The following is a 72,089-nucleotide window of genomic DNA, read 5'->3' as shown; positions in this document are numbered from 1 at the left end:
GCGAAAAAAGCACAAAGTTGTCGTGAATTTCTATGACAAAGATTTGTTCAGAAATCAAAAGTCTGCTTTAACTGCACACACCAGGGTTACTGCTTAGTATCTGGCTGGAAATCGTCTTCCCTCACTTCTTAACCCTGGCCGCGCTTCGGCCATTGATGAGGGCCAGTCTCGAGCTTCTCAAGTTGTCTCCTTCTTGTTAAAGAATTCTGGGTAATTCTGCCATTCCATGACAAGGGAACATTTACGCATGCGCCGACGGAATGTTTGAACAAGAGAGAAAAAACGCAGTACCTCCAGACACCGGCGCTGGAGCGTCGTACCAAACGAGTCATCCCGGGATTTCGGCCCGTGCGATCGCTTTTGGACGCAGTTGGCCCTTCGCTGCTTTCTGCTACCGACCTTGCCTCCCGGTACGGCATTGAGGGAGAGATATGTCGGCCCCTAAACCATATGTGACAAATCCCACGCCTACTCACAGCTCCAAACCGCCCTTGTCAATTTAAGCGTAAGAATTCGATGCTTATAATATACAATGGCAAAGTCATTTTATCTCTCATGTGGTAAGCACTGAAAGTCGCAGATTACAAAGCTGTGCGCACGCGCCCTAGTAAAAGTAACATACATACATGCATGCATGCATAAACTTTATTTTATCTCGAAATTTTAGGTTAACTACAAGAGCTAATGTCTGCGAGACAATTACATTTACAGCTAAAATACATAGCATATACAGATACATACTAAATGCAGAATATTTGAAGATATACAATTTAAACAGAAAAGCCGCTGTACAAAATGCAGCACTTTGATTCTCTTTTGAAAACAGTAAACTCAGTGGTACGGATAAAATCAGGTAGCGCATTCCGCAACTTAGCTGATACGTAAGCCAAAAAAAGAATAAGAAAGAAAAACCCTTCAAAAAAAAAAAAGAAACTTTTGTAAAGTACTATGATGAGATTTTGAACGCGCTCCTTGCATAAAGATGTAGAGTCTGACTTTACCAGTCCTAGAGAACACGTAATCTGCAAATATAAATCTGGTTATTCTCTCATTTACATTTACCGTTCCTTTGACCGACGATCACAGCGAAAAAAGCACAAAGTTGTCGTGAATTTTCTATGACAAAGATTTGTTCAGAAATCAAAAGTCTTCTTTAACTGCACACACCAGGGTTACTGCTTAGTATCTGGCTGGAAATCGTCTTCTCACTTGTCTTACCCTGGCCGCGCTTCGGCCATTTGATGAGGGCCAGTCTCGAGCTTCTCAAGTTGTCTCCTTCTTGCCCAAAAGAATTCTGGGTAATTCTGCCATTCCATGACAAGGGAACATTTACGCATGCGCCGACGGAATGTTTGAACAAGAGAGAAAAAACGCAGTACCTCCAGACACCGGCGCTGGAGCGTCGTACCAAACGAGTCATCCCGGATTTCGGCCCGTGCGATCGCTTTTGGACGCAGTTGGCCCTTCACTGCTTTCTGCTACCGACCTTGCCTCCCGGTACGGCATTGAGGGAGAGATATGTCGGCCCCTAAACCATATGTGACAAATCCCACGCCTACTCACAGCTCCAAACCGCCTTGTCAATTAACGTAAGAATTCGATGCCTTAATATATACATGGCAAAGTCATTTTATCTCTCATGTGGTAAGCACTGAAAGTCGCAGATTACAAAGCTGTGCGCACGCGCCCTAGTAAAGGTAACATACATACATGCATGCATGCATAAACTTTATTTTATCTCGATTTTAGGTTAACTACAAGAGCTAATGTCTTGGAGACATTACATTTACAGCTAAAATACATAGCATATACAGATACATACTAAATGCAGAATATTTGAAGATATACCATTAAACAGAAAGGCCGCTGTACAAAATGCAGCACTTGATTCTCTTTTGAAACCAGTAAACTCAGTGGTACGGATAAAATCAGGTAGCGCATTCCGCACTTAGCTGATACGTAAGAAAAAAGACTAAGAAAGAAAAAAACCCTTCATCAAAAAAAAAAAAAGAAAACTTTTGTAAAGTACTATGAGGAGATTTTGACGCGCTCCTTGCATAAAGATGTAGAGTCTGACTTACCAGTAAGAGAACACGTAATCTGCAAATATAAATCTGGTTATTCTCTCATTTACATATACCGTTCCTTTGACCCCGACGATCACCAGCGAAAAAAGCAAAAAGTTGTCGTGAATTTTCTATGACAAAGATTTGTTCATGAAATCAAAAGTCTTCTTTAACTGCACACACCAGGGTTACTGCTTAGTATCTGGCTGGAAATCGTCTTCTCACTTCTTACCCTGGCCGCGCTTCGGCCATTTGATGAGGGCCAGTCTCGAGCTTCTCAGTTGTCTCCTTCTGCCCAAAAGAATTCTGGGTAATTCTGCCATTCCATGACAAGGGAACATTTACGCATGCGCCGACGGAATGTTTGAACAAGAGAGAAAAACGCAGTACCTCCAGACACCGGCGCTGGAGCGTCGTACCAAACGAGTCATCCCGGGATTTCGGCCCGTGCGATCGCTTTTGGACGCAGTTGGCCCTTCACTGCTTTCTGCTACCGACCTTGCCTCCCGGTACGGCATTGAGGGAGAGATATGTCGGCCCCTAAACCATATGTGACAAATCCCACGCCTACTCACAGCTCCAAACCGCGCCTTGTCAATTTAACGTAAGAATTCGATGCCTTAAATATACATGGCAAAGTCATTTTATCTCTCATGTGGTAAGCACTGAAAGTCGCAGATTACAAAGCTGTGCGCACGCGCCCTAGTAAAGGTAACATACATACATGCATGCATGCATAAACTTTATTTTATCTCGAATTTTAGGTTAACTACAAGAGCTAATGTCTTGGAGACATTACATTTACAGCTAAAATACATAGCATATACAGATACATACTAAATGCAGAATATTTGAAGATATACCAATTAAAACAGAAAGGCCGCTGTACAAAATGCAGCACTTGATTCTCTTTTGAAACCAGTAAACTCAGTGGTACGGATAAAATCAGGTAGCGCATTCCGCAACTTAGCTGATACGTAAGAAAAAAAGACTAAGAAAGAAAAACCTTCAAAAAAAAAAAAAGAAAACTTTTGTAAAGTACTATGAGGAGATTTTGAACGCGCTCCTTGCATAAAGATGTAGAGTCTGACTTTACCAGTAAGAGAACACGTAATCTGCAAATATAAATCTGGTTATTCTCTCATTTACATTATACCGTTCCTTTGACCCGACGATCACAGCGAAAAAAGCACAAAGTTGTCGTGAATTTTCTATGACAAAGATTTGTTCAGAAATCAAAAAGTCTTCTTTTAACTGCACACACCAGGGTTACTGCTTAGTATCTGGCTGGAAATCGTCTTCTCACTTCTTACCCTGGCCGCGCTTCGGCCATTTGATGATGAGGCCAGTCTCGAGCTTCTCAAGTTGTCTCCTTCTTGCCCAAAAGAATTCTGGGTAATTCTGCCATTTCCATGACAAGGGAACATTTTACGCATGCGCCGACGGAATGTTTGAACAAGAGAGAAAAACGCAGTACCTCCAGACACCGGCGCTGGAGCGTCGTACCAAACGAGTCATCCCGGGATTTCGGCCCGTGCGATCGCTTTTGGACGCAGTTGGCCCTTCACTGCTTTCTGCTACCGACCTTGCCTCCCGGTACGGCATTGAGGGAGAGATATGTCGGCCCCTAAACCATATGTGACAAATCCCACGCCTACTCACAGCTCCAAACCGCCCTTGTCAATTTAAACGTAAGAATTCGATGCCTTAAATATACATGGCAAAGTCATTTTATCTCTCATGTGGTAAGCACTGAAAGTCGCAGATTACAAAGCTGTGCGCACGCGCCCTAGTAAAGGTAACATACATACATGCATGCATGCATAAAACTTTATTTTATCTCGAATTTTAGGTTAACTACAAGAGCTAATGTCTTCGAGACATTACATTTACAGCTAAAATACATAGCATATACAGATACATACTAAATGCAGAATATTTGAAGATAGATACCAATTAAACAGAAAGGCCGCTGTACAAAATGCAGCACTTGATTCTCTTTTGAAACCAGTAAACTCAGTGGTACGGATAAAATCAGGTAGCGCATTCCGCAACTTAGCTGATACGTAAGAAAAAAAGACTAAGAAAGAAAAAACCCTTCAAAGAAAAAAAAGAAAACTTTTGTAAAGTACTATGAGGAGATTTTGAACGCGCTCCTTGCATAAAGATGTAGTAATCTGACTTTACCAGTAAGAGAACACGTAATCTGCAAATATAAATCTGGTTATTCTCTCATTTACATTATACCGTTCTTTGACCCGGACGATCACAGCGAAAAAAGCACAAAGTTGTCGTGAATTTTCTATGACAAAAGATTTGTTCAGAAATCAAAAGTCTTCTTTAACTGCACACACCAGGGTTACTGCTTAGTATCTGGCTGGAAATCGTCTTCTCACTTCTTACCCTGGCCGCGCTTCGGCCATTTGATGAGGGCCAGTCTCGAGCTTCTCAAGTTGTCTCCTTCTTGCCCCAAAAAGAATTCTGGGTAATTCTGCATTCCATGACAAGGGAATTTACGCATGCGCCGACGGAATGTTTGAACAAGAGAGAAAAAACGCAGTACCTCCAGACACCGGCGCTGGAGCGTCGTACCAAACGAGTCATCCCGGGATTTCGGCCCGTGCGATCGCTTTTGGACGCAGTTGGCCCTTCACTGCTTTCTGCTACCGACCTTGCCTCCCGGTTACGGCATTGAGGGAGAGATATGTCGGCCCCTAAACCATATGTGACAAATCCCACGCCTACTCACAGCTCCAAACCGCCCTTGTCAATTTAACGTAAGAATTCGATGCTTAAATATACATGGCAAAGTCATTTTATCTCTCATGTGGTAAGAAGCACTGAAAGTCGCAGATTACAAAGCTGTGCGCACGCGCCCTAGTAAAGGTAACATACATACATGCATGCATGCATAAACTTTATTTTATCTCGAATTTTAGGTTAACTACAAGAGCTAATGTCTTGGAGACATTACATTTACAGCTAAAATACATAGCATATACAGATACATACTAAATGCAGAATATTTGAAGATATACCAATTAAACAGAAAGGCCGCTGTACAAAATGCAGCACTTGATTCTCTTTTGAAACCAGTAAACTCAGTGGTACGGATAAAATCAGGTAGCGCATTCCGCAACTTAGCTGATACGTAAGAAAAAAAGACTAAGAAAGAAAACCCTTCAAAAAAAAAAAAAGAAAACTTTTGTAAAGTACTATGAGGAGATTTTGAACGCGCTCCTTGCATAAAGATGTAGAATCTGACTTTACCAGTAAGAGAACACGTAATCTGCAAATAAATCTGGTTATTCTCTCATTTACATTATACCGTTCCTTTGACCGACGATCACAGCGAAAAAGCACAAAGTTGTCCGTGAATTGTTCTATGACAAGATTTGTTCAGAAATCAAAAGTCTTCTTTAAACTGCACACACCAGGGTTACTGCTTAGTATCTGGCTGGAAATCGTCTTCTCACTTCTACCCTGGCCGCGCTTCGGCCATTTGATGAGGGCCAGTCTCGAGCTTCTCAAGTTGTCTCCTTCTTGCCCAAAGAATTCTGGGTAATTCTGCCATTCCATGACAAGTTGAACTTTTACGCATGCGCCGACGGAATGTTTGAACAAGAGAGAAAAACGCAGTACCTCCAGACACCGGCGCTGGAGCGTCGTACCAAACGAGTCATCCCGGGATTTCGGCCCGTGCGATCGCTTTGGACGCAGTTGGCCCTTCACTGCTTTCTGCTACCGACCTTGCCTCCCGGTACGGCATTGAGGGAGAGATATGTCGGCCCCTAAACCATATGTGACAAATCCCACGCCTACTCACAGCTCCAAACCGCCCTTGTCAATTTAACGTAAGAATTCGATGCCTTAAATATACATGATGGCAAGTCATTTTATCTCTCTGTGGTAAGAAGCACTGAAAGTCGCGATTACAAAGCTGTGCGCACGCGCCCTAGTAAAGGTAACATACATACATGCATGCATGCATAAACTTTATTTTATCTCGAATTTTAGGTTAACTACAAGAGCTAATGTCTTGGAGACATTACATTTACAGCTAAAATACATAGCATATACAGATACATACTAAATGCAGAATATTTGAAGATATACCAATTAAACAGAAAGGCCGCTGTACAAAATGCAGGCACTTGATTCTCTTTTGAAACCAGTAAATCAGTGGTACGGGATAAAATCAGGTAGCGCATTCCGCAACTTAGCTGATACGTAAGAAAAAAAGACTAAGAAAGAAAAAACCTTCAAAGAACAAAAAAGAAAACTTTTGTAAAGTACTATGAGGAGATTTTGAACGCGCTCCTTGCATAAAAGATGTAGAGTTCTGACTTTACCAGTAAGAGAACACGTAATCTGCAAATATAAATCTGGTTATTCTCTCATTACATTATACCGTTCCTTTGACCCGACGATCACAGCGAAAAAAGGCACAAAGTTGTCGGTGAATTTTCTATGACAAGATTTGTTCAGAAATCAAAAGTCTTCTTTAACTGCACACACCAGGGTTACTGCTTAGTATCTGGCTGGAAATCGTCTTCTCACTTCTTACCCTGGCCGCGCTTCGGCCATTTGATGAGGGCCAGTCTCGAAGCTTCTCAAGTTGTCTCCTTCTTGCCCAAAAGAATTCTGGGTAATTCTGCCATTCCATGACAAGGGAACTTTTTACGCATGCGCCGACGGAATGTTTGAACAAGAGAGAAAAACGCAGTACCTCCAGACACCGGCGCTGGAGCGTCGTACCAAAACGAGTCATCCCGGGATTTCGGCCCGTGCGATCGCTTTTGATACGCAGTTGGCCCTTCACTGCTTTCTGCTACCGACCTTGCCTCCCGGTACGGCATTGAGGGAGAGATATGTCGGCCCCTAAACCATATGTGGACAAATCCCACGCCTACTCACAGCTCCAAAACCCGCCCTTGTCAATTTAACGTAAGAATTCGATGCCTTAAAATATACATGGCAAAGTCATTTTATCTCTCATGTGGTAAGAAGCACTGAAAGTCGCAGATTACAAAGCTGTGCGCACGCGCCCTAGTAAAGGTAACATACATACATGCATGCATGCATAAACTTTATTTTATCTCGAATTTTAGGTTAACTACAAGAGCTAATGTCTTGGAGACATTACATTTACAGCTAAAATACATAGCATATACAGATACATACTAAATGCAGAATATTTGAAGATATACCAATTAAACAGAAAGGCCGCTGTACAAAATGCAGCACTTGATTCTCTTTTGAAACCAGTAAACTCAGTGGTACGGATAAAATCAGGTAGCGCATTCCGCAACTTAGCTGATACGTAAGAAAAAAAGACTAAGAAAGAAAAACCCTTCAAAGAAAAAAAAAGAAAACTTTTGTAAAGTACTATGAGGAGATTTTGAACGCGCTCCTTGCATAAAGATGTAGAGTCTGACTTTACCAGTAAGAGAACACGTAATCTGCAAATATAAATCTGGTTATTCTCTCATTTACATTATACCGTTCCTTTGACCCGACGATCACAGCGAAAAAAGCACAAAGTTGTCGTGAATTTTCTATGACAAAGATTTGTTCAGAAATCAAAAGTCTTCTTTAACTGCACACACCAGGGTTACTGCTTAGTATCTGGCTGGAAATCGTCTTCTCACTTCTTACCCTGGCCGCGCTTCGGCCATTTGATGAGGGCCAGTCTCGAGCTTCTCAAGTTGTCTCCTTCTTGCCCAAAAGAATTCTGGGTAATTCTGCCATTCCATGACAAGGGAACATTTACGCATGCGCCGACGGAATGTTTGAACAAGAGAGAAAAACGCAGTACCTCCAGACACCGGCGCTGGAGCGTCGTACCAAACGAGTCATCCCGGGATTTCGGCCCGTGCGATCGCTTTTGGACGCAGTTGGCCCTTCACTGCTTTCTGCTACCGACCTTGCCTCCCGGTACGGCATTGAGGGAGAGATATGTCGGCCCCTAAACCATATGTGACAAATCCCACGCCTACTCACAGCTCCAAACCGCCCTTGTCAATTTAACGTAAGAATTCGATGCCTTAAATATACATGGCAAAGTCATTTTATCTCTCATGTGGTAAGCACTGAAAGTCGCAGATTACAAAGCTGTGCGCACGCGCCCTAGTAAAGGTGTAACATACATACATGCATGCATGCATAAACTTTATTTTATCTCGAATTTTAGGTTACTACAAGAGCTAATGTCTTCGAGACATTACATTTACAGCTAAAATACATAGCATATACAGATACATACTAAATGCAGAATATTTGAAGATATACCAATTAACAGAAAGGCCGCTGTACAAAATGCTGGATTCACTGATTCTCTTTTGAAACCAGTAAACTCAGTGGTACGGATAAAATCAGGTAGCGCATTCCGCAACTTAGCTGATACGTAAGAAAAAAAGACTAAGAAAGAAAAACCCTTCAAAAAAAAAAAAGAAAACTTTTGTAAAGTACTATGAGGAGATTTTGAACGCGCTCCTTGTTTTCATAAGATGTAGAGTCTGACTTTACCAGTAAGAGAAACACGTAATCTGCAAATATAAATCTGGTTATTCTCTCATTTACATTATACCGTTCCGTTGACCCGACGATCACAGCGAAAAAAGCACAAAGTTGTCGTGAATTTCTATGACAAAGATTTGTTCAGAAATCAAAGTCTTCTTTAACTGCACACACCAGGGTTACTGCTTAGTATCTGGCTGGAAATCGTCTTCTCACTTCTTACCCTGGCCGCGCTTCGGCCATTTGATGAGGGCCAGTCTCGAGCTTCTCAAGTTGTCTCCTTCTTGCCCAAAAGAATTCTGGGTAATTCTGCCATTCCATGACAAGGGAACATTTACGCATGCGCCGACGGAATGTTTGAACAAGAGAGAAAAAACGCAGTACCTCCAGACACCGGCGCTGGAGCGTCGTACCAAACGAGTCATCCCGGGATTTCGGCCGTGCGATCGCTTTTGGACGCAGTTGGCCCTTCACTGCTTTTCTGCTACCGACCTTGCCTCCCGGTACGGCATTGAGGGAGAGAGATATGTCGGCCCCTAAACCATATGTGACAAATCCCACGCCTACTCACAGCTCCAAACCGCCCTTGTCAATTTAACGTAAGAATCGCGATGCCTTAAATATACATGGCAAAGTCATTTTATCTCTCATGTGGTAAGCACTGAAAGTCGCAGATTACAAAGCTGTGCGCACGCGCCCTAGTAAAGGTAACATACATACATGCATGCATGCATAAACTTTATTTTATCTCGAATTTTAGGTTAACTACAAGAGCTAATGTCTTGGAGACATTACATTTACAGCTAAAATACATAGCTATACAGATACATACTAAATGCAGATATATTTGAAGATATACCAATTAAAACAGAAAGGCCGCTGTACAAAATGCAGCACTTGATTCTCTTTTGAAACCAGTAAACTCAGTGGTACGGATAAAATCAGGTAGCGCATTCCGCAACTTGCTGATACGTAAGAAAAAAAGACTAAGAAAGAAAAACCCTCAAAGAAAAAAAAAAAGAAAATTTTGTAAAGTACTATGAGGAGATTTTGAACGCGCTCCTTGCATAAAGATGTAGAGTCTGACTTTACCAGTAAGAGAACACGTAATCTGCAAATATAAATCTGGTTATTCTCTCATTTACATTATACCGTTCCTTTGACCCGACGTATCACAGCGAAAAAAGCACAAGTTGTCGTGAATTTCTATGGAAAGATTTGTTCAGAAATCAAAGTCTTCTTTAAGCGTGCACACACCAGGGTTACTGCTTAGTATCTGGCTGGACAAATCGTCTTCTCACTTCTTACCCTGGCCGCGCTTCGGCCATTTGATGAGGGCCAGTCTCGAGCTTCTCAAGTTGTCTCCTTCTTGCCCAAAAGAATTCTGGGTAATTCTGCCATTCCATAGGACAAGGACATTTACGCATGCGCCGACGGAATGTTTGAACAAGAGAGAAAAACGCAGTACCTCCAGACACCGGCGCTGGAGCGTCGTACCAAACGAGTCATCCCGGGATTTTCGGCCCGTGCGATCGCTTTTGGACGCAGTTGGCCCTTCACTGCTTTCTGCTACCGACCTTGCCTCCCGGTACGGCATTGAGGGAGAGATATGTCGGCCCCTAAACCATATGTGACAAATCCCACGCCTACTCACAGCTCCAAACCGCCCTTGTCAATTTAACGTAAGAATTCGATGCCTTAAATATACATGGCAAAGTCATTTTATCTCTCCATGTGGGTAAGCACTGGAAAGTCGCAGATTACAAAGCTGTGCGCACGCGCCCTAGTAAAGGTAACATACCATGCATGCATGCATAAACTTTATTTTATCTCGAATTTTAGGTTAACTACAAGAGCTAATGTCTTGGGAGACATTACATTTACAGCTAAAATACATAGCATATACAGATACATACTAAATGCAGAATATTTGAAGATATACCAATTAAACAAAGAAAGGCCGCTGTACAAAATGCAGCACTTGATTCTTTTTTCTTTTGAAACCAGTAAACTCAGTGGTACGGATAAAATCAGGTAGCGCATTCCGCAACTTAGCTGATACGTAAGACAAAAAGACTAAGAAAGAAAAACCCTTCAAAGAAAAAAAAAGAAAACTCCCTTTGTAAAGTACTATGAGGATATTTTGAACGCGCTCCTTGCATAAAGATGTAGAGTCTGACTTTACAGTAAGAGAACACGTAATCTGCAATATAAATCTGGTTATTCTCTCATTACATTATACCGTTCCTTTGACCCGACGATCACAGCGAAAAAAGCACAAAGTTGTCGTGAATTTCTATGACAAAGATTTGTTCAGAAATCAAAAGTCTGCTTTAACTGCACACACCAGGGTTACTGCTTAGTATCTGGCTGGAAATCGTCTTCCCTCACTTCTTAACCCTGGCCGCGCTTCGGCCATTGATGAGGGCCAGTCTCGAGCTTCTCAAGTTGTCTCCTTCTTGTTAAAGAATTCTGGGTAATTCTGCCATTCCATGACAAGGGAACATTTACGCATGCGCCGACGGAATGTTTGAACAAGAGAGAAAAAACGCAGTACCTCCAGACACCGGCGCTGGAGCGTCGTACCAAACGAGTCATCCCGGGATTTCGGCCCGTGCGATCGCTTTTGGACGCAGTTGGCCCTTCGCTGCTTTCTGCTACCGACCTTGCCTCCCGGTACGGCATTGAGGGAGAGATATGTCGGCCCCTAAACCATATGTGACAAATCCCACGCCTACTCACAGCTCCAAACCGCCCTTGTCAATTTAAGCGTAAGAATTCGATGCTTATAATATACAATGGCAAAGTCATTTTATCTCTCATGTGGTAAGCACTGAAAGTCGCAGATTACAAAGCTGTGCGCACGCGCCCTAGTAAAAGTAACATACATACATGCATGCATGCATAAACTTTATTTTATCTCGAAATTTTAGGTTAACTACAAGAGCTAATGTCTGCGAGACAATTACATTTACAGCTAAAATACATAGCATATACAGATACATACTAAATGCAGAATATTTGAAGATATACAATTTAAACAGAAAAGCCGCTGTACAAAATGCAGCACTTTGATTCTCTTTTGAAAACAGTAAACTCAGTGGTACGGATAAAATCAGGTAGCGCATTCCGCAACTTAGCTGATACGTAAGCCAAAAAAAGAATAAGAAAGAAAAACCCTTCAAAAAAAAAAAAGAAACTTTTGTAAAGTACTATGATGAGATTTTGAACGCGCTCCTTGCATAAAGATGTAGAGTCTGACTTTACCAGTCCTAGAGAACACGTAATCTGCAAATATAAATCTGGTTATTCTCTCATTTACATTTACCGTTCCTTTGACCGACGATCACAGCGAAAAAAGCACAAAGTTGTCGTGAATTTTCTATGACAAAGATTTGTTCAGAAATCAAAAGTCTTCTTTAACTGCACACACCAGGGTTACTGCTTAGTATCTGGCTGGAAATCGTCTTCTCACTTGTCTTACCCTGGCCGCGCTTCGGCCATTTGATGAGGGCCAGTCTCGAGCTTCTCAAGTTGTCTCCTTCTTGCCCAAAAGAATTCTGGGTAATTCTGCCATTCCATGACAAGGGAACATTTACGCATGCGCCGACGGAATGTTTGAACAAGAGAGAAAAAACGCAGTACCTCCAGACACCGGCGCTGGAGCGTCGTACCAAACGAGTCATCCCGGATTTCGGCCCGTGCGATCGCTTTTGGACGCAGTTGGCCCTTCACTGCTTTCTGCTACCGACCTTGCCTCCCGGTACGGCATTGAGGGAGAGATATGTCGGCCCCTAAACCATATGTGACAAATCCCACGCCTACTCACAGCTCCAAACCGCCTTGTCAATTAACGTAAGAATTCGATGCCTTAATATATACATGGCAAAGTCATTTTATCTCTCATGTGGTAAGCACTGAAAGTCGCAGATTACAAAGCTGTGCGCACGCGCCCTAGTAAAGGTAACATACATACATGCATGCATGCATAAACTTTATTTTATCTCGATTTTAGGTTAACTACAAGAGCTAATGTCTTGGAGACATTACATTTACAGCTAAAATACATAGCATATACAGATACATACTAAATGCAGAATATTTGAAGATATACCATTAAACAGAAAGGCCGCTGTACAAAATGCAGCACTTGATTCTCTTTTGAAACCAGTAAACTCAGTGGTACGGATAAAATCAGGTAGCGCATTCCGCACTTAGCTGATACGTAAGAAAAAAGACTAAGAAAGAAAAAAACCCTTCATCAAAAAAAAAAAAAGAAAACTTTTGTAAAGTACTATGAGGAGATTTTGACGCGCTCCTTGCATAAAGATGTAGAGTCTGACTTACCAGTAAGAGAACACGTAATCTGCAAATATAAATCTGGTTATTCTCTCATTTACATATACCGTTCCTTTGACCCCGACGATCACCAGCGAAAAAAGCAAAAAGTTGTCGTGAATTTTCTATGACAAAGATTTGTTCATGAAATCAAAAGTCTTCTTTAACTGCACACACCAGGGTTACTGCTTAGTATCTGGCTGGAAATCGTCTTCTCACTTCTTACCCTGGCCGCGCTTCGGCCATTTGATGAGGGCCAGTCTCGAGCTTCTCAGTTGTCTCCTTCTGCCCAAAAGAATTCTGGGTAATTCTGCCATTCCATGACAAGGGAACATTTACGCATGCGCCGACGGAATGTTTGAACAAGAGAGAAAAACGCAGTACCTCCAGACACCGGCGCTGGAGCGTCGTACCAAACGAGTCATCCCGGGATTTCGGCCCGTGCGATCGCTTTTGGACGCAGTTGGCCCTTCACTGCTTTCTGCTACCGACCTTGCCTCCCGGTACGGCATTGAGGGAGAGATATGTCGGCCCCTAAACCATATGTGACAAATCCCACGCCTACTCACAGCTCCAAACCGCGCCTTGTCAATTTAACGTAAGAATTCGATGCCTTAAATATACATGGCAAAGTCATTTTATCTCTCATGTGGTAAGCACTGAAAGTCGCAGATTACAAAGCTGTGCGCACGCGCCCTAGTAAAGGTAACATACATACATGCATGCATGCATAAACTTTATTTTATCTCGAATTTTAGGTTAACTACAAGAGCTAATGTCTTGGAGACATTACATTTACAGCTAAAATACATAGCATATACAGATACATACTAAATGCAGAATATTTGAAGATATACCAATTAAAACAGAAAGGCCGCTGTACAAAATGCAGCACTTGATTCTCTTTTGAAACCAGTAAACTCAGTGGTACGGATAAAATCAGGTAGCGCATTCCGCAACTTAGCTGATACGTAAGAAAAAAAGACTAAGAAAGAAAAACCTTCAAAAAAAAAAAAAGAAAACTTTTGTAAAGTACTATGAGGAGATTTTGAACGCGCTCCTTGCATAAAGATGTAGAGTCTGACTTTACCAGTAAGAGAACACGTAATCTGCAAATATAAATCTGGTTATTCTCTCATTTACATTATACCGTTCCTTTGACCCGACGATCACAGCGAAAAAAGCACAAAGTTGTCGTGAATTTTCTATGACAAAGATTTGTTCAGAAATCAAAAAGTCTTCTTTTAACTGCACACACCAGGGTTACTGCTTAGTATCTGGCTGGAAATCGTCTTCTCACTTCTTACCCTGGCCGCGCTTCGGCCATTTGATGATGAGGCCAGTCTCGAGCTTCTCAAGTTGTCTCCTTCTTGCCCAAAAGAATTCTGGGTAATTCTGCCATTTCCATGACAAGGGAACATTTTACGCATGCGCCGACGGAATGTTTGAACAAGAGAGAAAAACGCAGTACCTCCAGACACCGGCGCTGGAGCGTCGTACCAAACGAGTCATCCCGGGATTTCGGCCCGTGCGATCGCTTTTGGACGCAGTTGGCCCTTCACTGCTTTCTGCTACCGACCTTGCCTCCCGGTACGGCATTGAGGGAGAGATATGTCGGCCCCTAAACCATATGTGACAAATCCCACGCCTACTCACAGCTCCAAACCGCCCTTGTCAATTTAAACGTAAGAATTCGATGCCTTAAATATACATGGCAAAGTCATTTTATCTCTCATGTGGTAAGCACTGAAAGTCGCAGATTACAAAGCTGTGCGCACGCGCCCTAGTAAAGGTAACATACATACATGCATGCATGCATAAAACTTTATTTTATCTCGAATTTTAGGTTAACTACAAGAGCTAATGTCTTCGAGACATTACATTTACAGCTAAAATACATAGCATATACAGATACATACTAAATGCAGAATATTTGAAGATAGATACCAATTAAACAGAAAGGCCGCTGTACAAAATGCAGCACTTGATTCTCTTTTGAAACCAGTAAACTCAGTGGTACGGATAAAATCAGGTAGCGCATTCCGCAACTTAGCTGATACGTAAGAAAAAAAGACTAAGAAAGAAAAAACCCTTCAAAGAAAAAAAAGAAAACTTTTGTAAAGTACTATGAGGAGATTTTGAACGCGCTCCTTGCATAAAGATGTAGTAATCTGACTTTACCAGTAAGAGAACACGTAATCTGCAAATATAAATCTGGTTATTCTCTCATTTACATTATACCGTTCTTTGACCCGGACGATCACAGCGAAAAAAGCACAAAGTTGTCGTGAATTTTCTATGACAAAAGATTTGTTCAGAAATCAAAAGTCTTCTTTAACTGCACACACCAGGGTTACTGCTTAGTATCTGGCTGGAAATCGTCTTCTCACTTCTTACCCTGGCCGCGCTTCGGCCATTTGATGAGGGCCAGTCTCGAGCTTCTCAAGTTGTCTCCTTCTTGCCCCAAAAAGAATTCTGGGTAATTCTGCATTCCATGACAAGGGAATTTACGCATGCGCCGACGGAATGTTTGAACAAGAGAGAAAAAACGCAGTACCTCCAGACACCGGCGCTGGAGCGTCGTACCAAACGAGTCATCCCGGGATTTCGGCCCGTGCGATCGCTTTTGGACGCAGTTGGCCCTTCACTGCTTTCTGCTACCGACCTTGCCTCCCGGTTACGGCATTGAGGGAGAGATATGTCGGCCCCTAAACCATATGTGACAAATCCCACGCCTACTCACAGCTCCAAACCGCCCTTGTCAATTTAACGTAAGAATTCGATGCTTAAATATACATGGCAAAGTCATTTTATCTCTCATGTGGTAAGAAGCACTGAAAGTCGCAGATTACAAAGCTGTGCGCACGCGCCCTAGTAAAGGTAACATACATACATGCATGCATGCATAAACTTTATTTTATCTCGAATTTTAGGTTAACTACAAGAGCTAATGTCTTGGAGACATTACATTTACAGCTAAAATACATAGCATATACAGATACATACTAAATGCAGAATATTTGAAGATATACCAATTAAACAGAAAGGCCGCTGTACAAAATGCAGCACTTGATTCTCTTTTGAAACCAGTAAACTCAGTGGTACGGATAAAATCAGGTAGCGCATTCCGCAACTTAGCTGATACGTAAGAAAAAAAGACTAAGAAAGAAAACCCTTCAAAAAAAAAAAAAGAAAACTTTTGTAAAGTACTATGAGGAGATTTTGAACGCGCTCCTTGCATAAAGATGTAGAATCTGACTTTACCAGTAAGAGAACACGTAATCTGCAAATAAATCTGGTTATTCTCTCATTTACATTATACCGTTCCTTTGACCGACGATCACAGCGAAAAAGCACAAAGTTGTCCGTGAATTGTTCTATGACAAGATTTGTTCAGAAATCAAAAGTCTTCTTTAAACTGCACACACCAGGGTTACTGCTTAGTATCTGGCTGGAAATCGTCTTCTCACTTCTACCCTGGCCGCGCTTCGGCCATTTGATGAGGGCCAGTCTCGAGCTTCTCAAGTTGTCTCCTTCTTGCCCAAAGAATTCTGGGTAATTCTGCCATTCCATGACAAGTTGAACTTTTACGCATGCGCCGACGGAATGTTTGAACAAGAGAGAAAAACGCAGTACCTCCAGACACCGGCGCTGGAGCGTCGTACCAAACGAGTCATCCCGGGATTTCGGCCCGTGCGATCGCTTTGGACGCAGTTGGCCCTTCACTGCTTTCTGCTACCGACCTTGCCTCCCGGTACGGCATTGAGGGAGAGATATGTCGGCCCCTAAACCATATGTGACAAATCCCACGCCTACTCACAGCTCCAAACCGCCCTTGTCAATTTAACGTAAGAATTCGATGCCTTAAATATACATGATGGCAAGTCATTTTATCTCTCTGTGGTAAGAAGCACTGAAAGTCGCGATTACAAAGCTGTGCGCACGCGCCCTAGTAAAGGTAACATACATACATGCATGCATGCATAAACTTTATTTTATCTCGAATTTTAGGTTAACTACAAGAGCTAATGTCTTGGAGACATTACATTTACAGCTAAAATACATAGCATATACAGATACATACTAAATGCAGAATATTTGAAGATATACCAATTAAACAGAAAGGCCGCTGTACAAAATGCAGGCACTTGATTCTCTTTTGAAACCAGTAAATCAGTGGTACGGGATAAAATCAGGTAGCGCATTCCGCAACTTAGCTGATACGTAAGAAAAAAAGACTAAGAAAGAAAAAACCTTCAAAGAACAAAAAAGAAAACTTTTGTAAAGTACTATGAGGAGATTTTGAACGCGCTCCTTGCATAAAAGATGTAGAGTTCTGACTTTACCAGTAAGAGAACACGTAATCTGCAAATATAAATCTGGTTATTCTCTCATTACATTATACCGTTCCTTTGACCCGACGATCACAGCGAAAAAAGGCACAAAGTTGTCGGTGAATTTTCTATGACAAGATTTGTTCAGAAATCAAAAGTCTTCTTTAACTGCACACACCAGGGTTACTGCTTAGTATCTGGCTGGAAATCGTCTTCTCACTTCTTACCCTGGCCGCGCTTCGGCCATTTGATGAGGGCCAGTCTCGAAGCTTCTCAAGTTGTCTCCTTCTTGCCCAAAAGAATTCTGGGTAATTCTGCCATTCCATGACAAGGGAACTTTTTACGCATGCGCCGACGGAATGTTTGAACAAGAGAGAAAAACGCAGTACCTCCAGACACCGGCGCTGGAGCGTCGTACCAAAACGAGTCATCCCGGGATTTCGGCCCGTGCGATCGCTTTTGATACGCAGTTGGCCCTTCACTGCTTTCTGCTACCGACCTTGCCTCCCGGTACGGCATTGAGGGAGAGATATGTCGGCCCCTAAACCATATGTGGACAAATCCCACGCCTACTCACAGCTCCAAAACCCGCCCTTGTCAATTTAACGTAAGAATTCGATGCCTTAAAATATACATGGCAAAGTCATTTTATCTCTCATGTGGTAAGAAGCACTGAAAGTCGCAGATTACAAAGCTGTGCGCACGCGCCCTAGTAAAGGTAACATACATACATGCATGCATGCATAAACTTTATTTTATCTCGAATTTTAGGTTAACTACAAGAGCTAATGTCTTGGAGACATTACATTTACAGCTAAAATACATAGCATATACAGATACATACTAAATGCAGAATATTTGAAGATATACCAATTAAACAGAAAGGCCGCTGTACAAAATGCAGCACTTGATTCTCTTTTGAAACCAGTAAACTCAGTGGTACGGATAAAATCAGGTAGCGCATTCCGCAACTTAGCTGATACGTAAGAAAAAAAGACTAAGAAAGAAAAACCCTTCAAAAAAAAAAAGAAAACTTTTGTAAAGTACTATGAGGAGATTTTGAACGCGCTCCTTGCATAAAGATGTAGAGTCTGACTTTACCAGTAAGAGAACACGTAATCTGCAAATATAAATCTGGTTATTCTCTCATTTACATTATACCGTTCCTTTGACCCGACGATCACAGCGAAAAAAGCACAAAGTTGTCGTGAATTTTCTATGACAAAGATTTGTTCAGAAATCAAAAGTCTTCTTTAACTGCACACACCAGGGTTACTGCTTAGTATCTGGCTGGAAATCGTCTTCTCACTTCTTACCCTGGCCGCGCTTCGGCCATTTGATGAGGGCCAGTCTCGAGCTTCTCAAGTTGTCTCCTTCTTGCCCAAAAGAATTCTGGGTAATTCTGCCATTCCATGACAAGGGAACATTTACGCATGCGCCGACGGAATGTTTGAACAAGAGAGAAAAACGCAGTACCTCCAGACACCGGCGCTGGAGCGTCGTACCAAACGAGTCATCCCGGGATTTCGGCCCGTGCGATCGCTTTTGGACGCAGTTGGCCCTTCACTGCTTTCTGCTACCGACCTTGCCTCCCGGTACGGCATTGAGGGAGAGATATGTCGGCCCCTAAACCATATGTGACAAATCCCACGCCTACTCACAGCTCCAAACCGCCCTTGTCAATTTAACGTAAGAATTCGATGCCTTAAATATACATGGCAAAGTCATTTTATCTCTCATGTGGTAAGCACTGAAAGTCGCAGATTACAAAGCTGTGCGCACGCGCCCTAGTAAAGGTGTAACATACATACATGCATGCATGCATAAACTTTATTTTATCTCGAATTTTAGGTTACTACAAGAGCTAATGTCTTCGAGACATTACATTTACAGCTAAAATACATAGCATATACAGATACATACTAAATGCAGAATATTTGAAGATATACCAATTAACAGAAAGGCCGCTGTACAAAATGCTGGATTCACTGATTCTCTTTTGAAACCAGTAAACTCAGTGGTACGGATAAAATCAGGTAGCGCATTCCGCAACTTAGCTGATACGTAAGAAAAAAAGACTAAGAAAGAAAAACCCTTCAAAAAAAAAAAAGAAAACTTTTGTAAAGTACTATGAGGAGATTTTGAACGCGCTCCTTGTTTTCATAAGATGTAGAGTCTGACTTTACCAGTAAGAGAAACACGTAATCTGCAAATATAAATCTGGTTATTCTCTCATTTACATTATACCGTTCCGTTGACCCGACGATCACAGCGAAAAAAGCACAAAGTTGTCGTGAATTTCTATGACAAAGATTTGTTCAGAAATCAAAGTCTTCTTTAACTGCACACACCAGGGTTACTGCTTAGTATCTGGCTGGAAATCGTCTTCTCACTTCTTACCCTGGCCGCGCTTCGGCCATTTGATGAGGGCCAGTCTCGAGCTTCTCAAGTTGTCTCCTTCTTGCCCAAAAGAATTCTGGGTAATTCTGCCATTCCATGACAAGGGAACATTTACGCATGCGCCGACGGAATGTTTGAACAAGAGAGAAAAAACGCAGTACCTCCAGACACCGGCGCTGGAGCGTCGTACCAAACGAGTCATCCCGGGATTTCGGCCGTGCGATCGCTTTTGGACGCAGTTGGCCCTTCACTGCTTTTCTGCTACCGACCTTGCCTCCCGGTACGGCATTGAGGGAGAGAGATATGTCGGCCCCTAAACCATATGTGACAAATCCCACGCCTACTCACAGCTCCAAACCGCCCTTGTCAATTTAACGTAAGAATCGCGATGCCTTAAATATACATGGCAAAGTCATTTTATCTCTCATGTGGTAAGCACTGAAAGTCGCAGATTACAAAGCTGTGCGCACGCGCCCTAGTAAAGGTAACATACATACATGCATGCATGCATAAACTTTATTTTATCTCGAATTTTAGGTTAACTACAAGAGCTAATGTCTTGGAGACATTACATTTACAGCTAAAATACATAGCTATACAGATACATACTAAATGCAGATATATTTGAAGATATACCAATTAAAACAGAAAGGCCGCTGTACAAAATGCAGCACTTGATTCTCTTTTGAAACCAGTAAACTCAGTGGTACGGATAAAATCAGGTAGCGCATTCCGCAACTTGCTGATACGTAAGAAAAAAAGACTAAGAAAGAAAAACCCTCAAAGAAAAAAAAAAAGAAAATTTTGTAAAGTACTATGAGGAGATTTTGAACGCGCTCCTTGCATAAAGATGTAGAGTCTGACTTTACCAGTAAGAGAACACGTAATCTGCAAATATAAATCTGGTTATTCTCTCATTTACATTATACCGTTCCTTTGACCCGACGTATCACAGCGAAAAAAGCACAAGTTGTCGTGAATTTCTATGGAAAGATTTGTTCAGAAATCAAAGTCTTCTTTAAGCGTGCACACACCAGGGTTACTGCTTAGTATCTGGCTGGACAAATCGTCTTCTCACTTCTTACCCTGGCCGCGCTTCGGCCATTTGATGAGGGCCAGTCTCGAGCTTCTCAAGTTGTCTCCTTCTTGCCCAAAAGAATTCTGGGTAATTCTGCCATTCCATAGGACAAGGACATTTACGCATGCGCCGACGGAATGTTTGAACAAGAGAGAAAAACGCAGTACCTCCAGACACCGGCGCTGGAGCGTCGTACCAAACGAGTCATCCCGGGATTTTCGGCCCGTGCGATCGCTTTTGGACGCAGTTGGCCCTTCACTGCTTTCTGCTACCGACCTTGCCTCCCGGTACGGCATTGAGGGAGAGATATGTCGGCCCCTAAACCATATGTGACAAATCCCACGCCTACTCACAGCTCCAAACCGCCCTTGTCAATTTAACGTAAGAATTCGATGCCTTAAATATACATGGCAAAGTCATTTTATCTCTCCATGTGGGTAAGCACTGGAAAGTCGCAGATTACAAAGCTGTGCGCACGCGCCCTAGTAAAGGTAACATACCATGCATGCATGCATAAACTTTATTTTATCTCGAATTTTAGGTTAACTACAAGAGCTAATGTCTTGGGAGACATTACATTTACAGCTAAAATACATAGCATATACAGATACATACTAAATGCAGAATATTTGAAGATATACCAATTAAACAAAGAAAGGCCGCTGTACAAAATGCAGCACTTGATTCTTTTTTCTTTTGAAACCAGTAAACTCAGTGGTACGGATAAAATCAGGTAGCGCATTCCGCAACTTAGCTGATACGTAAGACAAAAAGACTAAGAAAGAAAAACCCTTCAAAGAAAAAAAAAGAAAACTCCCTTTGTAAAGTACTATGAGGATATTTTGAACGCGCTCCTTGCATAAAGATGTAGAGTCTGACTTTACAGTAAGAGAACACGTAATCTGCAATATAAATCTGGTTATTCTCTCATTACATTATACCGTTCCTTTGACCCGACGATCACAGCGAAAAAAGCACAAAGTTGTCGTGAATTTCTATGACAAAGATTTGTTCAGAAATCAAAAGTCTGCTTTAACTGCACACACCAGGGTTACTGCTTAGTATCTGGCTGGAAATCGTCTTCCCTCACTTCTTAACCCTGGCCGCGCTTCGGCCATTGATGAGGGCCAGTCTCGAGCTTCTCAAGTTGTCTCCTTCTTGTTAAAGAATTCTGGGTAATTCTGCCATTCCATGACAAGGGAACATTTACGCATGCGCCGACGGAATGTTTGAACAAGAGAGAAAAAACGCAGTACCTCCAGACACCGGCGCTGGAGCGTCGTACCAAACGAGTCATCCCGGGATTTCGGCCCGTGCGATCGCTTTTGGACGCAGTTGGCCCTTCGCTGCTTTCTGCTACCGACCTTGCCTCCCGGTACGGCATTGAGGGAGAGATATGTCGGCCCCTAAACCATATGTGACAAATCCCACGCCTACTCACAGCTCCAAACCGCCCTTGTCAATTTAAGCGTAAGAATTCGATGCTTATAATATACAATGGCAAAGTCATTTTATCTCTCATGTGGTAAGCACTGAAAGTCGCAGATTACAAAGCTGTGCGCACGCGCCCTAGTAAAAGTAACATACATACATGCATGCATGCATAAACTTTATTTTATCTCGAAATTTTAGGTTAACTACAAGAGCTAATGTCTGCGAGACAATTACATTTACAGCTAAAATACATAGCATATACAGATACATACTAAATGCAGAATATTTGAAGATATACAATTTAAACAGAAAAGCCGCTGTACAAAATGCAGCACTTTGATTCTCTTTTGAAAACAGTAAACTCAGTGGTACGGATAAAATCAGGTAGCGCATTCCGCAACTTAGCTGATACGTAAGCCAAAAAAAGAATAAGAAAGAAAAACCCTTCAAAAAAAAAAAAGAAACTTTTGTAAAGTACTATGATGAGATTTTGAACGCGCTCCTTGCATAAAGATGTAGAGTCTGACTTTACCAGTCCTAGAGAACACGTAATCTGCAAATATAAATCTGGTTATTCTCTCATTTACATTTACCGTTCCTTTGACCGACGATCACAGCGAAAAAAGCACAAAGTTGTCGTGAATTTTCTATGACAAAGATTTGTTCAGAAATCAAAAGTCTTCTTTAACTGCACACACCAGGGTTACTGCTTAGTATCTGGCTGGAAATCGTCTTCTCACTTGTCTTACCCTGGCCGCGCTTCGGCCATTTGATGAGGGCCAGTCTCGAGCTTCTCAAGTTGTCTCCTTCTTGCCCAAAAGAATTCTGGGTAATTCTGCCATTCCATGACAAGGGAACATTTACGCATGCGCCGACGGAATGTTTGAACAAGAGAGAAAAAACGCAGTACCTCCAGACACCGGCGCTGGAGCGTCGTACCAAACGAGTCATCCCGGATTTCGGCCCGTGCGATCGCTTTTGGACGCAGTTGGCCCTTCACTGCTTTCTGCTACCGACCTTGCCTCCCGGTACGGCATTGAGGGAGAGATATGTCGGCCCCTAAACCATATGTGACAAATCCCACGCCTACTCACAGCTCCAAACCGCCTTGTCAATTAACGTAAGAATTCGATGCCTTAATATATACATGGCAAAGTCATTTTATCTCTCATGTGGTAAGCACTGAAAGTCGCAGATTACAAAGCTGTGCGCACGCGCCCTAGTAAAGGTAACATACATACATGCATGCATGCATAAACTTTATTTTATCTCGATTTTAGGTTAACTACAAGAGCTAATGTCTTGGAGACATTACATTTACAGCTAAAATACATAGCATATACAGATACATACTAAATGCAGAATATTTGAAGATATACCATTAAACAGAAAGGCCGCTGTACAAAATGCAGCACTTGATTCTCTTTTGAAACCAGTAAACTCAGTGGTACGGATAAAATCAGGTAGCGCATTCCGCACTTAGCTGATACGTAAGAAAAAAGACTAAGAAAGAAAAAAACCCTTCATCAAAAAAAAAAAAAGAAAACTTTTGTAAAGTACTATGAGGAGATTTTGACGCGCTCCTTGCATAAAGATGTAGAGTCTGACTTACCAGTAAGAGAACACGTAATCTGCAAATATAAATCTGGTTATTCTCTCATTTACATATACCGTTCCTTTGACCCCGACGATCACCAGCGAAAAAAGCAAAAAGTTGTCGTGAATTTTCTATGACAAAGATTTGTTCATGAAATCAAAAGTCTTCTTTAACTGCACACACCAGGGTTACTGCTTAGTATCTGGCTGGAAATCGTCTTCTCACTTCTTACCCTGGCCGCGCTTCGGCCATTTGATGAGGGCCAGTCTCGAGCTTCTCAGTTGTCTCCTTCTGCCCAAAAGAATTCTGGGTAATTCTGCCATTCCATGACAAGGGAACATTTACGCATGCGCCGACGGAATGTTTGAACAAGAGAGAAAAACGCAGTACCTCCAGACACCGGCGCTGGAGCGTCGTACCAAACGAGTCATCCCGGGATTTCGGCCCGTGCGATCGCTTTTGGACGCAGTTGGCCCTTCACTGCTTTCTGCTACCGACCTTGCCTCCCGGTACGGCATTGAGGGAGAGATATGTCGGCCCCTAAACCATATGTGACAAATCCCACGCCTACTCACAGCTCCAAACCGCGCCTTGTCAATTTAACGTAAGAATTCGATGCCTTAAATATACATGGCAAAGTCATTTTATCTCTCATGTGGTAAGCACTGAAAGTCGCAGATTACAAAGCTGTGCGCACGCGCCCTAGTAAAGGTAACATACATACATGCATGCATGCATAAACTTTATTTTATCTCGAATTTTAGGTTAACTACAAGAGCTAATGTCTTGGAGACATTACATTTACAGCTAAAATACATAGCATATACAGATACATACTAAATGCAGAATATTTGAAGATATACCAATTAAAACAGAAAGGCCGCTGTACAAAATGCAGCACTTGATTCTCTTTTGAAACCAGTAAACTCAGTGGTACGGATAAAATCAGGTAGCGCATTCCGCAACTTAGCTGATACGTAAGAAAAAAAGACTAAGAAAGAAAAACCTTCAAAAAAAAAAAAAGAAAACTTTTGTAAAGTACTATGAGGAGATTTTGAACGCGCTCCTTGCATAAAGATGTAGAGTCTGACTTTACCAGTAAGAGAACACGTAATCTGCAAATATAAATCTGGTTATTCTCTCATTTACATTATACCGTTCCTTTGACCCGACGATCACAGCGAAAAAAGCACAAAGTTGTCGTGAATTTTCTATGACAAAGATTTGTTCAGAAATCAAAAAGTCTTCTTTTAACTGCACACACCAGGGTTACTGCTTAGTATCTGGCTGGAAATCGTCTTCTCACTTCTTACCCTGGCCGCGCTTCGGCCATTTGATGATGAGGCCAGTCTCGAGCTTCTCAAGTTGTCTCCTTCTTGCCCAAAAGAATTCTGGGTAATTCTGCCATTTCCATGACAAGGGAACATTTTACGCATGCGCCGACGGAATGTTTGAACAAGAGAGAAAAACGCAGTACCTCCAGACACCGGCGCTGGAGCGTCGTACCAAACGAGTCATCCCGGGATTTCGGCCCGTGCGATCGCTTTTGGACGCAGTTGGCCCTTCACTGCTTTCTGCTACCGACCTTGCCTCCCGGTACGGCATTGAGGGAGAGATATGTCGGCCCCTAAACCATATGTGACAAATCCCACGCCTACTCACAGCTCCAAACCGCCCTTGTCAATTTAAACGTAAGAATTCGATGCCTTAAATATACATGGCAAAGTCATTTTATCTCTCATGTGGTAAGCACTGAAAGTCGCAGATTACAAAGCTGTGCGCACGCGCCCTAGTAAAGGTAACATACATACATGCATGCATGCATAAAACTTTATTTTATCTCGAATTTTAGGTTAACTACAAGAGCTAATGTCTTCGAGACATTACATTTACAGCTAAAATACATAGCATATACAGATACATACTAAATGCAGAATATTTGAAGATAGATACCAATTAAACAGAAAGGCCGCTGTACAAAATGCAGCACTTGATTCTCTTTTGAAACCAGTAAACTCAGTGGTACGGATAAAATCAGGTAGCGCATTCCGCAACTTAGCTGATACGTAAGAAAAAAAGACTAAGAAAGAAAAAACCCTTCAAAGAAAAAAAAGAAAACTTTTGTAAAGTACTATGAGGAGATTTTGAACGCGCTCCTTGCATAAAGATGTAGTAATCTGACTTTACCAGTAAGAGAACACGTAATCTGCAAATATAAATCTGGTTATTCTCTCATTTACATTATACCGTTCTTTGACCCGGACGATCACAGCGAAAAAAGCACAAAGTTGTCGTGAATTTTCTATGACAAAAGATTTGTTCAGAAATCAAAAGTCTTCTTTAACTGCACACACCAGGGTTACTGCTTAGTATCTGGCTGGAAATCGTCTTCTCACTTCTTACCCTGGCCGCGCTTCGGCCATTTGATGAGGGCCAGTCTCGAGCTTCTCAAGTTGTCTCCTTCTTGCCCCAAAAAGAATTCTGGGTAATTCTGCATTCCATGACAAGGGAATTTACGCATGCGCCGACGGAATGTTTGAACAAGAGAGAAAAAACGCAGTACCTCCAGACACCGGCGCTGGAGCGTCGTACCAAACGAGTCATCCCGGGATTTCGGCCCGTGCGATCGCTTTTGGACGCAGTTGGCCCTTCACTGCTTTCTGCTACCGACCTTGCCTCCCGGTTACGGCATTGAGGGAGAGATATGTCGGCCCCTAAACCATATGTGACAAATCCCACGCCTACTCACAGCTCCAAACCGCCCTTGTCAATTTAACGTAAGAATTCGATGCTTAAATATACATGGCAAAGTCATTTTATCTCTCATGTGGTAAGAAGCACTGAAAGTCGCAGATTACAAAGCTGTGCGCACGCGCCCTAGTAAAGGTAACATACATACATGCATGCATGCATAAACTTTATTTTATCTCGAATTTTAGGTTAACTACAAGAGCTAATGTCTTGGAGACATTACATTTACAGCTAAAATACATAGCATATACAGATACATACTAAATGCAGAATATTTGAAGATATACCAATTAAACAGAAAGGCCGCTGTACAAAATGCAGCACTTGATTCTCTTTTGAAACCAGTAAACTCAGTGGTACGGATAAAATCAGGTAGCGCATTCCGCAACTTAGCTGATACGTAAGAAAAAAAGACTAAGAAAGAAAACCCTTCAAAAAAAAAAAAAGAAAACTTTTGTAAAGTACTATGAGGAGATTTTGAACGCGCTCCTTGCATAAAGATGTAGAATCTGACTTTACCAGTAAGAGAACACGTAATCTGCAAATAAATCTGGTTATTCTCTCATTTACATTATACCGTTCCTTTGACCGACGATCACAGCGAAAAAGCACAAAGTTGTCCGTGAATTGTTCTATGACAAGATTTGTTCAGAAATCAAAAGTCTTCTTTAAACTGCACACACCAGGGTTACTGCTTAGTATCTGGCTGGAAATCGTCTTCTCACTTCTACCCTGGCCGCGCTTCGGCCATTTGATGAGGGCCAGTCTCGAGCTTCTCAAGTTGTCTCCTTCTTGCCCAAAGAATTCTGGGTAATTCTGCCATTCCATGACAAGTTGAACTTTTACGCATGCGCCGACGGAATGTTTGAACAAGAGAGAAAAACGCAGTACCTCCAGACACCGGCGCTGGAGCGTCGTACCAAACGAGTCATCCCGGGATTTCGGCCCGTGCGATCGCTTTGGACGCAGTTGGCCCTTCACTGCTTTCTGCTACCGACCTTGCCTCCCGGTACGGCATTGAGGGAGAGATATGTCGGCCCCTAAACCATATGTGACAAATCCCACGCCTACTCACAGCTCCAAACCGCCCTTGTCAATTTAACGTAAGAATTCGATGCCTTAAATATACATGATGGCAAGTCATTTTATCTCTCTGTGGTAAGAAGCACTGAAAGTCGCGATTACAAAGCTGTGCGCACGCGCCCTAGTAAAGGTAACATACATACATGCATGCATGCATAAACTTTATTTTATCTCGAATTTTAGGTTAACTACAAGAGCTAATGTCTTGGAGACATTACATTTACAGCTAAAATACATAGCATATACAGATACATACTAAATGCAGAATATTTGAAGATATACCAATTAAACAGAAAGGCCGCTGTACAAAATGCAGGCACTTGATTCTCTTTTGAAACCAGTAAATCAGTGGTACGGGATAAAATCAGGTAGCGCATTCCGCAACTTAGCTGATACGTAAGAAAAAAAGACTAAGAAAGAAAAAACCTTCAAAGAACAAAAAAGAAAACTTTTGTAAAGTACTATGAGGAGATTTTGAACGCGCTCCTTGCATAAAAGATGTAGAGTTCTGACTTTACCAGTAAGAGAACACGTAATCTGCAAATATAAATCTGGTTATTCTCTCATTACATTATACCGTTCCTTTGACCCGACGATCACAGCGAAAAAAGGCACAAAGTTGTCGGTGAATTTTCTATGACAAGATTTGTTCAGAAATCAAAAGTCTTCTTTAACTGCACACACCAGGGTTACTGCTTAGTATCTGGCTGGAAATCGTCTTCTCACTTCTTACCCTGGCCGCGCTTCGGCCATTTGATGAGGGCCAGTCTCGAAGCTTCTCAAGTTGTCTCCTTCTTGCCCAAAAGAATTCTGGGTAATTCTGCCATTCCATGACAAGGGAACTTTTTACGCATGCGCCGACGGAATGTTTGAACAAGAGAGAAAAACGCAGTACCTCCAGACACCGGCGCTGGAGCGTCGTACCAAAACGAGTCATCCCGGGATTTCGGCCCGTGCGATCGCTTTTGATACGCAGTTGGCCCTTCACTGCTTTCTGCTACCGACCTTGCCTCCCGGTACGGCATTGAGGGAGAGATATGTCGGCCCCTAAACCATATGTGGACAAATCCCACGCCTACTCACAGCTCCAAAACCCGCCCTTGTCAATTTAACGTAAGAATTCGATGCCTTAAAATATACATGGCAAAGTCATTTTATCTCTCATGTGGTAAGAAGCACTGAAAGTCGCAGATTACAAAGCTGTGCGCACGCGCCCTAGTAAAGGTAACATACATACATGCATGCATGCATAAACTTTATTTTATCTCGAATTTTAGGTTAACTACAAGAGCTAATGTCTTGGAGACATTACATTTACAGCTAAAATACATAGCATATACAGATACATACTAAATGCAGAATATTTGAAGATATACCAATTAAACAGAAAGGCCGCTGTACAAAATGCAGCACTTGATTCTCTTTTGAAACCAGTAAACTCAGTGGTACGGATAAAATCAGGTAGCGCATTCCGCAACTTAGCTGATACGTAAGAAAAAAAGACTAAGAAAGAAAAACCCTTCAAAAAAAAAAAAAGAAAACTTTTGTAAAGTACTATGAGGAGATTTTGAACGCGCTCCTTGCATAAAGATGTAGAATCTGACTTTACCAGTAAGAGAACACGTAATCTGCAAATATAAATCTGGTTATTCTCTCATTTACATTATACCGTTCCTTTGACCCGACGATCACAGCGAAAAAAGCACAAAGTTGTGGTGAATTTTCTATGACAAAGATTTGTTCAGAAATCAAAAGTCTTCTTTAACTGCACACACCAGGGTTACTGCTTAGTATCTGGCTGGAAATCGTCTTCTCACTTCTTACCCTGGCCGCGCTTCGGCCATTTGATGAGGGCCAGTCTCGAGCTTCTCAAGTTGTCTCCTTCTTGCCCAAAAGAATTCTGGGTAATTCTGCCATTCCATGACAAGGGAACATTTACGCATGCGCCGACGGAATGTTTGAACAAGAGAGAAAAACGCAGTACCTCCAGACACCGGCGCTGGAGCGTCGTACCAAACGAGTCATCCCGGGATTTCGGCCCGTGCGATCGCTTTTGGACGCAGTTGGCCCTTCACTGCTTTCTGCTACCGACCTTGCCTCCCGGTACGGCATTGAGGGAGAGATATGTCGGCCCCTAAACCATATGTGACAAATCCCACGCCTACTCACAGCTCCAAACCGCCCTTGTCAATTTAACGTAAGAATTCGATGCCTTAAATATACATGGCAAAGTCATTTTATCTCTCATGTGGTAAGCACTGAAAGTCGCAGATTACAAAGCTGTGCGCACGCGCCCTAGTAAAGGTGTAACATACATACATGCATGCATGCATAAACTTTATTTTATCTCGAATTTTAGGTTACTACAAGAGCTAATGTCTTCGAGACATTACATTTACAGCTAAAATACATAGCATATACAGATACATACTAAATGCAGAATATTTGAAGATATACCAATTAACAGAAAGGCCGCTGTACAAAATGCTGGATTCACTGATTCTCTTTTGAAACCAGTAAACTCAGTGGTACGGATAAAATCAGGTAGCGCATTCCGCAACTTAGCTGATACGTAAGAAAAAAAGACTAAGAAAGAAAAACCCTTCAAAAAAAAAAAAGAAAACTTTTGTAAAGTACTATGAGGAGATTTTGAACGCGCTCCTTGTTTTCATAAGATGTAGAGTCTGACTTTACCAGTAAGAGAAACACGTAATCTGCAAATATAAATCTGGTTATTCTCTCATTTACATTATACCGTTCCGTTGACCCGACGATCACAGCGAAAAAAGCACAAAGTTGTCGTGAATTTCTATGACAAAGATTTGTTCAGAAATCAAAGTCTTCTTTAACTGCACACACCAGGGTTACTGCTTAGTATCTGGCTGGAAATCGTCTTCTCACTTCTTACCCTGGCCGCGCTTCGGCCATTTGATGAGGGCCAGTCTCGAGCTTCTCAAGTTGTCTCCTTCTTGCCCAAAAGAATTCTGGGTAATTCTGCCATTCCATGACAAGGGAACATTTACGCATGCGCCGACGGAATGTTTGAACAAGAGAGAAAAAACGCAGTACCTCCAGACACCGGCGCTGGAGCGTCGTACCAAACGAGTCATCCCGGGATTTCGGCCGTGCGATCGCTTTTGGACGCAGTTGGCCCTTCACTGCTTTTCTGCTACCGACCTTGCCTCCCGGTACGGCATTGAGGGAGAGAGATATGTCGGCCCCTAAACCATATGTGACAAATCCCACGCCTACTCACAGCTCCAAACCGCCCTTGTCAATTTAACGTAAGAATCGCGATGCCTTAAATATACATGGCAAAGTCATTTTATCTCTCATGTGGTAAGCACTGAAAGTCGCAGATTACAAAGCTGTGCGCACGCGCCCTAGTAAAGGTAACATACATACATGCATGCATGCATAAACTTTATTTTATCTCGAATTTTAGGTTAACTACAAGAGCTAATGTCTTGGAGACATTACATTTACAGCTAAAATACATAGCTATACAGATACATACTAAATGCAGATATATTTGAAGATATACCAATTAAAACAGAAAGGCCGCTGTACAAAATGCAGCACTTGATTCTCTTTTGAAACCAGTAAACTCAGTGGTACGGATAAAATCAGGTAGCGCATTCCGCAACTTGCTGATACGTAAGAAAAAAAGACTAAGAAAGAAAAACCCTCAAAGAAAAAAAAAAAGAAAATTTTGTAAAGTACTATGAGGAGATTTTGAACGCGCTCCTTGCATAAAGATGTAGAGTCTGACTTTACCAGTAAGAGAACACGTAATCTGCAAATATAAATCTGGTTATTCTCTCATTTACATTATACCGTTCCTTTGACCCGACGTATCACAGCGAAAAAAGCACAAGTTGTCGTGAATTTCTATGGAAAGATTTGTTCAGAAATCAAAGTCTTCTTTAAGCGTGCACACACCAGGGTTACTGCTTAGTATCTGGCTGGACAAATCGTCTTCTCACTTCTTACCCTGGCCGCGCTTCGGCCATTTGATGAGGGCCAGTCTCGAGCTTCTCAAGTTGTCTCCTTCTTGCCCAAAAGAATTCTGGGTAATTCTGCCATTCCATAGGACAAGGACATTTACGCATGCGCCGACGGAATGTTTGAACAAGAGAGAAAAACGCAGTACCTCCAGACACCGGCGCTGGAGCGTCGTACCAAACGAGTCATCCCGGGATTTTCGGCCCGTGCGATCGCTTTTGGACGCAGTTGGCCCTTCACTGCTTTCTGCTACCGACCTTGCCTCCCGGTACGGCATTGAGGGAGAGATATGTCGGCCCCTAAACCATATGTGACAAATCCCACGCCTACTCACAGCTCCAAACCGCCCTTGTCAATTTAACGTAAGAATTCGATGCCTTAAATATACATGGCAAAGTCATTTTATCTCTCCATGTGGGTAAGCACTGGAAAGTCGCAGATTACAAAGCTGTGCGCACGCGCCCTAGTAAAGGTAACATACCATGCATGCATGCATAAACTTTATTTTATCTCGAATTTTAGGTTAACTACAAGAGCTAATGTCTTGGGAGACATTACATTTACAGCTAAAATACATAGCATATACAGATACATACTAAATGCAGAATATTTGAAGATATACCAATTAAACAAAGAAAGGCCGCTGTACAAAATGCAGCACTTGATTCTTTTTTCTTTTGAAACCAGTAAACTCAGTGGTACGGATAAAATCAGGTAGCGCATTCCGCAACTTAGCTGATACGTAAGACAAAAAGACTAAGAAAGAAAAACCCTTCAAAGAAAAAAAAAGAAAACTCCCTTTGTAAAGTACTATGAGGATATTTTGAACGCGCTCCTTGCATAAAGATGTAGAGTCTGACTTTACAGTAAGAGAACACGTAATCTGCAATATAAATCTGGTTATTCTCTCATTACATTATACCGTTCCTTTGACCCGACGATCACAGCGAAAAAAGCACAAAGTTGTCGTGAATTTCTATGACAAAGATTTGTTCAGAAATCAAAAGTCTGCTTTAACTGCACACACCAGGGTTACTGCTTAGTATCTGGCTGGAAATCGTCTTCCCTCACTTCTTAACCCTGGCCGCGCTTCGGCCATTGATGAGGGCCAGTCTCGAGCTTCTCAAGTTGTCTCCTTCTTGTTAAAGAATTCTGGGTAATTCTGCCATTCCATGACAAGGGAACATTTACGCATGCGCCGACGGAATGTTTGAACAAGAGAGAAAAAACGCAGTACCTCCAGACACCGGCGCTGGAGCGTCGTACCAAACGAGTCATCCCGGGATTTCGGCCCGTGCGATCGCTTTTGGACGCAGTTGGCCCTTCGCTGCTTTCTGCTACCGACCTTGCCTCCCGGTACGGCATTGAGGGAGAGATATGTCGGCCCCTAAACCATATGTGACAAATCCCACGCCTACTCACAGCTCCAAACCGCCCTTGTCAATTTAAGCGTAAGAATTCGATGCTTATAATATACAATGGCAAAGTCATTTTATCTCTCATGTGGTAAGCACTGAAAGTCGCAGATTACAAAGCTGTGCGCACGCGCCCTAGTAAAAGTAACATACATACATGCATGCATGCATAAACTTTATTTTATCTCGAAATTTTAGGTTAACTACAAGAGCTAATGTCTGCGAGACAATTACATTTACAGCTAAAATACATAGCATATACAGATACATACTAAATGCAGAATATTTGAAGATATACAATTTAAACAGAAAAGCCGCTGTACAAAATGCAGCACTTTGATTCTCTTTTGAAAACAGTAAACTCAGTGGTACGGATAAAATCAGGTAGCGCATTCCGCAACTTAGCTGATACGTAAGCCAAAAAAAGAATAAGAAAGAAAAACCCTTCAAAAAAAAAAAAGAAACTTTTGTAAAGTACTATGATGAGATTTTGAACGCGCTCCTTGCATAAAGATGTAGAGTCTGACTTTACCAGTCCTAGAGAACACGTAATCTGCAAATATAAATCTGGTTATTCTCTCATTTACATTTACCGTTCCTTTGACCGACGATCACAGCGAAAAAAGCACAAAGTTGTCGTGAATTTTCTATGACAAAGATTTGTTCAGAAATCAAAAGTCTTCTTTAACTGCACACACCAGGGTTACTGCTTAGTATCTGGCTGGAAATCGTCTTCTCACTTGTCTTACCCTGGCCGCGCTTCGGCCATTTGATGAGGGCCAGTCTCGAGCTTCTCAAGTTGTCTCCTTCTTGCCCAAAAGAATTCTGGGTAATTCTGCCATTCCATGACAAGGGAACATTTACGCATGCGCCGACGGAATGTTTGAACAAGAGAGAAAAAACGCAGTACCTCCAGACACCGGCGCTGGAGCGTCGTACCAAACGAGTCATCCCGGATTTCGGCCCGTGCGATCGCTTTTGGACGCAGTTGGCCCTTCACTGCTTTCTGCTACCGACCTTGCCTCCCGGTACGGCATTGAGGGAGAGATATGTCGGCCCCTAAACCATATGTGACAAATCCCACGCCTACTCACAGCTCCAAACCGCCTTGTCAATTAACGTAAGAATTCGATGCCTTAATATATACATGGCAAAGTCATTTTATCTCTCATGTGGTAAGCACTGAAAGTCGCAGATTACAAAGCTGTGCGCACGCGCCCTAGTAAAGGTAACATACATACATGCATGCATGCATAAACTTTATTTTATCTCGATTTTAGGTTAACTACAAGAGCTAATGTCTTGGAGACATTACATTTACAGCTAAAATACATAGCATATACAGATACATACTAAATGCAGAATATTTGAAGATATACCATTAAACAGAAAGGCCGCTGTACAAAATGCAGCACTTGATTCTCTTTTGAAACCAGTAAACTCAGTGGTACGGATAAAATCAGGTAGCGCATTCCGCACTTAGCTGATACGTAAGAAAAAAGACTAAGAAAGAAAAAAACCCTTCATCAAAAAAAAAAAAAGAAAACTTTTGTAAAGTACTATGAGGAGATTTTGACGCGCTCCTTGCATAAAGATGTAGAGTCTGACTTACCAGTAAGAGAACACGTAATCTGCAAATATAAATCTGGTTATTCTCTCATTTACATATACCGTTCCTTTGACCCCGACGATCACCAGCGAAAAAAGCAAAAAGTTGTCGTGAATTTTCTATGACAAAGATTTGTTCATGAAATCAAAAGTCTTCTTTAACTGCACACACCAGGGTTACTGCTTAGTATCTGGCTGGAAATCGTCTTCTCACTTCTTACCCTGGCCGCGCTTCGGCCATTTGATGAGGGCCAGTCTCGAGCTTCTCAGTTGTCTCCTTCTGCCCAAAAGAATTCTGGGTAATTCTGCCATTCCATGACAAGGGAACATTTACGCATGCGCCGACGGAATGTTTGAACAAGAGAGAAAAACGCAGTACCTCCAGACACCGGCGCTGGAGCGTCGTACCAAACGAGTCATCCCGGGATTTCGGCCCGTGCGATCGCTTTTGGACGCAGTTGGCCCTTCACTGCTTTCTGCTACCGACCTTGCCTCCCGGTACGGCATTGAGGGAGAGATATGTCGGCCCCTAAACCATATGTGACAAATCCCACGCCTACTCACAGCTCCAAACCGCGCCTTGTCAATTTAACGTAAGAATTCGATGCCTTAAATATACATGGCAAAGTCATTTTATCTCTCATGTGGTAAGCACTGAAAGTCGCAGATTACAAAGCTGTGCGCACGCGCCCTAGTAAAGGTAACATACATACATGCATGCATGCATAAACTTTATTTTATCTCGAATTTTAGGTTAACTACAAGAGCTAATGTCTTGGAGACATTACATTTACAGCTAAAATACATAGCATATACAGATACATACTAAATGCAGAATATTTGAAGATATACCAATTAAAACAGAAAGGCCGCTGTACAAAATGCAGCACTTGATTCTCTTTTGAAACCAGTAAACTCAGTGGTACGGATAAAATCAGGTAGCGCATTCCGCAACTTAGCTGATACGTAAGAAAAAAAGACTAAGAAAGAAAAACCTTCAAAAAAAAAAAAAGAAAACTTTTGTAAAGTACTATGAGGAGATTTTGAACGCGCTCCTTGCATAAAGATGTAGAGTCTGACTTTACCAGTAAGAGAACACGTAATCTGCAAATATAAATCTGGTTATTCTCTCATTTACATTATACCGTTCCTTTGACCCGACGATCACAGCGAAAAAAGCACAAAGTTGTCGTGAATTTTCTATGACAAAGATTTGTTCAGAAATCAAAAAGTCTTCTTTTAACTGCACACACCAGGGTTACTGCTTAGTATCTGGCTGGAAATCGTCTTCTCACTTCTTACCCTGGCCGCGCTTCGGCCATTTGATGATGAGGCCAGTCTCGAGCTTCTCAAGTTGTCTCCTTCTTGCCCAAAAGAATTCTGGGTAATTCTGCCATTTCCATGACAAGGGAACATTTTACGCATGCGCCGACGGAATGTTTGAACAAGAGAGAAAAACGCAGTACCTCCAGACACCGGCGCTGGAGCGTCGTACCAAACGAGTCATCCCGGGATTTCGGCCCGTGCGATCGCTTTTGGACGCAGTTGGCCCTTCACTGCTTTCTGCTACCGACCTTGCCTCCCGGTACGGCATTGAGGGAGAGATATGTCGGCCCCTAAACCATATGTGACAAATCCCACGCCTACTCACAGCTCCAAACCGCCCTTGTCAATTTAAACGTAAGAATTCGATGCCTTAAATATACATGGCAAAGTCATTTTATCTCTCATGTGGTAAGCACTGAAAGTCGCAGATTACAAAGCTGTGCGCACGCGCCCTAGTAAAGGTAACATACATACATGCATGCATGCATAAAACTTTATTTTATCTCGAATTTTAGGTTAACTACAAGAGCTAATGTCTTCGAGACATTACATTTACAGCTAAAATACATAGCATATACAGATACATACTAAATGCAGAATATTTGAAGATAGATACCAATTAAACAGAAAGGCCGCTGTACAAAATGCAGCACTTGATTCTCTTTTGAAACCAGTAAACTCAGTGGTACGGATAAAATCAGGTAGCGCATTCCGCAACTTAGCTGATACGTAAGAAAAAAAGACTAAGAAAGAAAAAACCCTTCAAAGAAAAAAAAGAAAACTTTTGTAAAGTACTATGAGGAGATTTTGAACGCGCTCCTTGCATAAAGATGTAGTAATCTGACTTTACCAGTAAGAGAACACGTAATCTGCAAATATAAATCTGGTTATTCTCTCATTTACATTATACCGTTCTTTGACCCGGACGATCACAGCGAAAAAAGCACAAAGTTGTCGTGAATTTTCTATGACAAAAGATTTGTTCAGAAATCAAAAGTCTTCTTTAACTGCACACACCAGGGTTACTGCTTAGTATCTGGCTGGAAATCGTCTTCTCACTTCTTACCCTGGCCGCGCTTCGGCCATTTGATGAGGGCCAGTCTCGAGCTTCTCAAGTTGTCTCCTTCTTGCCCCAAAAAGAATTCTGGGTAATTCTGCATTCCATGACAAGGGAATTTACGCATGCGCCGACGGAATGTTTGAACAAGAGAGAAAAAACGCAGTACCTCCAGACACCGGCGCTGGAGCGTCGTACCAAACGAGTCATCCCGGGATTTCGGCCCGTGCGATCGCTTTTGGACGCAGTTGGCCCTTCACTGCTTTCTGCTACCGACCTTGCCTCCCGGTTACGGCATTGAGGGAGAGATATGTCGGCCCCTAAACCATATGTGACAAATCCCACGCCTACTCACAGCTCCAAACCGCCCTTGTCAATTTAACGTAAGAATTCGATGCTTAAATATACATGGCAAAGTCATTTTATCTCTCATGTGGTAAGAAGCACTGAAAGTCGCAGATTACAAAGCTGTGCGCACGCGCCCTAGTAAAGGTAACATACATACATGCATGCATGCATAAACTTTATTTTATCTCGAATTTTAGGTTAACTACAAGAGCTAATGTCTTGGAGACATTACATTTACAGCTAAAATACATAGCATATACAGATACATACTAAATGCAGAATATTTGAAGATATACCAATTAAACAGAAAGGCCGCTGTACAAAATGCAGCACTTGATTCTCTTTTGAAACCAGTAAACTCAGTGGTACGGATAAAATCAGGTAGCGCATTCCGCAACTTAGCTGATACGTAAGAAAAAAAGACTAAGAAAGAAAACCCTTCAAAAAAAAAAAAAGAAAACTTTTGTAAAGTACTATGAGGAGATTTTGAACGCGCTCCTTGCATAAAGATGTAGAATCTGACTTTACCAGTAAGAGAACACGTAATCTGCAAATAAATCTGGTTATTCTCTCATTTACATTATACCGTTCCTTTGACCGACGATCACAGCGAAAAAGCACAAAGTTGTCCGTGAATTGTTCTATGACAAGATTTGTTCAGAAATCAAAAGTCTTCTTTAAACTGCACACACCAGGGTTACTGCTTAGTATCTGGCTGGAAATCGTCTTCTCACTTCTACCCTGGCCGCGCTTCGGCCATTTGATGAGGGCCAGTCTCGAGCTTCTCAAGTTGTCTCCTTCTTGCCCAAAGAATTCTGGGTAATTCTGCCATTCCATGACAAGTTGAACTTTTACGCATGCGCCGACGGAATGTTTGAACAAGAGAGAAAAACGCAGTACCTCCAGACACCGGCGCTGGAGCGTCGTACCAAACGAGTCATCCCGGGATTTCGGCCCGTGCGATCGCTTTGGACGCAGTTGGCCCTTCACTGCTTTCTGCTACCGACCTTGCCTCCCGGTACGGCATTGAGGGAGAGATATGTCGGCCCCTAAACCATATGTGACAAATCCCACGCCTACTCACAGCTCCAAACCGCCCTTGTCAATTTAACGTAAGAATTCGATGCCTTAAATATACATGATGGCAAGTCATTTTATCTCTCTGTGGTAAGAAGCACTGAAAGTCGCGATTACAAAGCTGTGCGCACGCGCCCTAGTAAAGGTAACATACATACATGCATGCATGCATAAACTTTATTTTATCTCGAATTTTAGGTTAACTACAAGAGCTAATGTCTTGGAGACATTACATTTACAGCTAAAATACATAGCATATACAGATACATACTAAATGCAGAATATTTGAAGATATACCAATTAAACAGAAAGGCCGCTGTACAAAATGCAGGCACTTGATTCTCTTTTGAAACCAGTAAATCAGTGGTACGGGATAAAATCAGGTAGCGCATTCCGCAACTTAGCTGATACGTAAGAAAAAAAGACTAAGAAAGAAAAAACCTTCAAAGAACAAAAAAGAAAACTTTTGTAAAGTACTATGAGGAGATTTTGAACGCGCTCCTTGCATAAAAGATGTAGAGTTCTGACTTTACCAGTAAGAGAACACGTAATCTGCAAATATAAATCTGGTTATTCTCTCATTACATTATACCGTTCCTTTGACCCGACGATCACAGCGAAAAAAGGCACAAAGTTGTCGGTGAATTTTCTATGACAAGATTTGTTCAGAAATCAAAAGTCTTCTTTAACTGCACACACCAGGGTTACTGCTTAGTATCTGGCTGGAAATCGTCTTCTCACTTCTTACCCTGGCCGCGCTTCGGCCATTTGATGAGGGCCAGTCTCGAAGCTTCTCAAGTTGTCTCCTTCTTGCCCAAAAGAATTCTGGGTAATTCTGCCATTCCATGACAAGGGAACTTTTTACGCATGCGCCGACGGAATGTTTGAACAAGAGAGAAAAACGCAGTACCTCCAGACACCGGCGCTGGAGCGTCGTACCAAAACGAGTCATCCCGGGATTTCGGCCCGTGCGATCGCTTTTGATACGCAGTTGGCCCTTCACTGCTTTCTGCTACCGACCTTGCCTCCCGGTACGGCATTGAGGGAGAGATATGTCGGCCCCTAAACCATATGTGGACAAATCCCACGCCTACTCACAGCTCCAAAACCCGCCCTTGTCAATTTAACGTAAGAATTCGATGCCTTAAAATATACATGGCAAAGTCATTTTATCTCTCATGTGGTAAGAAGCACTGAAAGTCGCAGATTACAAAGCTGTGCGCACGCGCCCTAGTAAAGGTAACATACATACATGCATGCATGCATAAACTTTATTTTATCTCGAATTTTAGGTTAACTACAAGAGCTAATGTCTTCGAGACATTACATTTACAGCTAAAATACATAGCATATACAGATACATACTAAATGCAGAATATTTGAAGATATACCAATTAAACAGAAAGGCCGCTGTACAAAATGCAGCACTTGATTCTCTTTTGAAACCAGTAAACTCAGTGGTACGGATAAAATCAGGTAGCGCATTCCGCAACTTAGCTGATACGTAAGAAAAAAAGACTAAGAAAGAAAAACCCTTCAAAGAAAAAAAAAGAAAACTTTTGTAAAGTACTATGAGGAGATTTTGAACGCGCTCCTTGCATAAAGATGTAGAATCTGACTTTACCAGTAAGAGAACACGTAATCTGCAAATATAAATCTGGTTATTCTCTCATTTACATTATACCGTTCCTTTGACCCGACGATCACAGCGAAAAAAGCACAAAGTTGTGGTGAATTTTCTATGACAAAGATTTGTTCAGAAATCAAAAGTCTTCTTTAACTGCACACACCAGGGTTACTGCTTAGTATCTGGCTGGAAATCGTCTTCTCACTTCTTACCCTGGCCGCGCTTCGGCCATTTGATGAGGGCCAGTCTCGAGCTTCTCAAGTTGTCTCCTTCTTGCCCAAAAGAATTCTGGGTAATTCTGCCATTCCATGACAAGGGAACATTTACGCATGCGCCGACGGAATGTTTGAACAAGAGAGAAAAACGCAGTACCTCCAGACACCGGCGCTGGAGCGTCGTACCAAACGAGTCATCCCGGGATTTCGGCCCGTGCGATCGCTTTTGGACGCAGTTGGCCCTTCACTGCTTTCTGCTACCGACCTTGCCTCCCGGTACGGCATTGAGGGAGAGATATGTCGGCCCCTAAACCATATGTGACAAATCCCACGCCTACTCACAGCTCCAAACCGCCCTTGTCAATTTAACGTAAGAATTCGATGCCTTAAATATACATGGCAAAGTCATTTTATCTCTCATGTGGTAAGAAGCACTGAAAGTCGCAGATTACAAAGCTGTGCGCACGCGCCCTAGTAAAGGTTAACATACATACATGCATGCATGCATAAACTTTTATTTTATCTCGAATTTTAGGTTAACTACAAGAGCTAATGTCTTCGAGACATTACATTTACAGCTAAATACATAGCATATACAGATACATACTAAATGCAGAATATTTGAAGATATACCAATTAAAACAGAAAGGCCGCTGTACAAAATGCAGCACTTGATTCTCTTTTGAAACCAGTAAACTCAGTGGTACGGATAAAATCAGGTAGCGCATTCCGCAACTTAGCTGATACGTAAGAAAAAAAGACTAAGAAAGAAAAACCCTTCAAAAAAAAAAAAAGAAAACTTTTGTAAAGTACTATGAGGAGATTTTGAACGCGCTCCTTGCATAAAGATGTAGAATCTGACTTTACCAGTAAGAGAACACGTAATCTGCAAATATAAATCTGGTTATTCTCTCATTTACATTATACCGTTCCTTTGACCCGACGATGACAGCGAAAAAAGCACAAAGTTGTGGTGAATTTTCTATGACAAAGATTTGTTCAGAAATCAAAAGTCTTCTTTAACTGCACACACCAGGGTTACTGCTTAGTATCTGGCTGGAAATCGTCTTCTCACTTCTTTACCCTGGCCGCGCTTCGGCCATTTGATGAGGGCCAGTCTCGAGCTTCTCAAGTTGTCTCCTTCTTGCCCAAAAGAATTCTGGGTAATTCTGCCATTCCATGACAAGGGAACATTTACGCATGCGCCGACGGAATGTTTGAACAAGAGAGAAAAACGCAGTACCTCCAGACACGGCGCTGGAGCGTCGTACCAAACGAGTCATCCCGGGATTTCGGCCCGTGCGATCGCTTTTGGACGCAGTTGGCCCTTCACTGCTTTCTGCTACCGACCTTGCCTCCCGGTACGGCATTGAGGGAGAGATATGTCGGCCCCTAAACCATATGTGACAAATCCCACGCCTACTCACAGCTCCAAACCGCCCTTGTCAATTTAACGTAAGAATTCGATGCCTTAAATATACATGGCAAAGTCATTTTATCTCTCATGTGGTAAGAAGCACTGAAAGTCGCAGATTACAAAGCTGTGCGCACGCGCCCTAGTAAAGGTAACATACATACATGCATGCATGCATAAACTTTATTTTATCTCGAATTTTAGGTTAACTACAAGAGCTAATGTCTTCGAGACATTACATTTACAGCTAAAATACATAGCATATACAGATACATACTAAATGCAGAATATTTGAAGATATACCCAATTAAACAGAAAGGCCGCTGTACAAAATGCAGCACTTGATTCTCTTTTGAAACCAGTAAACTCAGTGGTACGGATAAAATCAGGTAGCGCATTCCGCAACTTAGCTGATACGTAAGAAAAAAAGACTAAGAAAGAAAAAACCCTTCAAAAAAAAAAAAAAGAAAACTTTTGTAAAGTACTATGAGGAGATTTTGAACGCGCTCCTTGCATAAAGATGTAGAATCTGACTTTACCAGTAAGAGAACACGTAATCTGCAAATATAAATCTGGTTATTCTCTCATTTACATTATACCGTTCCTTTGACCCGACGATGACAGCGAAAAAAGCACAAAGTTGTGGTGAATTTTCTATGACAAAGATTTGTTCAGAAATCAAAAGTCTTCTTTAACTGCACACACCAGGGTTACTGCTTAGTATCTGGCTGGAAATCGTCTTCTCACTTCTTACCCTGGCCGCGCTTCGGCCATTTGATGAGGGCCAGTCTCGAGCTTCTCAAGTTGTCTCCTTCTTGCCCAAAAGAATTCTGGGTAATTCTGCCATTCCATGACAAGGGAACATTTTACGCATGCGCCGACGGAATGTTTTGAACAAGAGAGAAAAACGCAGTACCTCCAGACACCGGCGCTGGAGCGTCGTACCAAACGAGTCATCCCGGGATTAAGGCCCGTGCGATCGCTTTTGGACGCAGTTGGCCCTTCACTGCTTTCTGCTACCGACCTTGCCTCCCGGTACGGCATTGAGGGAGAGATATGTCGGCCCCTAAACCATATGTGACAAATCCCACGCCTACTCACAGCTCCAAACCGCCCTTGTCAATTTAACGTAAGAATTCGATGCCTTAAATATACATGGCAAAGTCATTTTATCTCTCATGTGGGTAAGAAGCACTGAAAGTCGCAGATTACAAAGCTGTGCGCACGCGCCCTAGTAAAGGTAACATACATACATGCATGCATGCATAACTTTATTTTATCTCAAATTTAGGTTAACTACAAGAGCTAATGTCTTCGAGACATTACATTTACAGCTAAAATACATAGCATATACAGATACATACTAAATGCAGAATATTTGAAGATATACCAATTAAACAGAAAGGCCGCTGTACAAAATGCAGCACTTGATTCTCTTTTGAAACCAGTAAACTCAGTGTACGGATAAAATCAGTAGCGCATTCCGCAACTTAGCTGATACGTAAGAAAAAAAGACTAAGAAAGAAAAACCCTTCAAAAAAAAAAAAGAAAACTTTGTAAAGTACTATGAGGGGATTTTGAAACGCGCTCCTTGCATAAAGATGTAGAATCTGACTTTACCAGTAAGAGAACACGTAATCTGCAAATATAAATCTGGTTATTCTCTCATTTACATTATACCGTTCCTTTGACCCGACGATCACAGCGAAAAAGCACAAGTTTGTGGTGAATTTTCTATGACAAAGATTTGTTCAGAAATCAAAAGTCTTCTTTAACTGCACACACCAGGTTACTGCTTAGTATCTGGCTGGAAATCGTCTTCTCACTTCTTACCCTGGCCCGCGCTTCGGCCATTTGATGAGGGCCAGTCTCGAGCTTCTCAAGTTGTCTCCTTCTTGCCCAAAAGAATTCTGGGTAATTCTGCCATTCCATGACAAGGGAACATTTACGCATGCGCCGACGGAATGTTTGAACAAGAGAGAAAAACGCAGTACCTCCAGACACCGGCGCTGGAGCGTCGTACCAAACGAGTCATCCCGGGATTTCGGCCCGTGCGATCGCTTTTGGACGCAGTTGGCCCTTCACTGCTTCTGCTACCGACCTTGCCTCCCGGTACGGCATTGAGGGAGAGATATGTCGGCCCTAAACCATATGTGACAAATCCCACGCCTACTCACAGCTCCAAACCGCCCTTGTCAATTTAACGTAAGAATTCGATGCCTTAAATATACATGGCAAAGTCATTTTATCTCTCATGTGGTAAGAAGCACTGAAAGTCGCAGATTACAAAGCTGTGCGCACGCGCCCTAGTAAAGGTAAAACATACATACATGCATGCATGCATAAACTTTATTTTATCTCGAATTTTAGGTTAACTACAAGAGCTAATGTCTTCGAGACATTACATTTACAGCTAAAATACATAGCATATACAGATACATACTAAATGCAGAATATTTGAAGATATACCAATTAAACAGAAAGGCCGCTGTACAAAATGCAGCACTTGATTTTCTTTTGAAACCAGTAAACTCAGTGGTACGGATAAAATCAGGTAGCGCATTCCGCGGAAACTTAGCTGATACGTAAGAAAAAAAGACTAAGAAAGAAAAACCCTTCAAAAAAAAAAAGAAAACTTTTGTAAAGTACTATGAGGAGATTTTGAACGCGCTCCTTGCATAAAGATGTAGAATCTGACTTTACCAGTAAGAGGACACGTAATCTGCAAATATAAATCTGGTTATTCTCTCATTTACATTATACCGTTCCTTTGACCCGACGATGACAGCGAAAAAAGCACAAAGTTGTGTGAATTTTCTATGACAAAGATTTGTTCAGAAATCAAAAGTCTTCTTTAACTGCACACACCAGGGTTACTGCTGCTTAGTATCTGGCTGGAAATCGTCTTCTCACTTCTTACCCTGGCCGCGCTTCGGCCATTTGATGAGGGCCAGTCTCGAGCTTCTCAAGTTGTCTCCTTCTTGCCCAAAGAATTCTGGGTAATTCTGCCATTCCATGACAAGGGAACATTTACGCATGCGCCGACGGAATGTTTGAACAGAGAGAAAAACGCAGTACCTCCAGACACCGGCGCTGGAGCGTCGTACCAAACGAGTCATCCCGGGATTTCGGCCCGTGCGATCGCTTTTGGACGCAGTTGGCCCTTCACTGCTTTCTGCTACCGACCTTGCCTCCCGGTACGGCATTGAGGGAGAGATATGTCGGCCCCTAAACCTATGTGACAAATCCCACGCCTACTCACAGCTCCAAACCGCCCTTGTCAATTTAACGTAAGAATTCGATGCCTTAAAATATAATGCAAAGTCATTTTATCTCTCATGTGGTAAGAAGCACTGAAAGTCGCAGATTACAAAAGCTGTGCGCACGCGCCCTAGTAAAGGTTAACATACATACATGCATGCATGCATAAATTTATTTTATCTCGAATTTTAGGTTAACTACAAGAGCTAATGTCTTCGAGACATTACATTTACAGCTAAAATACATAGCATATACAGATACATACTAAATGCAGAATATTTGAAGATATACCAATTAAACAGAAAGGCCGCTGTACAAAATGCAGCACTTGATTCTCTTTTGAAACCAGTAAACTCAGTGGTACGGATAAAATCAGGTAGCGCATTCCGCAACTTAGCTGATACGTAAGAAAAAAAGACTAAGAAAGAAAAACCCTTCAAAAAAAAAAAAAAAAACTTTTGTAAAGTACTATGAGGAGATTTTGAACGCGCTCCTTGCATAAAGATGTAGAATCTGACTTTACCAGTAAGAGAACACGTAATCTGCAAATATAAATCTGGTTATTCTCTCATTTACATTATACCGTTCCTTTGACCCGACGATCACAGCGAAAAAAGCACAAAGTTGTGGTGAATTTTCTATGACAAAGATTTGTTCAGAAATCAAAAGTCTTCTTTAACTGCACACACCAGGGTTACTGCTTAGTATCTGGCTGGAAATCGTCTTCTCACTTCTTACCCTGGCCGCGCTTCGGCCATTTGATGAGGGCCAGTCTCGAGCTTCTCAAGTTGTCTCCTTCTTGCCCAAAAGAATTCTGGGTAATTCTGCCATTCCATGACAAGGGAACATTTACGCATGCGCCGACGGAATGTTTGAACAAGAGAGAAAAACGCAGTACCTCCAGACACCGGCGCTGGAGCGTCGTACCAAACGAGTCATCCCGGGATTTCGGCCCGTGCGATCGCTTTTGGACGCAGTTGGCCCTTCACTGCTTTCTGCTACCGACCTTGCCTCCCGGTACGGCATTGAGGGAGAGATATGTCGGCCCCTAAACCATATGTGACAAATCCCACGCCTACTCACAGCTCCAAACCGCCCTTGTCAATTTAACGTAAGAATTCGATGCCTTAAATATACATGGCAAAGTCATTTTATCTCTCATGTGGTAAGAAGCACTGAAAGTCGCAGATTACAAAGCTGTGCGCACGCGCCCTAGTAAAGGTTAACATACATACATGCATGCATGCATAAACTTTATTTTATCTCGAATTTTAGGTTAACTACAAGAGCTAATGTCTTCGAGACATTACACATTTACAGCTAAAATACATAGCATATACAGATACATACTAAATGCAGAATATTTGAAGATATACCAATTAAACAGAAAGGCCGCTGTACAAAATGCAGCACTTGATTCTCTTTTGAAACCAGTAAACTCAGTGGTACGGATAAAATCAGGTAGCGCATTCCGCAACTTAGCTGATACGTAAGAAAAAAAGACTAAGAAAGAAAAACCCTTCAAAAAAAAAAAGAAAACTTTTGTAAAGTACTATGAGGAGATTTTGAACGCGCTCCTTGCATAAAGATGTAGAATCTGACTTTTACCAGTAAGAGAACACGTAATCTGCAAATATAAATCTGGTTATTCTCTCATTTACATTATACCGTTCCTTTGACCCGACGATCACAGCGAAAAAAGCACAAAGTTGTGGTGAATTTTCTATGACAAAGATTTGTTCAGAATCAAAAGTCTTCTTTAACTGCACACACCAGGGTTTGCTTATAGTATCTGGCTGGAAATCGTCTTTCTCACTTCTTACCCTGGCCGCGCTTCGGCCATTTGATGAGGGCCAGTCTCGAGCTTCTCAAGTTGTCTCCTTCTTGCCCAAAAGAATTCTGGGTAATTCTGCCATTCCATGACAAGGGAACATTTACGCATGCGCCGACGGAATGTTTGAACAAGAGAGAAAAACGCAGTACCTCCAGACACCGGCGCTGGAGCGTCGTACCAACGAGTCATCCCGGGATTTCGGCCCGTGCGATCGCTTTTGGACGCAGTTGGCCCTTCACTGCTTTCTGCTACCGACCTTGCCTCCCGGTACGGCATTGAGGGAGAGATATGTCGGCCCCTAAACCATATGTGACAAATCCCACGCCTACTCACAGCTCCAAACCGCCCTTGTCAATTTAACGTAAGAATTCGATGCCTTAAATATACATGGGCAAAGTCATTTTATCTCTCATGTGGTAAGAAGCACTGAAAGTCGCAGATTACAAAGCTGTGCGCACGCGCCCTAGTAAAGGTAACATACATACATGCATGCATGCATAATTTATTTTATCTCGAATTTTAGGTTAACTACAAGAGCTAATGTCTTCGAGACATTACATTTACAGCTAAAATACATAGCATATACAGATACATACTAAATGCAGAATATTTGAAGATATACCAATTAAACAGAAAGGCCGCTGTACAAAATGCAGCACTTGATTCTCTTTTGAAACCAGTAAACTCAGTGGTACGGATAAAATCAGGTAGCGCATTCCGCAACTTAGCTGATACGTAAGAAAAAAAGACTAAGAAAGAAAAACCCTTCAAAAAAAAAAAAGAAAACTTTTGTAAAGTACTATGAGGAGATTTTGAACGCGCTCCTTGCATAAAGATGTAGAATCTGACTTTACCAGTAAGAGAACACGTAATCTGCAAATATAAATCTGGTTATTCTCTCATTTACATTATACCGTTCCTTTGACCCGACGATGACAGCGAAAAAAGCACAAAGTTGTGGTGAATTTTCTATGACAAAGATTTGTTCAGAAATCAAAAGTCTTCTTTAACTGCACACACCAGGGTTACTGCTTAGTATCTGGCTGGAAATCGTCTTCTCACTTCTTACCCTGGCCGCGCTTCGGCCATTTGATGAGGGCCAGTCTCGAGCTTCTCAAGTTGTCTCCTTCTTGCCCAAAAGAATTCTGGGTAATTCTGCCATTCCATGACAAGGGAACATTTACGCATGCGCCGACGGAATGTTTGAACAAGAGAGAAAAACGCAGTACCTCCAGACACCGGCGCTGGAGCGTCGTACCAAACGAGTCATCCCGGGATTTCGGCCCGTGCGATCGCTTTTGGACGCAGTTGGCCCTTCACTGCTTTCTGCTACCGACCTTGCCTCCCGGTACGGCATTGAGGGAGAGATATGTCGGCCCCTAAACCATATGTGACAAATCCCACGCCTACTCACAGCTCCAAACCGCCCTTGTCAATTTAACGTAAGAATTCGATGCCTTAAATATACATGGCAAAGTCATTTTATCTCTCATGTGGTAAGAAGCACTGAAAGTCGCAGATTACAAAGCTGTGCGCACGCGCCCTAGTAAAGGTTAACATACATACATGCATGCATGCATAAACTTTATTTTATCTCGAATTTTAGGTTAACTACAAGAGCTAATGTCTTCGAGACATTACACATTTACAGCTAAAATACATAGCATATACAGATACATACTAAATGCAGAATATTTGAAGATATACCAATTAAACAGAAAGGCCGCTGTACAAAATGCAGCACTTGATTCTCTTTTGAAACCAGTAAACTCAGTGGTACGGATAAAATCAGGTAGCGCATTCCGCAACTTAGCTGATACGTAAGAAAAAAAGACTAAGAAAGAAAAACCCTTCAAAAAAAAAAAGAAAACTTTTGTAAAGTACTATGAGGAGATTTTGAACGCGCTCCTTGCATAAAGATGTAGAATCTGACTTTTACCAGTAAGAGAACACGTAATCTGCAAATATAAATCTGGTTATTCTCTCATTTACATTATACCGTTCCTTTGACCCGACGATCACAGCGAAAAAAGCACAAAGTTGTGGTGAATTTTCTATGACAAAGATTTGTTCAGAATCAAAAGTCTTCTTTAACTGCACACACCAGGGTTTGCTTATAGTATCTGGCTGGAAATCGTCTTTCTCACTTCTTACCCTGGCCGCGCTTCGGCCATTTGATGAGGGCCAGTCTCGAGCTTCTCAAGTTGTCTCCTTCTTGCCCAAAAGAATTCTGGGTAATTCTGCCATTCCATGACAAGGGAACATTTACGCATGCGCCGACGGAATGTTTGAACAAGAGAGAAAAACGCAGTACCTCCAGACACCGGCGCTGGAGCGTCGTACCAACGAGTCATCCCGGGATTTCGGCCCGTGCGATCGCTTTTGGACGCAGTTGGCCCTTCACTGCTTTCTGCTACCGACCTTGCCTCCCGGTACGGCATTGAGGGAGAGATATGTCGGCCCCTAAACCATATGTGACAAATCCCACGCCTACTCACAGCTCCAAACCGCCCTTGTCAATTTAACGTAAGAATTCGATGCCTTAAATATACATGGGCAAAGTCATTTTATCTCTCATGTGGTAAGAAGCACTGAAAGTCGCAGATTACAAAGCTGTGCGCACGCGCCCTAGTAAAGGTAACATACATACATGCATGCATGCATAATTTATTTTATCTCGAATTTTAGGTTAACTACAAGAGCTAATGTCTTCGAGACATTACATTTACAGCTAAAATACATAGCATATACAGATACATACTAAATGCAGAATATTTGAAGATATACCAATTAAACAGAAAGGCCGCTGTACAAAATGCAGCACTTGATTCTCTTTTGAAACCAGTAAACTCAGTGGTACGGATAAAATCAGGTAGCGCATTCCGCAACTTAGCTGATACGTAAGAAAAAAAGACTAAGAAAGAAAAACCCTTCAAAAAAAAAAAAGAAAACTTTTGTAAAGTACTATGAGGAGATTTTGAACGCGCTCCTTGCATAAAGATGTAGAATCTGACTTTACCAGTAAGAGAACACGTAATCTGCAAATATAAATCTGGTTATTCTCTCATTTACATTATACCGTTCCTTTGACCCGACGATGACAGCGAAAAAAGCACAAAGTTGTGGTGAATTTTCTATGACAAAGATTTGTTCAGAAATCAAAAGTCTTCTTTAACTGCACACACCAGGGTTACTGCTTAGTATCTGGCTGGAAATCGTCTTCTCACTTCTTACCCTGGCCGCGCTTCGGCCATTTGATGAGGGCCAGTCTCGAGCTTCTCAAGTTGTCTCCTTCTTGCCCAAAAGAATTCTGGGTAATTCTGCCATTCCATGACAAGGGAACATTTACGCATGCGCCGACGGAATGTTTGAACAAGAGAGAAAAACGCAGTACCTCCAGACACCGGCGCTGGAGCGTCGTACCAAACGAGTCATCCCGGGATTTCGGCCCGTGCGATCGCTTTTGGACGCAGTTGGCCCTTCACTGCTTTCTGCTACCGACCTTGCCTCCCGGTACGGCATTGAGGGAGAGATATGTCGGCCCCTAAACCATATGTGACAAATCCCACGCCTACTCACAGCTCCAAACCGCCCTTGTCAATTTAACGTAAGAATTCGATGCCTTAAATATACATGGCAAAGTCATTTTATCTCTCATGTGGTAAGAAGCACTGAAAGTCGCAGATTACAAAGCTGTGCGCACGCGCCCTAGTAAAGGTTAACATACATACATGCATGCATGCATAAACTTTATTTTATCTCGAATTTTAGGTTAACTACAAGAGCTAATGTCTTCGAGACATTACACATTTACAGCTAAAATACATAGCATATACAGATACATACTAAATGCAGAATATTTGAAGATATACCAATTAAACAGAAAGGCCGCTGTACAAAATGCAGCACTTGATTCTCTTTTGAAACCAGTAAACTCAGTGGTACGGATAAAATCAGGTAGCGCATTCCGCAACTTAGCTGATACGTAAGAAAAAAAGACTAAGAAAGAAAAACCCTTCAAAAAAAAAAAGAAAACTTTTGTAAAGTACTATGAGGAGATTTTGAACGCGCTCCTTGCATAAAGATGTAGAATCTGACTTTTACCAGTAAGAGAACACGTAATCTGCAAATATAAATCTGGTTATTCTCTCATTTACATTATACCGTTCCTTTGACCCGACGATCACAGCGAAAAAAGCACAAAGTTGTGGTGAATTTTCTATGACAAAGATTTGTTCAGAATCAAAAGTCTTCTTTAACTGCACACACCAGGGTTTGCTTATAGTATCTGGCTGGAAATCGTCTTTCTCACTTCTTACCCTGGCCGCGCTTCGGCCATTTGATGAGGGCCAGTCTCGAGCTTCTCAAGTTGTCTCCTTCTTGCCCAAAAGAATTCTGGGTAATTCTGCCATTCCATGACAAGGGAACATTTACGCATGCGCCGACGGAATGTTTGAACAAGAGAGAAAAACGCAGTACCTCCAGACACCGGCGCTGGAGCGTCGTACCAACGAGTCATCCCGGGATTTCGGCCCGTGCGATCGCTTTTGGACGCAGTTGGCCCTTCACTGCTTTCTGCTACCGACCTTGCCTCCCGGTACGGCATTGAGGGAGAGATATGTCGGCCCCTAAACCATATGTGACAAATCCCACGCCTACTCACAGCTCCAAACCGCCCTTGTCAATTTAACGTAAGAATTCGATGCCTTAAATATACATGGGCAAAGTCATTTTATCTCTCATGTGGTAAGAAGCACTGAAAGTCGCAGATTACAAAGCTGTGCGCACGCGCCCTAGTAAAGGTAACATACATACATGCATGCATGCATAATTTATTTTATCTCGAATTTTAGGTTAACTACAAGAGCTAATGTCTTCGAGACATTACATTTACAGCTAAAATACATAGCATATACAGATACATACTAAATGCAGAATATTTGAAGATATACCAATTAAACAGAAAGGCCGCTGTACAAAATGCAGCACTTGATTCTCTTTTGAAACCAGTAAACTCAGTGGTACGGATAAAATCAGGTAGCGCATTCCGCAACTTAGCTGATACGTAAGAAAAAAAGACTAAGAAAGAAAAACCCTTCAAAAAAAAAAAAAGAAAACTTTTGTAAAGTACTATGAGGAGATTTTGAACGCGCTCCTTGCATAAAGATGTAGAATCTGACTTTACCAGTAAGAGAACACGTAATCTGCAAATATAAATCTGGTTATTCTCTCATTTACATTATACCGTTCCTTTGACCCGACGATGACAGCGAAAAAAGCACAAAGTTGTGGTGAATTTTCTATGACAAAGATTTGTTCAGAAATCAAAAGTCTTCTTTAACTGCACACACCAGGGTTACTGCTTAGTATCTGGCTGGAAATCGTCTTCTCACTTCTTACCCTGGCCGCGCTTCGGCCATTTGATGAGGGCCAGTCTCGAGCTTCTCAAGTTGTCTCCTTCTTGCCCAAAAGAATTCTGGGTAATTCTGCCATTCCATGACAAGGGAACATTTACGCATGCGCCGACGGAATGTTTGAACAAGAGAGAAAAACGCAGTACCTCCAGACACCGGCGCTGGAGCGTCGTACCAAACGAGTCATCCCGGGATTTCGGCCCGTGCGATCGCTTTTGGACGCAGTTGGCCCTTCACTGCTTTCTGCTACCGACCTTGCCTCCCGGTACGGCATTGAGGGAGAGATATGTCGGCCCCTAAACCATATGTGACAAATCCCACGCCTACTCACAGCTCCAAACCGCCCTTGTCAATTTAACGTAAGAATTCGATGCCTTAAATATACATGGCAAAGTCATTTTATCTCTCATGTGGTAAGAAGCACTGAAAGTCGCAGATTACAAAGCTGTGCGCACGCGCCCTAGTAAAGGTTAACATACATACATGCATGCATGCATAAACTTTATTTTATCTCGAATTTTAGGTTAACTACAAGAGCTAATGTCTTCGAGACATTACACATTTACAGCTAAAATACATAGCATATACAGATACATACTAAATGCAGAATATTTGAAGATATACCAATTAAACAGAAAGGCCGCTGTACAAAATGCAGCACTTGATTCTCTTTTGAAACCAGTAAACTCAGTGGTACGGATAAAATCAGGTAGCGCATTCCGCAACTTAGCTGATACGTAAGAAAAAAAGACTAAGAAAGAAAAACCCTTCAAAAAAAAAAAGAAAACTTTTGTAAAGTACTATGAGGAGATTTTGAACGCGCTCCTTGCATAAAGATGTAGAATCTGACTTTTACCAGTAAGAGAACACGTAATCTGCAAATATAAATCTGGTTATTCTCTCATTTACATTATACCGTTCCTTTGACCCGACGATCACAGCGAAAAAAGCACAAAGTTGTGGTGAATTTTCTATGACAAAGATTTGTTCAGAATCAAAAGTCTTCTTTAACTGCACACACCAGGGTTTGCTTATAGTATCTGGCTGGAAATCGTCTTTCTCACTTCTTACCCTGGCCGCGCTTCGGCCATTTGATGAGGGCCAGTCTCGAGCTTCTCAAGTTGTCTCCTTCTTGCCCAAAAGAATTCTGGGTAATTCTGCCATTCCATGACAAGGGAACATTTACGCATGCGCCGACGGAATGTTTGAACAAGAGAGAAAAACGCAGTACCTCCAGACACCGGCGCTGGAGCGTCGTACCAACGAGTCATCCCGGGATTTCGGCCCGTGCGATCGCTTTTGGACGCAGTTGGCCCTTCACTGCTTTCTGCTACCGACCTTGCCTCCCGGTACGGCATTGAGGGAGAGATATGTCGGCCCCTAAACCATATGTGACAAATCCCACGCCTACTCACAGCTCCAAACCGCCCTTGTCAATTTAACGTAAGAATTCGATGCCTTAAATATACATGGGCAAAGTCATTTTATCTCTCATGTGGTAAGAAGCACTGAAAGTCGCAGATTACAAAGCTGTGCGCACGCGCCCTAGTAAAGGTAACATACATACATGCATGCATGCATAATTTATTTTATCTCGAATTTTAGGTTAACTACAAGAGCTAATGTCTTCGAGACATTACATTTACAGCTAAAATACATAGCATATACAGATACATACTAAATGCAGAATATTTGAAGATATACCAATTAAACAGAAAGGCCGCTGTACAAAATGCAGCACTTGATTCTCTTTTGAAACCAGTAAACTCAGTGGTACGGATAAAATCAGGTAGCGCATTCCGCAACTTAGCTGATACGTAAGAAAAAAAGACTAAGAAAGAAAAACCCTTCAAAAAAAAAAAAGAAAACTTTTGTAAAGTACTATGAGGAGATTTTGAACGCGCTCCTTGCATAAAGATGTAGAATCTGACTTTACCAGTAAGAGAACACGTAATCTGCAAATATAAATCTGGTTATTCTCTCATTTACATTATACCGTTCCTTTGACCCGACGATGACAGCGAAAAAAGCACAAAGTTGTGGTGAATTTTCTATGACAAAGATTTGTTCAGAAATCAAAAGTCTTCTTTAACTGCACACACCAGGGTTACTGCTTAGTATCTGGCTGGAAATCGTCTTCTCACTTCTTACCCTGGCCGCGCTTCGGCCATTTGATGAGGGCCAGTCTCGAGCTTCTCAAGTTGTCTCCTTCTTGCCCAAAAGAATTCTGGGTAATTCTGCCATTCCATGACAAGGGAACATTTACGCATGCGCCGACGGAATGTTTGAACAAGAGAGAAAAACGCAGTACCTCCAGACACCGGCGCTGGAGCGTCGTACCAAACGAGTCATCCCGGGATTTCGGCCCGTGCGATCGCTTTTGGACGCAGTTGGCCCTTCACTGCTTTCTGCTACCGACCTTGCCTCCCGGTACGGCATTGAGGGAGAGATATGTCGGCCCCTAAACCATATGTGACAAATCCCACGCCTACTCACAGCTCCAAACCGCCCTTGTCAATTTAACGTAAGAATTCGATGCCTTAAATATACATGGCAAAGTCATTTTATCTCTCATGTGGTAAAGCACTGAAAGTCGCAGATTACAAAGCTGTGCGCACGCGCCCTAGTAAAGGTTAACATACATACATGCATGCATGCATAAACTTTATTTTATCTCGAATTTTAGGTTAACTACAAGAGCTAATGTCTTGGAGACATTACATTTACAGCTAAAATACATAGCATATACAGATACATACTAAATGCAGAATATTGAAGATATATACCAATTAAACAGAAAGGCCGCTGTACAAAATGCAGCACTTGATTCTCTTTTGAAACCAGTAAACTCAGTGGTACGGATAAAATCAGGTAGCGCATCCGCAACTTAGCTGATACGTAAGAAAAAAAGACTAAGAAAGAAAAAAAACCCTTCAAAAAAAAAAAAAGAAAACTTTTGTAAAGTACTATGAGGAGATTTTGAACGCGCTCCTTGCATAAAGATGTAGAATCTGACTTTACCAGTAAGAGAACACGTAATCTGCAAATATAAATCTGGTTATTCTCTCTCATTTACATTATACCGTTCCTTTGACCCGACGATGACAGCGAAAAAAGCACAAAGTTGTGGTGAATTTTCTATGACAAAGATTTGTTCAGAAATCAAAAGTCTTCTTTAACTGCACACACCAGGGTTACTGCTTAGTATCTGGCTGGAAATCGTCTTCTCACTTCTTACCCTGGCCGCGCTTCGGCCATTTGATGAGGGCCAGTCTCGAGCTTCTCAAGTTGTCTCCTTCTTGCCCAAAAGAATTCTGGGTAATTCTGCCATTCCATGACAAGGGAACATTTACGCATGCGCCGACGGAATGTTTGAACAAGAGAGAAAAACGCAGTACCTCCAGACACCGGCGCTGGAGCGTCGTACAAACGAGTCATCCCGGGATTTCGGCCCGTGCGATCGCTTTTGGACGCAGTTGGCCCTTCACTGCTTTCTGCTACCGACCTTGCCTCCCGGTACGGCATTGAGGGAGAGATATGTCGGCCCCTAAACCATATGTGACAAATCCCACGCCTACTCACAGCTCCAAACCGCCCCTTGTCAATTTAACGTAAGAATTCGATGCCTTAAATATACATGGCAAAGTCATTTTATCTCTCATGTGGTAAGAAGCACTGAAAGTCGCAGATTACAAAGCTGTGCGCACGCGCCCTAGTAAAGGTAACATACATACATGCATGCATGCATAAACTTTATTTTATCTCGAATTTTAGGTTAACTACAAGAGCTAATGTCTTCGAGACATTACATTTACAGCTAAAATACATAGCATATACAGATACATACTAAATGCAGAATATTTGAAGATATACCAATTAAACAGAAAGGCCGCTGTACAAAATGCAGCACTTGATTCTCTTTTGAAACCAGTAAACTCAGTGGTACGGATAAAATCAGGTAGCGCATTCCGCAACTTAGCTGATACGTAAGAAAAAAAGACTAAGAAAGAAAAACCCTTCAAAAAAAAAAAAGAAAAACTTTTGTAAAGTACTATGAGGAGATTTTGAACGCGCTCCTTGCATAAAGATGTAGAATCTGACTTTACAGTAAGAGAACACGTAATCTGCAAATATAAATCTGGTTATTCTCTCATTTACATTATACCGTTCCTTTGACCCGACGATCACAGCGAAAAAAGCACAAGTTGTGGTGAATTTTCTATGACAAAGATTTGTTCAGAAATCAAAAGTCTTCTTTAACTGCACACACCAGGGTTACTGCTTAGTATCTGGCTGGAAATCGTCTTCTCACTTCTTACCCTGGCCGCGCTTCGGCATTTGATGAGGGCCAGTCTCGAGCTTCTCAAGTTGTCTCCTTCTTGCCCAAAAGAATTCTGGGTAATTCTGCCATTCCATGACAAGGGAACATTTACGCATGCGCCGACGGAATGTTTGAACAAGAGAGAAAAACGCAGTACCTCCAGACACCGGCGCTGGAGCGTCGTACCAAACGAGTCATCCCGGGATTTCGGCCCGTGCGATCGCTTTTGGACGCAGTTGGCCCTTCACTGCTTTCTGCTACCGACCTGCCTCCCGGTACGGCATTGAGGGAGAGATATGTCGGCCCCTAAACCATATGTGACAAATCCCACGCCTACTCACAGCTCCAAACCGCCCTTGTCAATTTAACGTAAGAATTCGATGCCTTAAATATACATGGCAAAGTCATTTTATCTCTCATGTGGTAAGAAGCACTGAAAGTCGCAGATTACAAAGCTGTGCGCACGCGCCCTAGTAAAGGTAACATACATACATGCATGCATGCATAAACTTTATTTTATCTCGAATTTTAGGTTAACTACAAGAGCTAATGTCTTCGAGACATTACATTTACAGCTAAAATACATAGCATATACAGATACATACTAAATGCAGAATATTTGAAGATATACCAATTAAACAGAAAGGCCGCTGTACAAAATGCAGCACTTGATTCTCTTTTGAAACCAGTAAACTCAGTGGTACGGATAAAATCAGGTAGCGCATTCCGCAACTTAGCTGATACGTAAGAAAAAAAGACTAAGAAAGAAAAACCCTTCAAAAAAAAAAAAAAGAAAAACTTTTGTAAAGTACTATGAGGAGATTTTGAACGCGCTCCTTGCATAAAGATGTAGAATCTGACTTTACCAGTAAGAGAACACGTAATCTGCAAATATAAATCTGGTTATTCTCTCATTTACATTATACCGTTCCTTTGACCCGACGATGACAGCGAAAAAAGCACAAAGTTGTGGTGAATTTTCTATGACAAAGATTTGTTCAGAAATCAAAAGTCTCTTTAACTGCACACACACCAGGGTTACTGCTTAGTATCTGGCTGGAAATCGTCTTCTCACTTCTTACCCTGGCCGCGCTTCGGCCATTTGATGAGGGCCAGTCTCGAGCTTCTCAAGTTGTCTCCTTCTTGCCCAAAAGAATTCTGGGTAATTCTGCCATTCCATGACAAGGGAACATTTACGCATGCGCCGACGGAATGTTTGAACAAGAGAGAGAAAACGCAGTACCTCCAGACACCGGCGCTGGAGCGTCGTACCAAACGAGTCATCCCGGGATTTCGGCCCGTGCGATCGCTTTTGGACGCAGTTGGCCCTTCACTGCTTTCTGCTACCGACCTTGCCTCCCGGTACGGCATTGAGGGAGAGATATGTCGGCCCCTAAACCATATGTGACAAATCCCACGCCTACTCACAGCTCCAAACCGCCCTTGTCAATTTAACGTAAGAATTCGATGCCTTAAATATACATGGCAAAGTCATTTTATCTCTCATGTGGTAAGAAGCACTGAAAGTCGCAGATTACAAAGCTGTGCGCACGCGCCCTAGTAAAGGTAACATACATACATGCATGCATGCATAAACTTTATTTTATCTCGAATTTTAGGTTAACTACAAGAGCTAATGTCTTCGAGACATTACATTTACAGCTAAAATACATAGCATATACAGATACATACTAAATGCAGAATATTTGAAGATATACCAATTAAACAGAAAGGCCGCTGTACAAAATGCAGCACTTGATTCTCTTTTTGAAACCAGTAAACTCAGTGGTACGGATAAAATCAGGTAGCGCATTCCGCAACTTAGCTGATACGTAAGAAAAAAAGACTAAGAAAGAAAAACCCTTCAAAAAAAAAAAAAGAAAACTTTTGTAAAGTACTATGAGGAGATTTTGAAACGCGCTCCTTGCATAAAGATGTAGAATCTGACTTTACCAGTAAGAGAACACGTAATCTGCAAATATAAATCTGGTTATTCTCTCATTTACATTATACCGTTCCTTTGACCCGACGATCACAGCGAAAAAAGCACAAAGTTGTGGTGAATTTTCTATGACAAAGATTTGTTCAGAAATCAAAGTCTTCTTTAACTGCACACACCAGGGTTACTGCTTAGTATCTGGCTGGAAATCGTCTTCTCACTTCTTACCCTGGCCGCGCTTCGGCCATTTGATGAGGGCCAGTCTCGAGCTTCTCAAGTTGTCTCCTTCTTGCCCAAAGAATTCTGGGTAATTCTGCCATTCCATGACAAGGGAACATTTACGCATGCGCCGACGGAATGTTTGAACAAGAGAGAAAAACGCAGTACCTCCAGACACCGGCGCTGGAGCGTCGTACCAAACGAGTCATCCCGGGATTTCGGCCCGTGCGATCGCTTTTGGACGCAGTTGGCCCTTCACTGCTTTCTGCTACCGACCTTGCCTCCCGGTACGGCATTGAGGGAGAGATATGTCGGCCCCTAAACCATATGTGACAAATCCCACGCCTACTCACAGCTCCAAACCGCCCTTGTCAATTTAACGTAAGAATTCGATGCCTTAAATATACATGGCAAAGTCATTTTATCTCTCATGTGGTAAGAAGCACTGAAAGTCGCAGATTACAAAGCTGTGCGCACGCGCCCTAGTAAAGGTAACATACATACATGCATGCATGCATAAACTTTATTTTATCTCGAATTTTAGGTTAACTACAAGAGCTAATGTCTTCGAGACATTACATTTACAGCTAAAATACATAGCATATACAGATACATACTAAATGCAGAATATTTGAAGATATACCAATTAAACAGAAAGGCCGCTGTACAAAATGCAGCACTTGATTCTCTTTTGAAACCAGTAAACTCAGTGGTACGGATAAAATCAGGTAGCGCATTCCGCAACTTAGCTGATACGTAAGAAAAAAAGACTAAGAAAGAAAAAACCTTCAAAAAAAAAAAAAAAGAAAACTTTTGTAAAGTACTATGAGGAGATTTTGAACGCGCTCCTTGCATAAAGATGTAGAATCTGACTTTACCAGTAAGAGAACACGTAATCTGCAAATATAAATCTGGTTATTCTCTCATTTACATTATACCGTTCCTTTGACCCGACGATCACAGCGAAAAAAGCACAAAGTTGTGGTGAATTTTCTATGACAAAGATTTGTTCAGAAAATCAAAAGTCTTCTTTAACTGCACACACCAGGGTTACTGCTTAGTATCTGGCTGGAAATCGTCTTCTCACTTCTTACCCTGGCCGCGCTTCGGCCATTTGATGAGGGCCAGTCTCGAGCTTCTCAAGTTGTCTCCTTCTTGCCCAAAAGAATTCTGGGTAATTCTGCCATTCCATGACAAGGGAACATTTACGCATGCGCCGACGGAATGTTTGAACAAGAGAGAAAAACGCAGTACCTCCAGACACCGGCGCTGGAGCGTCGTACCAAACGAGTCATCCCGGGATTTCGGCCCGTGCGATCGCTTTTGACGCAGTTGGCCCTTCACTGCTTTCTGCTACCGACCTTGCCTCCCGGTACGGCATTGAGGGAGAGATATGTCGGCCCCTAAACCATATGTGACAAATCCCACGCCTACTCACAGCTCCAAACCGCCCTTGTCAATTTAACGTAAGAATTCGATGCCTTAAATATACATGGCAAAGTCATTTTATCTCTCATGTGGTAAGAAGCACTGAAAGTCGCAGATTACAAAGCTGTGCGCACGCGCCCTAGTAAAGGTAACATACATACATGCATGCATGCATAAACTTTATTTTATCTCGAATTTTAGGTTAACTACAAGAGCTAATGTCTTCGAGACATTACACATTTACAGCTAAAATACATAGCATATACAGATACATACTAAATGCAGAATATTTGAAGATATACCAATTAAACAGAAAGGCCGCTGTACAAAATGCAGCACTTGATTCTCTTTTGAAACCAGTAAACTCAGTGGTACGGATAAAATCAGGTAGCGCATTCCGCAACTTAGCTGATACGTAAGAAAAAAAGACTAAGAAAGAAAAACCCTTCAAAAAAAAAAAGAAAACTTTTGTAAAGTACTATGAGGAGATTTTGAACGCGCTCCTTGCATAAAGATGTAGAATCTGACTTTTACCAGTAAGAGAACACGTAATCTGCAAATATAAATCTGGTTATTCTCTCATTTACATTATACCGTTCCTTTGACCCGACGATCACAGCGAAAAAAGCACAAAGTTGTGGTGAATTTTCTATGACAAAGATTTGTTCAGAATCAAAAGTCTTCTTTAACTGCACACACCAGGGTTTGCTTATAGTATCTGGCTGGAAATCGTCTTTCTCACTTCTTACCCTGGCCGCGCTTCGGCCATTTGATGAGGGCCAGTCTCGAGCTTCTCAAGTTGTCTCCTTCTTGCCCAAAAGAATTCTGGGTAATTCTGCCATTCCATGACAAGGGAACATTTACGCATGCGCCGACGGAATGTTTGAACAAGAGAGAAAAACGCAGTACCTCCAGACACCGGCGCTGGAGCGTCGTACCAACGAGTCATCCCGGGATTTCGGCCCGTGCGATCGCTTTTGGACGCAGTTGGCCCTTCACTGCTTTCTGCTACCGACCTTGCCTCCCGGTACGGCATTGAGGGAGAGATATGTCGGCCCCTAAACCATATGTGACAAATCCCACGCCTACTCACAGCTCCAAACCGCCCTTGTCAATTTAACGTAAGAATTCGATGCCTTAAATATACATGGGCAAAGTCATTTTATCTCTCATGTGGTAAGAAGCACTGAAAGTCGCAGATTACAAAGCTGTGCGCACGCGCCCTAGTAAAGGTAACATACATACATGCATGCATGCATAATTTATTTTATCTCGAATTTTAGGTTAACTACAAGAGCTAATGTCTTCGAGACATTACATTTACAGCTAAAATACATAGCATATACAGATACATACTAAATGCAGAATATTTGAAGATATACCAATTAAACAGAAAGGCCGCTGTACAAAATGCAGCACTTGATTCTCTTTTGAAACCAGTAAACTCAGTGGTACGGATAAAATCAGGTAGCGCATTCCGCAACTTAGCTGATACGTAAGAAAAAAAGACTAAGAAAGAAAAACCCTTCAAAAAAAAAAAAGAAAACTTTTGTAAAGTACTATGAGGAGATTTTGAACGCGCTCCTTGCATAAAGATGTAGAATCTGACTTTACCAGTAAGAGAACACGTAATCTGCAAATATAAATCTGGTTATTCTCTCATTTACATTATACCGTTCCTTTGACCCGACGATCACAGCGAAAAAAGCACAAAGTTGTGGTGAATTTTCTATGACAAAGATTTGTTCAGAAATCAAAAGTCTTCTTTAACTGCACACACCAGGGTTACTGCTTAGTATCTGGCTGGAAATCGTCTTCTCACTTCTTACCCTGGCCGCGCTTCGGCCATTTGATGAGGGCCAGTCTCGAGCTTCTCAAGTTGTCTCCTTCTTGCCCAAAAGAATTCTGGGTAATTCTGCCATTCCATGACAAGGGAACATTTACGCATGCGCCGACGGAATGTTTGAACAAGAGAGAAAAACGCAGTACCTCCAGACACCGGCGCTGGAGCGTCGTACCAAACGAGTCATCCCGGGATTTCGGCCCGTGCGATCGCTTTTGGACGCAGTTGGCCCTTCACTGCTTTCTGCTACCGACCTTGCCTCCCGGTACGGCATTGAGGGAGAGATATGTCGGCCCCTAAACCATATGTGACAAATCCCACGCCTACTCACAGCTCCAAACCGCCCTTGTCAATTTAACGTAAGAATTCGATGCCTTAAATATACATGGCAAAGTCATTTTATCTCTCATGTGGTAAGAAGCACTGAAAGTCGCAGATTACAAAGCTGTGCGCACGCGCCCTAGTAAAGGTTAACATACATACATGCATGCATGCATAAACTTTATTTTATCTCGAATTTTAGGTTAACTACAAGAGCTAATGTCTTCGAGACATTACACATTTACAGCTAAAATACATAGCATATACAGATACATACTAAATGCAGAATATTTGAAGATATACCAATTAAACAGAAAGGCCGCTGTACAAAATGCAGCACTTGATTCTCTTTTGAAACCAGTAAACTCAGTGGTACGGATAAAATCAGGTAGCGCATTCCGCAACTTAGCTGATACGTAAGAAAAAAAGACTAAGAAAGAAAAACCCTTCAAAAAAAAAAAGAAAACTTTTGTAAAGTACTATGAGGAGATTTTGAACGCGCTCCTTGCATAAAGATGTAGAATCTGACTTTTACCAGTAAGAGAACACGTAATCTGCAAATATAAATCTGGTTATTCTCTCATTTACATTATACCGTTCCTTTGACCCGACGATCACAGCGAAAAAAGCACAAAGTTGTGGTGAATTTTCTATGACAAAGATTTGTTCAGAATCAAAAGTCTTCTTTAACTGCACACACCAGGGTTTGCTTATAGTATCTGGCTGGAAATCGTCTTTCTCACTTCTTACCCTGGCCGCGCTTCGGCCATTTGATGAGGGCCAGTCTCGAGCTTCTCAAGTTGTCTCCTTCTTGCCCAAAAGAATTCTGGGTAATTCTGCCATTCCATGACAAGGGAACATTTACGCATGCGCCGACGGAATGTTTGAACAAGAGAGAAAAACGCAGTACCTCCAGACACCGGCGCTGGAGCGTCGTACCAACGAGTCATCCCGGGATTTCGGCCCGTGCGATCGCTTTTGGACGCAGTTGGCCCTTCACTGCTTTCTGCTACCGACCTTGCCTCCCGGTACGGCATTGAGGGAGAGATATGTCGGCCCCTAAACCATATGTGACAAATCCCACGCCTACTCACAGCTCCAAACCGCCCTTGTCAATTTAACGTAAGAATTCGATGCCTTAAATATACATGGGCAAAGTCATTTTATCTCTCATGTGGTAAGAAGCACTGAAAGTCGCAGATTACAAAGCTGTGCGCACGCGCCCTAGTAAAGGTAACATACATACATGCATGCATGCATAATTTATTTTATCTCGAATTTTAGGTTAACTACAAGAGCTAATGTCTTCGAGACATTACATTTACAGCTAAAATACATAGCATATACAGATACATACTAAATGCAGAATATTTGAAGATATACCAATTAAACAGAAAGGCCGCTGTACAAAATGCAGCACTTGATTCTCTTTTGAAACCAGTAAACTCAGTGGTACGGATAAAATCAGGTAGCGCATTCCGCAACTTAGCTGATACGTAAGAAAAAAAGACTAAGAAAGAAAAACCCTTCAAAAAAAAAAAAGAAAACTTTTGTAAAGTACTATGAGGAGATTTTGAACGCGCTCCTTGCATAAAGATGTAGAATCTGACTTTACCAGTAAGAGAACACGTAATCTGCAAATATAAATCTGGTTATTCTCTCATTTACATTATACCGTTCCTTTGACCCGACGATCACAGCGAAAAAAGCACAAAGTTGTGGTGAATTTTCTATGACAAAGATTTGTTCAGAAATCAAAAGTCTTCTTTAACTGCACACACCAGGGTTACTGCTTAGTATCTGGCTGGAAATCGTCTTCTCACTTCTTACCCTGGCCGCGCTTCGGCCATTTGATGAGGGCCAGTCTCGAGCTTCTCAAGTTGTCTCCTTCTTGCCCAAAAGAATTCTGGGTAATTCTGCCATTCCATGACAAGGGAACATTTACGCATGCGCCGACGGAATGTTTGAACAAGAGAGAAAAACGCAGTACCTCCAGACACCGGCGCTGGAGCGTCGTACCAAACGAGTCATCCCGGGATTTCGGCCCGTGCGATCGCTTTTGGACGCAGTTGGCCCTTCACTGCTTTCTGCTACCGACCTTGCCTCCCGGTACGGCATTGAGGGAGAGATATGTCGGCCCCTAAACCATATGTGACAAATCCCACGCCTACTCACAGCTCCAAACCGCCCTTGTCAATTTAACGTAAGAATTCGATGCCTTAAATATACATGGCAAAGTCATTTTATCTCTCATGTGGTAAGAAGCACTGAAAGTCGCAGATTACAAAGCTGTGCGCACGCGCCCTAGTAAAGGTTAACATACATACATGCATGCATGCATAAACTTTATTTTATCTCGAATTTTAGGTTAACTACAAGAGCTAATGTCTTCGAGACATTACACATTTACAGCTAAAATACATAGCATATACAGATACATACTAAATGCAGAATATTTGAAGATATACCAATTAAACAGAAAGGCCGCTGTACAAAATGCAGCACTTGATTCTCTTTTGAAACCAGTAAACTCAGTGGTACGGATAAAATCAGGTAGCGCATTCCGCAACTTAGCTGATACGTAAGAAAAAAAGACTAAGAAAGAAAAACCCTTCAAAAAAAAAAAGAAAACTTTTGTAAAGTACTATGAGGAGATTTTGAACGCGCTCCTTGCATAAAGATGTAGAATCTGACTTTTACCAGTAAGAGAACACGTAATCTGCAAATATAAATCTGGTTATTCTCTCATTTACATTATACCGTTCCTTTGACCCGACGATCACAGCGAAAAAAGCACAAAGTTGTGGTGAATTTTCTATGACAAAGATTTGTTCAGAATCAAAAGTCTTCTTTAACTGCACACACCAGGGTTTGCTTATAGTATCTGGCTGGAAATCGTCTTTCTCACTTCTTACCCTGGCCGCGCTTCGGCCATTTGATGAGGGCCAGTCTCGAGCTTCTCAAGTTGTCTCCTTCTTGCCCAAAAGAATTCTGGGTAATTCTGCCATTCCATGACAAGGGAACATTTACGCATGCGCCGACGGAATGTTTGAACAAGAGAGAAAAACGCAGTACCTCCAGACACCGGCGCTGGAGCGTCGTACCAACGAGTCATCCCGGGATTTCGGCCCGTGCGATCGCTTTTGGACGCAGTTGGCCCTTCACTGCTTTCTGCTACCGACCTTGCCTCCCGGTACGGCATTGAGGGAGAGATATGTCGGCCCCTAAACCATATGTGACAAATCCCACGCCTACTCACAGCTCCAAACCGCCCTTGTCAATTTAACGTAAGAATTCGATGCCTTAAATATACATGGGCAAAGTCATTTTATCTCTCATGTGGTAAGAAGCACTGAAAGTCGCAGATTACAAAGCTGTGCGCACGCGCCCTAGTAAAGGTAACATACATACATGCATGCATGCATAATTTATTTTATCTCGAATTTTAGGTTAACTACAAGAGCTAATGTCTTCGAGACATTACATTTACAGCTAAAATACATAGCATATACAGATACATACTAAATGCAGAATATTTGAAGATATACCAATTAAACAGAAAGGCCGCTGTACAAAATGCAGCACTTGATTCTCTTTTGAAACCAGTAAACTCAGTGGTACGGATAAAATCAGGTAGCGCATTCCGCAACTTAGCTGATACGTAAGAAAAAAAGACTAAGAAAGAAAAACCCTTCAAAAAAAAAAAAGAAAACTTTTGTAAAGTACTATGAGGAGATTTTGAACGCGCTCCTTGCATAAAGATGTAGAATCTGACTTTACCAGTAAGAGAACACGTAATCTGCAAATATAAATCTGGTTATTCTCTCATTTACATTATACCGTTCCTTTGACCCGACGATCACAGCGAAAAAAGCACAAAGTTGTGGTGAATTTTCTATGACAAAGATTTGTTCAGAAATCAAAAGTCTTCTTTAACTGCACACACCAGGGTTACTGCTTAGTATCTGGCTGGAAATCGTCTTCTCACTTCTTACCCTGGCCGCGCTTCGGCCATTTGATGAGGGCCAGTCTCGAGCTTCTCAAGTTGTCTCCTTCTTGCCCAAAAGAATTCTGGGTAATTCTGCCATTCCATGACAAGGGAACATTTACGCATGCGCCGACGGAATGTTTGAACAAGAGAGAAAAACGCAGTACCTCCAGACACCGGCGCTGGAGCGTCGTACCAAACGAGTCATCCCGGGATTTCGGCCCGTGCGATCGCTTTTGGACGCAGTTGGCCCTTCACTGCTTTCTGCTACCGACCTTGCCTCCCGGTACGGCATTGAGGGAGAGATATGTCGGCCCCTAAACCATATGTGACAAATCCCACGCCTACTCACAGCTCCAAACCGCCCTTGTCAATTTAACGTAAGAATTCGATGCCTTAAATATACATGGCAAAGTCATTTTATCTCTCATGTGGTAAAGCACTGAAAGTCGCAGATTACAAAGCTGTGCGCACGCGCCCTAGTAAAGGTTAACATACATACATGCATGCATGCATAAACTTTATTTTATCTCGAATTTTAGGTTACTACAAGAGCTAATGTCTTCGAGACATTACATTTACAGCTAAAATACATAGCATATACAGATACATACTAAATGCAGAATATTTGAAGATATACCAATTAACAGAAAGGCCGCTGTACAAAATGCTGGATTCACTGATTCTCTTTTGAAACCAGTAAACTCAGTGGTACGGATAAAATCAGGTAGCGCATTCCGCAACTTAGCTGATACGTAAGAAAAAAAGACTAAGAAAGAAAAACCCTTCAAAAAAAAAAAAGAAAACTTTTGTAAAGTACTATGAGGAGATTTTGAACGCGCTCCTTGTTTTCATAAGATGTAGAGTCTGACTTTACCAGTAAGAGAAACACGTAATCTGCAAATATAAATCTGGTTATTCTCTCATTTACATTATACCGTTCCGTTGACCCGACGATCACAGCGAAAAAAGCACAAAGTTGTCGTGAATTTCTATGACAAAGATTTGTTCAGAAATCAAAGTCTTCTTTAACTGCACACACCAGGGTTACTGCTTAGTATCTGGCTGGAAATCGTCTTCTCACTTCTTACCCTGGCCGCGCTTCGGCCATTTGATGAGGGCCAGTCTCGAGCTTCTCAAGTTGTCTCCTTCTTGCCCAAAAGAATTCTGGGTAATTCTGCCATTCCATGACAAGGGAACATTTACGCATGCGCCGACGGAATGTTTGAACAAGAGAGAAAAAACGCAGTACCTCCAGACACCGGCGCTGGAGCGTCGTACCAAACGAGTCATCCCGGGATTTCGGCCGTGCGATCGCTTTTGGACGCAGTTGGCCCTTCACTGCTTTTCTGCTACCGACCTTGCCTCCCGGTACGGCATTGAGGGAGAGAGATATGTCGGCCCCTAAACCATATGTGACAAATCCCACGCCTACTCACAGCTCCAAACCGCCCTTGTCAATTTAACGTAAGAATCGCGATGCCTTAAATATACATGGCAAAGTCATTTTATCTCTCATGTGGTAAGCACTGAAAGTCGCAGATTACAAAGCTGTGCGCACGCGCCCTAGTAAAGGTAACATACATACATGCATGCATGCATAAACTTTATTTTATCTCGAATTTTAGGTTAACTACAAGAGCTAATGTCTTGGAGACATTACATTTACAGCTAAAATACATAGCTATACAGATACATACTAAATGCAGATATATTTGAAGATATACCAATTAAAACAGAAAGGCCGCTGTACAAAATGCAGCACTTGATTCTCTTTTGAAACCAGTAAACTCAGTGGTACGGATAAAATCAGGTAGCGCATTCCGCAACTTGCTGATACGTAAGAAAAAAAGACTAAGAAAGAAAAACCCTCAAAGAAAAAAAAAAAGAAAATTTTGTAAAGTACTATGAGGAGATTTTGAACGCGCTCCTTGCATAAAGATGTAGAGTCTGACTTTACCAGTAAGAGAACACGTAATCTGCAAATATAAATCTGGTTATTCTCTCATTTACATTATACCGTTCCTTTGACCCGACGTATCACAGCGAAAAAAGCACAAGTTGTCGTGAATTTCTATGGAAAGATTTGTTCAGAAATCAAAGTCTTCTTTAAGCGTGCACACACCAGGGTTACTGCTTAGTATCTGGCTGGACAAATCGTCTTCTCACTTCTTACCCTGGCCGCGCTTCGGCCATTTGATGAGGGCCAGTCTCGAGCTTCTCAAGTTGTCTCCTTCTTGCCCAAAAGAATTCTGGGTAATTCTGCCATTCCATAGGACAAGGACATTTACGCATGCGCCGACGGAATGTTTGAACAAGAGAGAAAAACGCAGTACCTCCAGACACCGGCGCTGGAGCGTCGTACCAAACGAGTCATCCCGGGATTTTCGGCCCGTGCGATCGCTTTTGGACGCAGTTGGCCCTTCACTGCTTTCTGCTACCGACCTTGCCTCCCGGTACGGCATTGAGGGAGAGATATGTCGGCCCCTAAACCATATGTGACAAATCCCACGCCTACTCACAGCTCCAAACCGCCCTTGTCAATTTAACGTAAGAATTCGATGCCTTAAATATACATGGCAAAGTCATTTTATCTCTCCATGTGGGTAAGCACTGGAAAGTCGCAGATTACAAAGCTGTGCGCACGCGCCCTAGTAAAGGTAACATACCATGCATGCATGCATAAACTTTATTTTATCTCGAATTTTAGGTTAACTACAAGAGCTAATGTCTTGGGAGACATTACATTTACAGCTAAAATACATAGCATATACAGATACATACTAAATGCAGAATATTTGAAGATATACCAATTAAACAAAGAAAGGCCGCTGTACAAAATGCAGCACTTGATTCTTTTTTCTTTTGAAACCAGTAAACTCAGTGGTACGGATAAAATCAGGTAGCGCATTCCGCAACTTAGCTGATACGTAAGACAAAAAGACTAAGAAAGAAAAACCCTTCAAAGAAAAAAAAAGAAAACTCCCTTTGTAAAGTACTATGAGGATATTTTGAACGCGCTCCTTGCATAAAGATGTAGAGTCTGACTTTACAGTAAGAGAACACGTAATCTGCAATATAAATCTGGTTATTCTCTCATTACATTATACCGTTCCTTTGACCCGACGATCACAGCGAAAAAAGCACAAAGTTGTCGTGAATTTCTATGACAAAGATTTGTTCAGAAATCAAAAGTCTGCTTTAACTGCACACACCAGGGTTACTGCTTAGTATCTGGCTGGAAATCGTCTTCCCTCACTTCTTAACCCTGGCCGCGCTTCGGCCATTGATGAGGGCCAGTCTCGAGCTTCTCAAGTTGTCTCCTTCTTGTTAAAGAATTCTGGGTAATTCTGCCATTCCATGACAAGGGAACATTTACGCATGCGCCGACGGAATGTTTGAACAAGAGAGAAAAAACGCAGTACCTCCAGACACCGGCGCTGGAGCGTCGTACCAAACGAGTCATCCCGGGATTTCGGCCCGTGCGATCGCTTTTGGACGCAGTTGGCCCTTCGCTGCTTTCTGCTACCGACCTTGCCTCCCGGTACGGCATTGAGGGAGAGATATGTCGGCCCCTAAACCATATGTGACAAATCCCACGCCTACTCACAGCTCCAAACCGCCCTTGTCAATTTAAGCGTAAGAATTCGATGCTTATAATATACAATGGCAAAGTCATTTTATCTCTCATGTGGTAAGCACTGAAAGTCGCAGATTACAAAGCTGTGCGCACGCGCCCTAGTAAAAGTAACATACATACATGCATGCATGCATAAACTTTATTTTATCTCGAAATTTTAGGTTAACTACAAGAGCTAATGTCTGCGAGACAATTACATTTACAGCTAAAATACATAGCATATACAGATACATACTAAATGCAGAATATTTGAAGATATACAATTTAAACAGAAAAGCCGCTGTACAAAATGCAGCACTTTGATTCTCTTTTGAAAACAGTAAACTCAGTGGTACGGATAAAATCAGGTAGCGCATTCCGCAACTTAGCTGATACGTAAGCCAAAAAAAGAATAAGAAAGAAAAACCCTTCAAAAAAAAAAAAGAAACTTTTGTAAAGTACTATGATGAGATTTTGAACGCGCTCCTTGCATAAAGATGTAGAGTCTGACTTTACCAGTCCTAGAGAACACGTAATCTGCAAATATAAATCTGGTTATTCTCTCATTTACATTTACCGTTCCTTTGACCGACGATCACAGCGAAAAAAGCACAAAGTTGTCGTGAATTTTCTATGACAAAGATTTGTTCAGAAATCAAAAGTCTTCTTTAACTGCACACACCAGGGTTACTGCTTAGTATCTGGCTGGAAATCGTCTTCTCACTTGTCTTACCCTGGCCGCGCTTCGGCCATTTGATGAGGGCCAGTCTCGAGCTTCTCAAGTTGTCTCCTTCTTGCCCAAAAGAATTCTGGGTAATTCTGCCATTCCATGACAAGGGAACATTTACGCATGCGCCGACGGAATGTTTGAACAAGAGAGAAAAAACGCAGTACCTCCAGACACCGGCGCTGGAGCGTCGTACCAAACGAGTCATCCCGGATTTCGGCCCGTGCGATCGCTTTTGGACGCAGTTGGCCCTTCACTGCTTTCTGCTACCGACCTTGCCTCCCGGTACGGCATTGAGGGAGAGATATGTCGGCCCCTAAACCATATGTGACAAATCCCACGCCTACTCACAGCTCCAAACCGCCTTGTCAATTAACGTAAGAATTCGATGCCTTAATATATACATGGCAAAGTCATTTTATCTCTCATGTGGTAAGCACTGAAAGTCGCAGATTACAAAGCTGTGCGCACGCGCCCTAGTAAAGGTAACATACATACATGCATGCATGCATAAACTTTATTTTATCTCGATTTTAGGTTAACTACAAGAGCTAATGTCTTGGAGACATTACATTTACAGCTAAAATACATAGCATATACAGATACATACTAAATGCAGAATATTTGAAGATATACCATTAAACAGAAAGGCCGCTGTACAAAATGCAGCACTTGATTCTCTTTTGAAACCAGTAAACTCAGTGGTACGGATAAAATCAGGTAGCGCATTCCGCACTTAGCTGATACGTAAGAAAAAAGACTAAGAAAGAAAAAAACCCTTCATCAAAAAAAAAAAAAGAAAACTTTTGTAAAGTACTATGAGGAGATTTTGACGCGCTCCTTGCATAAAGATGTAGAGTCTGACTTACCAGTAAGAGAACACGTAATCTGCAAATATAAATCTGGTTATTCTCTCATTTACATATACCGTTCCTTTGACCCCGACGATCACCAGCGAAAAAAGCAAAAAGTTGTCGTGAATTTTCTATGACAAAGATTTGTTCATGAAATCAAAAGTCTTCTTTAACTGCACACACCAGGGTTACTGCTTAGTATCTGGCTGGAAATCGTCTTCTCACTTCTTACCCTGGCCGCGCTTCGGCCATTTGATGAGGGCCAGTCTCGAGCTTCTCAGTTGTCTCCTTCTGCCCAAAAGAATTCTGGGTAATTCTGCCATTCCATGACAAGGGAACATTTACGCATGCGCCGACGGAATGTTTGAACAAGAGAGAAAAACGCAGTACCTCCAGACACCGGCGCTGGAGCGTCGTACCAAACGAGTCATCCCGGGATTTCGGCCCGTGCGATCGCTTTTGGACGCAGTTGGCCCTTCACTGCTTTCTGCTACCGACCTTGCCTCCCGGTACGGCATTGAGGGAGAGATATGTCGGCCCCTAAACCATATGTGACAAATCCCACGCCTACTCACAGCTCCAAACCGCGCCTTGTCAATTTAACGTAAGAATTCGATGCCTTAAATATA

Source organism: Montipora foliosa, chromosome 10, assembly GCF_036669935.1.
Source record: "Montipora foliosa isolate CH-2021 chromosome 10, ASM3666993v2, whole genome shotgun sequence".
Taxonomy (NCBI): domain Eukaryota; kingdom Metazoa; phylum Cnidaria; class Anthozoa; order Scleractinia; family Acroporidae; genus Montipora; species Montipora foliosa.
This window is presented reverse-complemented; position numbering follows the sequence as displayed.